General features: G+C 45.1%; 1 protein-coding gene across 8 annotated transcripts; it reads right to left on the reverse strand.

The window, feature by feature from the left end:
• Positions 1-9058: 9058 nt before the first annotated feature.
• SEMA6D (semaphorin 6D) lies at positions 9059-52114 on the reverse strand. Of its 8 annotated transcripts, none has more exons than XM_060260386.1 (18): positions 51960-52114; positions 51491-51602; positions 48762-48822; positions 48608-48670; positions 48402-48503; positions 46709-46799; positions 45764-45883; positions 42846-42934; positions 40826-41043; positions 40567-40698; positions 35706-35861; positions 33909-34082; positions 32297-32437; positions 32120-32197; positions 27477-27538; positions 27047-27103; positions 15045-15215; positions 9059-10871 (listed from the first exon to the last, which is right to left on the reverse strand). In XM_060260386.1, the coding sequence occupies exons 1-18, from the start codon at positions 52066-52068 to the stop codon at positions 9565-9567; spliced, it is 3243 nt and encodes a 1080-aa protein (XP_060116369.1). In that variant the 5' UTR covers positions 52069-52114; the 3' UTR covers positions 9059-9564. The 8 variants fall into 8 exon arrangements, with proteins under 8 accessions (XP_060116369.1, XP_060116368.1, XP_060116371.1 ...); XM_060260385.1 differs by having other exon boundaries at positions 27477-27568; XM_060260388.1 differs by lacking the exon at positions 27047-27103.
• Between the last annotated feature and the right edge of the window lie 19662 nt (positions 52115-71776).

The following is a 71776-nucleotide window of genomic DNA, read 5'->3' on the forward strand; positions in this document are numbered from 1 at the left end:
TGCAATTATCTCTGTGCTGAGTGAGCCTTGGGGAAGACCTTGGGAGAGGATGGTGTGCACAGCAGCAGCTGTGGGCTTTGTCAAAGGTGCGTGACTCATGCCACACACGAAGCTCCTTTCTGCTGAATCAGACCATCGGACCATCAAGGTCTGTATCGTCTACTTGGTCAGTGGCTCCTTAAGGTCTCAAGCAGGGTCTTTTCCCCTTCAACTACTGCCTGGTCCTTTTGACTGGTGATGCTGGGGATCGAACCCGGGGCCTGCATGCAAAGCAGAGGCTCTTTCACTGAATCACAGCCTGTTCCCTCTAACTGGATTGAAGTGGGTGTGGTTTAAGTCCATGAAGGAGTTTCCTCACACAACCCTAGACTGGAGAGGAATATAAGAACATAAGGAGAGCCAGGTAGGTGGCTGCCTAGGTGCCTCCTGGTCACAGAGGAAGGCTGCGCATCCCACTGCCCCTGGTGCCCCTTCCCCACCACGTTCATCCATGCCAACACCTGCTAGGAGTGCTGTGGTCTGTGGGTGAGCAGAGAGGGGGCACGGTGTCTCATGAGCGCTCCTCGGAGCCTACCTTCCCTTGCAACGGAAGGCAGTCTCTGGGGAGTGCACACGTCACCCTGCCTGCTTTTGCCTTCCCAGGTCTGCTTGATGTGGGGCCTAGGGCACCAGAAACCCTGATGCTGCCCTGCTTGTACTCCACCAGCCATACTCCCAGAGATTCTCTCATTGCTAGTGCTATTGGGGAAGCAACTAGTTTGGTGTAGTGGTTAAGTGCGCGGACTCTGATCTGGGAGAACTGGGTTTGATTCCCCACTCCTTCACTTGCACCTGCTGGAATGGCCTTGGGTCAGCCATAGCTATCACAGGAGTTGTCCTTGAAAGGGCAGCTGCTGCGAGAGTCCTCTCAGCCCCACCCACCTCACAGGGTGCCTGTTGTGGGGGAGGAAGGTAAAGGAGATTGTGAGCTGCTCTGAGACTCTTCGGAGTGGAGGGCGGGATATAAATCCAATATCTTCTTCTTCTTCTCCATGCAATGCAAATGGCCGTTAGCACTGGTAATGGAAGAAGCTGCAGGCAGGCAGGCAGGGGAAAGATACACCAGCAAGTGAGAGGCATATTGATGGGTGAGAAAGAAGGAAGGTGTGAGAGGAGGGCCTGGCTGAGTAGAGGAGGGGGGCCCTGGGAACTGTCTACCTGGGTCCCTGCAACACCTGGGACTGGCCCTGCATCCCAACTAAATTTTCAATTCATGGAAGGGTAGGGGTCATTTCTGCCAGTTCCCCCTTCTTGCTGCAGACTCCCCATTTGCCGCTCTTGCCATGTTTAGAGGCAAGGCTTTTTTTGTAGCAGGAACTCCTTTGCCACACCCTTTCATGTAGCCAATCCTCCAAGAGCTTACAGGGCTCTTCTTACAGGGCCTACTGTAAGCTCTCGGAGGATTGGCTACATCAGGGTGTGTGTGGCCTAAGATGCAAAGGAGTTCCTGCTACAAAAAAAGCCTTGCCTCTAGGCATGGCAAGAGTGGCAAATGGGGAGTCTGGAACAGAAAGGGGGACCTGGCAGAAATGACATCTCCTGTTCCCCAGGGACAGCATTTTTAGAAGATTGGAGAGTTACATCAAGAGACAAAAGGCAGGAGCATTTGTCCAGGTCTGACTTGATGGGTGTGTGAGCGCTAACAAAGAAATTTTTAAAAATCCCAAAATTAGAAAAGAAAAAAAAAATACTGTTAGAAAATCTGCTTGTTCTTGACTCAGCAACCCTGTCACCAGATCCTGACAGGTTAAAGGCTAGAACCAGTTTTGTGAAAATGGAACATGCACGCTGATGGGAGGGGCTTAGACTGAGAAAGGGCAGGACTAATGTCACAGTGTCCCTCTTGTTACTTGTTAACCTATACATGTGACGATGAGACTGGTCCCGCATTTAGCACTTGCCTCCTTTCTGTGTGGGCTCCTCAAGGCGGCTCTTTCCCCCTGATTCCACATTGGCATCTCTGGAACGGGGCTGCGGGTTCCCTGCTTGCTCCCTCCCCCCATGAAAACTCCAGAGCCAAGAACGAGACTAGGGCAAAGGCTAATGTGGAATTGGTCTAAGCCTGTGACTGCAAACACAACTAGCGTTTCAAGTCACGTTTCCTATAAGGGATGTTGAACTTCGGGGAGGGGGAGAACCCACATTTTAAAAAAAGGTAAAGGTAGCTGTGCAAGCACCAGTCGTTTCCGACTCTGGGGTGATGTTGCTTTCACAACATTTTTATGGCAGACTTTTTATGTGGTGGTTTGCCATTGCCTTCCTCAGTCATCTACACTTTCCTCCCAGCAAGCTGGGTACTCATTTGACCGACCTCAGAAGGATGGAAGGCTGAGTCAACCTCGAGCCGGCTACCTGAACCTGGCTTCCGCCGGGGATTGAACTCAGGTCGTGAGCAGAGCTTGGACTGCAATACTGCAGCTTTACCACTCTGCACCACGGGGCTCCTTGAACCCACATTAGGACTTTATTTAAAACTAGTGTGCTAACTTTGTTGCATCAAAACTTGAGGGTATACATTCTGTTTACTTTATCTCTCTCTCTCTCACATGTGCACTCCGTCATAAGGGCTAAGCCTCCCTTCCTCTCTTGCTAAAGATAAGATAGCGCTGTGTCTCAGAAGAGCCAGGAAATTTGATCTCTGTGGTAGATGTTTGTTCTGCTTGAAGGGTTACGCCAGGAATGGCAGCCCCCGCCTAGAGAACTTCCTGTGGTTGATAGGAGGCACCGGTTTATGGAAGCCCTACACAGGTAGCTCATGGAAGGGGTAGGGTGGGCATTTTCAGAGGGCACCAGGTGAACTCAGTATCAATTATATTTGCTGCTTAATCTCTCGCTCTACCTCTTACTGCTCCTTAACTTGTTTTAAGCAAATGACAATATAAGGAAGTGGATCACATTTGAACAACTGCGAAAATCCATCAGAAATGCATAAAAATTCGCCAAGTGATATTATTTTCTAATAAATAAAAGAGGAGACTTAACCTCTTCTAATAAAAGGGGTAATGTCTCCATATGATCTATATTTTGGAGCAAAGGAGAAATTAAGAGATTCCCAGCTTCATTTTTGCATATAATTGCAAAAATAATTGCATTTGAAGGTCATGTGGTACACAGTATCTACAATTGGTTGCTTAAGGCTGATCATGCTGACCATTTGGCCAATTCGAGAGTGGAAGTTCTGTAGAGGAAGCTGTTAACCCTCTGATGAAGTATGTTTCCATCCATCAGGAAGGTTGTTATTATTATTATTATTAAATTTTATTTGTATCCCGCCCTCCCCGCCTAGGCAGGCTCAGGGCGGCTTAAACCAGGTTGTGTGGTTTAAGAAAGCATTAGCAAGCACCACTAAAAACAAAAACACAAGTCTCAACACCAGGGCTTTTTTTTTCTGCGGGAACGTGGTGGAATGGAGTTCCAGAACCTCTTTGTGGAAATAAAATTCTCAAAAAATGCTTAAACGTTCATGAGGGGCACCTGTTTCTCCTTCATTCCTGTCTTCAGAGTTCCAGCACCTCTTTTTCCAGGAAAAAGCCCCGCTCGACACATTTCACTTCTCACACGGTTAAGCTATCCCACCTGTCTGTGGTTCAGGGTTGCTTATATTCTCACTTGTGAGGAGAAAGCTGGCCAAATGCACCCCTTGGGGCAGCCCCTCTGCAGATGTTGCTGAGCTAGAAGCTTCCAGTTTCTACTTCCACATGCACTTGAATCCCTTTTTCTTTCCTGAGGCTGTTGTCTGACCAAGCATGGATTCAGGCCACCCTTTCACCAGAACTGATTTCTGTCATTCCATGGTGGACATCAAACAAAGCGGAGTTGTCTTAGGGCAGGAGTCCCCAATCCCCGGTCTGTGGCCTGTTAGCAACTGAGCTGTGAGCTGTATAATTATTTCATTGTATATTACAATGTAGAGCCCCGTGATGCAGAGTGGTAACGCTGCAGTACTGCAGTCTGAACTCTCTGCTCATGACCTGAGTTCGATCCTGGCGGAAGCTGGGTTCAGGTAGCTGAAACAAGTTGACTCAGCCTTCCATCCTTCCGAGGCTGGTAAAATGAGTACCCAGCTTGCTGGGGGGGGGGGGAGTGTAGATGACTGGGGAAGGCAATGGCAAACCACCCCACTGTAAAAAGTCTGCCGTGAAAACGTGAAAGCAACGCCACCCCAGAGTCGGAAACGACTGGTGCTTGTACAGGGGACTACTTTTACCTTTATATTACAATGCAGTAGTAGTAATAATAAGACATTGGATTTATATCCTGCCCTCTGCTCCGAATCTCAGAGCAGCTCATAATCTCCTTTATCTTCTTCCCCCACAACAGACGCCCTGTGAGGTGGGTGGGGCTGAGAGGGCTCTCACAGCAGCTGCCCTTTCAAGGACAACCTCTTCCAGAGTTATGGCTGATTCAAGGCCATGCTAGCAGATGCAAATGGAGGAGTGGGGAATCAAACCTGGTTCTCCCAGATAAAAGTCTGCGCATTTAACTACCACAACAAAATAAAGTGCACAGTTGAATCATCCTGAAACCATCACACGCACACACCCTCCACCAGTCCGTGGAAAAATTGCCTTCCACAAAACTGGTCCCTGGTGCCAAAAAGGTTGGGGACCACTGTCTTAGGGGATCCAGAAACTACTGGATACCAGTCAGTGCTCATGGAGGAAGCTAGATCTTCCCAGTTTGCCTGAAGCAGCCCTGTCTAAATTAAAAGGTTACTGGTATACAGCAACTGATATTCTTCCCCCCCTTCTGATTCCCGCCAGTTCTGTTGATGTTTTATATTCATTTCAGGACTCTTGACGGTTGTCTATACACCCTTCATTTCTCAATAGTTGGCGTGTCATTACCAGGCTGTGTGGCTAATGAAACGTGCATGCAATTTTAAAGCTTCATGGTACCCAGTAGCCGTGATAAGGGCATGGCTCTCTGGCTTCACAGAACGGATCTGCTAAAGAGAAGATTGCATTTCTCTCCCCTTCCTTGGTAAGAAAAGGAATAATACTGAATATGAAAAGTCAGCCTTGATCATAAAGCACTGGGACCAACTCTATTAGAAATTATTACTTCGCCTGTCCAATGATCCGATGAACAGGGCAGGTATCCTTATTGTAACCCACTGAAACTGTATTTTCCAGAAATATGAGCTTTGACGAGCTTGTAATGCTCATTGTAAAGCTAGATGAGCACTATGTATGTACATAAGTGCCATCAAGTGGCAATTGACCTATAGCGACCCCAGCAAGGGGCTTTCAAGGCAAGTGAGAAGCAGAGGTGGTTGGCCATGGCCTTCCTCTGCAGAATCTTCCTTGATGGTCTCCCATCCAAACATTGACCCTGCACTTAGCTTCCAAGATCTGACTATACCGTACATTACATATCCCAAAACACCGCCTAGTTGGGTTAACCAAAAGATTACCTACACCTCTATAGAAGTGCAACCAGGGCTTTTTTTGTAGAAGAACTCCTTTGCATATTAGGCCACACACCCCTGATGGAGCTAGTCCTCCAAGAGCTCATAGAGCTTTTAGTACAGGGCTCCAGGAAGACTGGCTACATCAGGGGTGTGTGGCCTATTATGCAAATGAGTTCCGGCTACAAAAAAGGCCCTGAGTGCCACCAAGTTGCAACTGATGTAAGGCGACCTCAGAAAGGGGCTAAGGCAAGTGAGAAGGTGGTTTTGTGCCCCGCCTTCCTCTGCAGAGTCTTTTTTGGTGGCCTCTGTCTCATAATACCTGCCCTGATTGGCTTGCGAGATTTGATGATCATGCCACCTTCCCTCCCAAGATGAGCATTACAGCCTGTAATTTTCCTGTGGCTCAAATGGTATATGCAAGGCAACCTGTCAGCCACATGCCCTTGGATACTCTTCAGTTGTTGAGGAAGGAAAGGGCCAGCCAGGATGGACTTTCTTCCCACTTGCTATTGGAATTACTTGCTAATGGTTGATGCTACAGGTGCCGGAAAGTCAGGAGGGAGGAGGGAGGGAATGAGTAGGAGACAAACATAGGAACGCGCTGAAACTTAAATGGGCTCAGACCAAGCTATTGGCCAGTTCTCTGGCAAGTAGCCTGGTTTTCTCAAGTGCTATTCTGAACGGAGCTCTCTCTCTGTCTTGCTCCTTGGTGTACTGGAGTAAAAGTGTGGGGCCATAGCAAGAGATGTTCAGAGCAGTGTCCCCTCTGAGTTAGTGTGAGGTAGCTCACGATTTTTTAGTCTCCAGCTCATACATTTTTGTCTCAGCTCAGGAAAACTGGCCCTCGAGCAAAGTGATTTATGCAGTAGCTCACAGCTTTACTGCCAATAGCTCACAACTTTAATGGTTAGCAGCTCACAAAGTAGAATTCTTGCTCACAAGTCTCCACAGCTTAGAGGGAACCTTGGTTCAGAACTTCAGAGGTGGTTTGCCATTGCCTGCCTCTGCAGAGCAACCCTGGTTTTCCTTGGTGGCCACCCATCCAAAAACTATTCAGGGCTGACCCTGCCTAGATTCTGAGATCTGACAAGACTGGGCTAGCCTGGGCTATCCAGGTCAGGGTCTTAGTGTTATGAATATCGCAGGGTTTTTCCATTCATCTCCATAGTTCAAGTACAGGAAATGCGTGGGCTGGCTTCTGTTCACTGTTTCTCTACACGCAGTTAAGAGAGGTGGCCTGCTACAGTTGAATAGTTTATTTTGACTTTACATGCGGTGTTAAAAACCCAAAGGACGTATTATTTACACATCCACAATACAAGTTTACAAGATATCTATACATGTTAAAGTACTCTATAGACTGTATAGAGCAGCTTTCTTTCAGGGTTACTGTATATTTTTATGCTGTACCATTAAAAAAGATACAATCTGCATTTACCTTTGCACAAATGGATAAAGCATTTTTTTAAAAAAAAAACCAACAAAAATTATAAATTAACAGAATAAAGACTATGTTGAATGTTAGAGATCTCAACATAAATACTGAGAGAAACTCACATTACCATCTAACAATGTTACATAAAGTTATTTGGGTTCACATAGTAACATTTATGTTTCGGTTTCACACAAGTATGTATTATTAATTAATATTTGCAAAGTGAATTCAATTCAGTTTTACAATTTGATTCTTTTGTCGGTTTAAAATTTAAATGATTAAACGGTTTTAGTTGCAAGACTGAAATATTTCAAGAACAAAACGATCCTAGGTATTTCCGGTCTGGACTTTTTTTGGGAAGTTAAAAGGTCCTTTGATGATCAACATATGGAATGGAAAAAGGAGAAAAATGCTATATAGTAAGAAAAGGGTCCCTTCTGTTTGAGAGAGGCAATCGTCTTTTTTAAAAAAACCCAAAACCCCTTGATACCCAAGAGAAATCAGAGTCTTGGGTTGATGTTGCTTTTCTGAACGGTTTACGAATATTCCGCTGTGCCAGCTATGGTGATGGGGATATTCAATGAGCAACTGGTGGGCCATCATTTGCAAACTAAAAATCACCATCTGTGATGAAGATCAGCTGCAAATGCATACTGCAGAAACCAACCAAATAGCTCATGTAATTTCAGCAGGTGTTCCATTACTCTAGAAATTCTCATATGATTTCACATTATAACTGTTTGATCCTTAAGCGATTTAGGGTGGAATGTTTGACATGGTGAGGTTGATTTAATGTTGCTGTCTCCTTGTCTTGTAGGCTGCTTCATCTTCGTTAATTAATTGTTCTTGTGGGGATAATTCCCCCATGCTCCCCCCCCCTTATTTCTTTTTGGATTACTGAGAGAACTTAATCACTTGCACTCATGGAAATGCAGGATGGACTCTAGAACAGCTGACTGAGTTTTAATCTTACCTTTCTTTTTTATCATTTGCATGAATAAGGCACAAAATGCACAGATCTGGGTAAACACACATGTAGTATTTACAGAATATTGTCATTACCGGCATGACTTTGGGATAAACCACAAATGAAGTGACTGTGCTGCTCTCAGGCTTTTCCCCCCATGGATACACCCTGCCAAAAGCCAGTTGGGTGTGCTTTCCCTTCTGTTGGAAAAGGGGCTTTACTATGGGGTAGCACTAGCTTCCATTTATCCTCTTTTCCCCATAGATACATAGCTTATGTGCGTTCCACCTCCTAAGTTCTCAAAAGTACAAGGAGGGCCTCTTTCTTGAGTGTGTGAGCTGTCAATGGGGACTGGAGGAGGCTTAATTCCCTTCTTATTCTATCTTGAATCCTGTTTTTTGTGCATGTGATAATGCTAAAAGAGAAGACTTTGGATTGCCCTAGCTTAGCAAAAGAAATATGGGGTTAGTGTGTTCCTGACTGTATAGCTCAAACAACGCAGCAGGGCAATCTCTGTACTCTGTAACAAAGTGAGTTTATCGGCAGGGGGGAGGTCTCTCTCTCTCTCTCTCTCTTACGAATGCCACACTAACTTTCTCATTGCTCTTCTTGGTGCCATATCTGTCTTGTATCTCATTTGGGGTATGCATATGTGTGCGGTTTTGACCAAATTTGGTTTGTGGCTAGGGGGAGGCTCTCTGTGACTAAAATTAAGAGCCTCACCTTTTGGTTGAAGGATAAGCGAGATCTAGCTGCCATTCACGTTCAACACCTGGCAGTAAACTTGGTGGAGGGACTGGCTGTTCACCATGGACAGTCTCTCAAAATTGCTATATTTGAAACGTGAAAGTCTTGGCTTCCATAGCAGCCCGGTTTAGAACAATGATGTTTGTGCTGTTTTTGACAGTTCTGAGTTTTGTCATGTATGGAAACCTTGACAGCCCAGAGCTTCCCACAGTCAATCCACAATGAACCCCATTCACGCCGCAAGAGCTGGAGCCCTCTTGTTGTTCAGTGACGCTCTGTGTAAACAATTCTGAAAGTTTGAAAGATGCGGCGAGACTGAATGCCTCCTGTGTTTGTGACTCACTCACACACTAGCACACTCACGGGCGCACACAAACACACAGAGTTCTATCTGTGTCATAGACAAAAATACCATTCCATGAAGGAAAAAAAATAATGCTACATTTGGACTAGAGACCGCAGATCAGCAAGTTGCTTATTAACCAACATACTCGTTGAGACGTTATCATTTTCTGACATTTGTGCAAGAGGCAAGGCAAATGCATACATATTAAAATGTTCACATTTCATGGGAAGACTACGCATTATGGCAGTCTCAAATGAACCCCATTTTTTTATTTTTTTCAAGTATTTGCTCACTGATCTCTTTCTTTTATGTCTTTCTTCCCCAAGTACTCTGAACAGCTCTTTTGAAAGGTCAACGTGAGTCCCTTCCCCATTGTGCTACATGTCTCCTCCACGCCAAACAAAAGAAACGTAATGACCAGCACCTTCCTTTGTTTTTTTTTAAACTGTTGAGCAAGTCGAGTCTTGCTTGAAGCCAGACGTGTGGCAAAACAAGATGGCACTGAAGTTAGACAGCTTCTTTGGCTGCTCGCTCTCGTTTTTGAGGACAAGCAAGTCTCTGCCTTACCATCTGTCCCTCAACATTGTCCCACACTCTTCTGAGAGAATATGCAAGTCTTAGTAGCTGTACTTGTTCAGTGGTCTGACTGAAGGCGTCTGGGGAACAAATGAGGGTTTGGGTGGCACGTCAGGCTTTAGGGAGGGTGTCCTCTTTACTCCTGTCCGAGGAAGCGTTCCGTTGCTTGTGTAACTGCTTTGCCTGGACAAGGAAGGCTGTAGGTGCACGCTCACAGGCATCCCTTGCATGTAGTCCATCTTTGTTCCTGTAGTGGGAGGTATGTATCCTCCACGATTAATACTAGGCTGCCTGGATAGCAGCACGCCATTGGGCGAGTTTAAGTTTTTAGGAAGGGCTGATATAGAATGCCTCTGTGATGAACTTTTGTGATAGCCCCTTTGTCTTTCTAAAGAGGTCATTGGTGCGGCAGGTGTGGTGGGGACGTCCACCCGTTTTGTTGGACTGTTTCGCGGGAGGGTGGATGGAGGAGAGTACAAAGATGCTTCTCTGTTAGGGACTTTAGGAGGAATCTCTGACATATTCCCCATGGGATCCAGCATTAAAGTCTGGTGAGCCACTTGGAGGTCCCCCATGATGGCTTTGGGGTTATTTGGAGTTTCGTTCAAATGTTTCAGAAAATCATTTAAGGTATTCCTGGAATCGACAGACTTTCTGTGGTCTCTTTTGCTCGATGACTTTGTGAGTGGGTGGTCCACATTCTGCATCTTTTTGTCTGCTTTGTGTGCGTTAGAATTTGAGAAGGACATATTGTAATCATGGGTAGCGTTTGGGAGGACGATGGCGCTGGGAATGTGTCCATGACTTAAAGGAGAATGGGGTGGAGGGCTAGATGGGAAAAACTGAGGACTCTTCAGAGGGGCTTCTTTTCTAGAAGCACTGAGGTTGTTTTGTGCTTTGTCCAACTGACTTTTCATGGACTGCAAAGTCTTTTGCTGCAGCACTGGTGTGGATTCAGGAGTTGGAAGAGCTGCCAGTTCTGGAGGTTGGCCTCTATGGTCCACCATCATCATTGACTTAGTGTCAGCTGTTGGTGGCAGCTCTTTTCTGCTTGTTAACAGATTTGAATACAGCTTGGGTGAATCAATGTTCTGTTGATACTCCTTGACTGGGCTGTCAAAGAGCCCATTCAGTTTGGCAAAGCTGCCGCTTGAGTCCGTGCAGGATTGAGCTGATTCTGCATCTTTGTGTATCTTTCTGGATTTCCTCACAAATATATCCCGGTAACAGTAGACAGCCACTCCTGCAATAAAGGCTCCCAGAAGAAATGCAGCAAAGACACAAGTAATTAGGACATTCATGTGCACCATTTGGTTGGAATCTCCCGACTGCACTTCCCATCTTACACCTACGACAAACACACATTATTAATAGATTAGAACATGTCTTATGTTACACATTCATAAAATAAAGGTTTCCTAAGAAATGTCCTACATACCCTAATAGAAAACAAGTACCGTAGCACTGAAAAGAACTTTGCATGCTGTTTGGACCCCTTGAGTTTTGCTAACTTGCTAAAGCTGATAGTGACCATCGTGAAATTCTAAACTAATGTAGGGATACTTTTGGATGGTTCATGTTATCCTCTTAATAAGGAATCACATGTTCCCAATTCATCTCCCCACAATCCTTCCACTATTTTTTGTTTGCCAACCAATACAATTAACGATAGACTGGAAGCCATATTCCAAGTCTTCCTTTCTCCAATACGCCTACCATTGACTCATCCTGTATCTTGCTTGAAAAAGCAATCAAGATACAATATCATATACTATTTTCTTGTCTTGACCTCTATGAGCCTTGTTTTTTCTTGCTCTTCCCCCCCCCCCCATTCGATTGCAGGCAAAAGCAACCATTGTCAGAAAGTAGGAGGCAAGAAAACTGTCCAAATGGAGATTTATTTCCTCTTGAAATGCGAGGCAATGCTACTAAGGGTTAGTGGACAGCGATTACAACTCTATTCTTCCAGGTGTGCAGGACTAGATGGAAGGCCAGAATAGTAGCTACCTACAACTCTTTGTGAAAGCTGTTGAAACTGAAAGCCACTACAAGCACAGAGCCTGTTGTGGACATAGTCCCTTGATAAGAGAAAGTATGACTAGGACCTATCAATTAAATCTGCGGGACTAGGTTGCATGTCCGGCAACAGTATATTCTGTTGATCCATTTTCCCCTTTCTTGATACCTCAGATCCTTTTAAGGCTTGCAAACCAAAGCTTGTATGGTATTAATATTAACGATTTCTGCTGGGAAATTGAGGTTAGAAGGTGATATTTTGCTAGACTGCAATTAATAACTCATGGAAGAATTTCGCTTTCCATTTCCTACCTGACTTGTAAATCAGAATCAAATGTGAGATAGGATTATGCAAATATTGTTTAAAACCGTATAATGGTATGTGAGCATATAATGCTCACATTGTGTTGTTATAACCATGTTATCCCCACTCGCAACCCCCCCCCCCCACTTTCTAACGTCACTATTTTAGGAATGGTTTGCTCGTTATTTAAAAAAGCAACAACTAAGCCTATCCATTTCTTTCCTTCCCAAAACTTTATCCAGTAATGACCATGTCATTTAAAAACCATATGGCTGATGAGATATTAGTGTTTTTGTAATAGAAAATACATTTAATTCAGATTTAGAAGAGGAACAGTTGCAGAGTTAATTTTGCAATTCACGTGTTAATATAAGAGCTTCCGCATTTTTTCCCCAAGACAGAGTTCAGGGTGGTTGTTTTTTTTTAAAGCGACCGCAGACATCGTGCTGTTAAGATAATGTTAGTTTGGCAAAATGCATCTAATCATGTTATTTTGCACAGAGGGTGGAAGTGAAGCTGAAAGAGAGTGTTATATCATTTCGTTTTTGTCATGTGTGTTAGATGGTGAGGCCTTTGGACGGAGTTAAATGTTCAGGGTTATTGGCTTTTATGGCACCGTGCAGAAAAGGGGGGGGAAGGAGGGGGAAAAGCACTAACAGGAATTACGAGGGATGTCACAGAGCACGATCAGGAATGCATGAGCAAACCCTGGCAAAAGTGGGCAGAGTTTAAAGGAAAACCAAACAATTATGACACACCAGAAGCAAATGACAAATGCATGGCCATAATGGCCGAAAGGAAACCTGATATGTTTCAGTGGGTAAGAAAATGCAGTAGGCTTTGCTGATTTCCAACTCTTAAAAAAAGGAAGGTGGATCTGGGGGCCATGAGAATACAGGCTGTCAGCTGAACAAGGGGCAAACTAAATGACCCAGCCAGTGAAGGACAGCAAAGTCCTCAATACAACCCCCTGCTCGGCCATAAAGTTCCCTTGGTGACTGTGATCCAGTTGTTCGTTTAGCCCAGTTGTAAGGATACAGCGGGAGATCCTCACATGAGGCTGGTTAGGCCAAGAGAACAACTGGTCCCAAAGTTACCCACAGCACTACCGGAAGCAGAGTTACACCCTTCGAAGTGCTGGCTAACCTGCCGCTGAAGTCAATGGGCTTTGAAGGGTGTGATACTATGGGTGACTTCCATTTGTTGTAAGCATAGCCAATGTGGACTCAGTCCCAGCTTCCCCGTGTCTCAGCTTGATGCTGTAACCGTCGCTTCATGCTGGTTCTCAAAAAGGCAGATATTCTTGCAAGAGGCCCCAACCTGGCAATCCTCTGAACAGCAAGCAAAACTATGTGGAAGCTGCTGCAAAAACAGCTTCAGTGCTTCACATTGCTTCAGTGGGTTCACAGAGCATGACTGCCTGTCTGTGAATTAGCTACTGGATCCATGTGCCTTCTGGGCATCCCACTTTCCCACGCCACCTATGCCTCTGACCTTGTCTATCAGTCCATCTAAAGCCAGGGCTTTTTTTGTAGCAGGAGCTCCTTTGCATATTAGGCCACACCCCCTGATGTAGCCTATCTTCCTGACGCTTACAATAGGCCCTGTACTACGAGCCCTGTAAGCTCTTGGAGGATTGGCTACATCAGGGGGTGTGGCCTAATATGCAAAGGAGTTCCTGCTACAAAAAAACTCTCTCTAAAACCATTGTTATAGGCGGTGATTTGGGAGTCAAAAGTACCTTGAATCTTAACAAAGGTTTAATTATTTTTTTTCCTGCCAGTTTTATGAGTTTGTCTTGATTTTACTATTTTATACCATTTGCCCTGGGTATACAGTACAGGAAGGAAGGGCATGGTAGAAATATTTGAGAGACATTATTTGTTATCTCTCAGCTGTGAAAAATTCCTTCTTTTGGTCTTCATCTGGCACAGAGTTTTGCTCCCTACTTTGACTGAGCCCAAGCTGGATATGCTTGCCACATTATCAAGACTAGAGTACTGTAACCCTGCTTGTATGTGGGATGGTCCTTGAAGACTGTGGGGAAACTTCAGTGTCTTCAAAATGGGACAGGCTGATTATTATTGGGCAAGTATTGAAGACCCCCCTTTTCTGCTGAAAATCCGGTCTGTCACAGCTTGGGCCATTTGGGTGCTGGCTCCTGTGTGACAGAATGACCTACCAGAAGAAATAAGGAAAGCCCCCAATGCTTCTTTCCTTCCACAGACCATAAAACAATTTCGTAGGAAGGCATTCTATAATTGGGTTTTTTTTGTTTTTACAGATGTTTTAATATTATTTGTTGTAATCCTTTTAAATTGCAGTCAGCAGACTCTGCATTCTTGAGAAAGGCAAGCAAAATAAACATATTAGCCTATGAAAACTTATGCCCCCAGGACACTAGTACTAAAATGCCTGATCTGTTTTGCTGCTGCAGTTGAATGTGCCGACTCTTGCCCAGTTTCCTGCAAAACCATGCCACTGATACATGTGGATAGTCCTTGTATTAATCTGACCTATAATGGCAGGGCTTTTTTTTTTGTGGCAGGAACTCCTTTGCATATTAGGCTACAAACACCCTGATTTAGCCAACCTTCCAAGAGCTTACAGTAGGCTCTGTAATAAGAGTTTTGTAAGCTCTTGGAGGATTGGCTACATCCAGGGTGTGTGGCCTAATATGCAAAGCAGTTCCTGCTACAAAAAAGGCCCTGTATAACTGGATAGCCAAGCGAGATATCCAACTTGTTAAGCATCCTGCACCAAGTCAGACCCTGTTGTTTGTTAAACTAGGAATCCAGTTTGCAGGCCTGGAGCCTTGCAGGCCCTACTGCCAATCAGAACAAAATACTCAGCTTGCCGGACTCCAGACGTGGCAACTTCAGCCGCCAACCCAATGAAGAGCAGAGTGAAACTTGGTGCATTTGTTGCTCATGCATGGGAAGCACTGGCAATTCTGAAATTTTAAAAGGAAGGGACTCAGGTGCTCATTCACCAAGGTGTGGTCCAGCTTCTGGGAGACTCACCTTGGTCCTCGTCGTGTCCCTACCTTTGACTTACACAAGGAAAAACTCTACAATGCACCTTTTCCGTCCTCTACCCAGGCAACACTGCAAACAGCAAGTATTTGAACAGAATCTTTGAAACCACTGAAGCTATCAGGTTTCCTTTCGACCGTTAAGATATTCCCTGGTTAGGCCTTACCCTTTGGGAGACCTGATAATGGATCAGAGTAATCAGAAGTGTTTGGGTCATCTTGAGCTACAAATTTCCGAGAGCCAGTCACTTTAGGTTTCCAGGAACCAATCACTTTAGGTGAGATAACTGGGATACTTCCCACTGTGGTAATAGAGGCTGAGGAGGAGAACGTCATGTCTGTGGTGGCAAACAGATCGGTATTAATGTGTATTACAGTCCTTTGTTCTTTTAACCCCCCCTTTTTGTTAAAGCCTCACTGATTGGTGGCTAAATGATATTTCGGGCAATCTGCTTAATGGGAAAAACACACTGTGAGTGGTGCTGTTCACAAACGCATGCTGTGTGTTTGCTAAAACCAATCAGATTGGGAAAAGTAGTTGTGAGGAATGCCTTCAATGCAATTTACAGCTGTAGGTCAATGGCTGTTTGAGGGAACCCATGTAGATGGGGGTGAGGGTGGGGGGCAGCGAGTGGATGCAGAACTCGAAGTTTGCTTGTGGCTCACAGGTAAGGAGTACCAAAGTACCAAGCACAGGCTCTTGAGACTCGCCGCCCCGACTTGCAAGGTGTGCAAATGATCCAGGGAGGCTACTAGATTTCACTTCTTATGTACCTCCAGAGCATTGCTTTGATATCCTAACAAGATGTAATATTTCAAACAGGCACAGAGACCAGCAATTGCCATCTCAGTTCCATACCATCTGCCAGACAACTGTTACGGTGCCCATTTCTGCTATAGCAGCCCTCCTGCAGAAATGAGCCAATGATCAGACTGGCTGTGAGTACAAGAACGACAGAGGGCAATCCCTTCCTCTTTTCTCTCTGTAACTTTCTACTGCCCCCTCTTCTTCCTGTGGCCTTCTCTAGCCCTATGTCTGAGGCTTTTTTTTTGAAGCAGGAACTCCTTTGCGGATTAGACCACACCCTCCCCCCCCCCCCGCGATGTAGCCAATCCTCCAAGAGCTTACAGGACTCTTAGTACAGGGCTTACTGGAAACTCCAAGAGGATTGGTTACATGGGGTGTGTGGTCTAATATGCAAAGGAGTTTCTGTTACCAAATAAGCCCTGCCAATGTCCTTCTCTGCCTACCTTCCCCTCTTTGTCAAGACTAGATTACTGTAAACCAACTTTATGTGATGACAGTTCAGAAACTTCATCTTATGCAAAATGGCACAGCTTGATTATCAGGATCAGGGCGGAAAGATGTCTAATCAGTCTTGCTTTATTGTCTCTATCTCCTCTCTATCCCCTTTAATTCCTCCTTTAAATTTTTTATTTTAATTCTTCTCTATCTCCTCTCTATCCCTTTTTAATTCCTCCTAGCCTGCCTTCCCCTGTCAAGAGGGGGAGACAGTGGGTAAGATGGAAAGGTAAAGAAGAGAGGGAGGATAGAGTGAAAGAAGAGAGGAGATATAGGCGGAAAGTGGAGATATAGGCGGAAAGGATAGAAAGAGAAGGGCTGAGAGACAGGAAAAAATTGTGTTGGGTGGAGGTCTGAAGTATGGGACTGCTAGTAAGTCCCAGAAGCTTCCAGTTCAAGCAGGGCTTGTTTTGTAACAGGAACTCTTTTGCATATTAGGCCACACACCCCTGAAGTAGTCAAATCCTGATGGAGCTTACAGTAGGCCCTGTATGAAGAGCCCTGTAAACTCTTGGAGGATTGGATACATTGGGGGGGTGGGGTGGGGTGTAGCCTAATATGCAAAGGAGTTCCAGCTACAAAAAAAAGCCCTGGATGTTGGGTATATTTTAGTATAGTTTAACAGATGTTCACTTTGTACTGTCTGAGTAATGAAATGGCATAAGGTATTTTTTTTAAAAATCACAACCTTCTTTTAACTTGTTTAACTTTGTGGGCATTCTCACATCAAACCTGCCAGAATACGGAAAGAAGACTCCTGTTATGGTGCACCAGATCTTGGCACAAACCAAACCAGGGTTTTCAACTGCAAAAGCCGTCCACAATTCACATGGATTCCAGATGCTCTATGTATTGTGTAGTACAATACGTAATAACCATTGGCACAACTATATTTCAATAAATAGTATTTTCAAATATTCCATATCATTAAAAATGATTTATATAGAGCTCATACAAGCACAAAAGATTCATAAACAGATTCATACACATCGTACAATACAGCACAGGACTTCATAACTACAATATCACAATAGAATGCATACACCAGAAAATCCAAGACTGCGCTCAGTAATTTCAGTCCAAAACCCCTTGTGTAGCTCATCCGGTGCTACAATGGGAATAGCAACAAAACGTCTTCAGCTGACTGGTGATGGATATAAATATCTGGTTTGGATGTCTTGGATGTCTTGATCTACAACTGTGGTGCAATAGCCTCTTAAATTGTACTTCTTTTCCAAGAGAAAAAATTAGTATATAAATGGAACGTCCAAGTCTCTTGCATTTACAGCCACAACTTGCTTCCATTCACCAGCAGGCATGAAGCGTGTGAATCTGTTTATGAATCTTTTGTGCTTGTATGAGCCTTATAGAAGTCATGTTTAACGATATGGAATATTTGAAAATACTATTGAATTCTAGTTGTGCCAGGGGTTATTATGTATTGCAGGGGTGGCCAAGGGTAGCTCTCCAGATGTTTTTTGCCTACAACTCCCATCAGCCCCAGCCATTGGCCATGGGAATATTGCATTGGGCTTATATCGCTGAAGCTCTATATTGTTGGTTGTTGCTCTGTACTATGCAGGGCTTTTTTTGTAGGGGGGAGCCCCCCAGCAGGCACTCATTTGCATATTAGCCACACCTCCTGACACCAAGCCAGCCAGAAATAGCATTCTTGTGCAGTCCTGCTCAAATAAAGCCCTGGTATTACGGCTGATGGCTAGGGTTGCCAACTCCTGCTTGGGAGATACCTGGAGATTTTGGGGGTGGAACCTGAAAACAGTTGGGCTTGGAAACAGGAGGGACCTCAGCATAGTATAATGCTACAGAGTCCACCCTCCAAGGCAGCTTTTTTCTCCATGAAGCTGATCTCCGTGGCCTGGAAATCAGTTGTAATATTGGGAATCTCAGGACCCTAGCTGGAGATTGGCAAAACTGTCACTAGAATGTACCACTAAAAAGGTAAAAAAATGCAACAGAACAAAACACTAAAGTTCTGGATTATTTTTTTTTTTGAAAGAATGGAAATGTTGGGAAATACTGAAATATATGCAAGATTTGTTATTTCTGTTGCAACACAAAAAAGATACTTTATAATTTAGTGTAAACGCCATCCAAAATAGTACTGTTTGTCATACTGAAGTACAATAATGCCTACAAGCGAACTTGTGCATATACACAGGCGGAGATAGACTGAGTGTTGGCTTGTTAATTTCCCTCTCTCTTTGTGGGCGAATGCTTTTGTCTGAGACCACCAGATACACAAACATAAACTGCGCTTGCGAGTCTGTGCGTGTCACCAGGAGTAGTTCTGACTACTTTCAAATAAGCAACCCTGAGATCACTCCTGAAGAAGGAACCCCTGTACCCAGGGCTTTTTATGTAGCGGAAACTCCTTTACATATCAGGCCACACACCTCTGATGTAGCCAATCCACCAAGAATTTACTGGGCTCTTCATACAGGGCCTACCGTAGGCTCCAGGAAGATTGGCTACACCAGGGGTGTGTGGCATAATATGCAAAGGAGTTCCTGCTAAAAAAAAAAAGACCTGCTTCCACCTGAATGACCTAAATAAGTATCAGTCTGTGACCTACGTTCCATTCTTGGACAAGGTGCTCAAGTGGTTGGTTGGCTATAAACCGTCAGGTGGAATTGGAGGGGATAGATTATGTAGCTTCATGTCTAGAATTATGATGGGAAAGTCCTTGGTTGCCCTGACCTTTGCTGGAAGCATTACAGAATATGGCCCAACTCTTGGACCTTGTGGTGGCTTCTGTTATCATCAGCCACTGCATACTCCTGGAGAGGATGGTAGGGTTGGGAGTGTGGGCACCGTACTTTTGGCAGTTCTATATCTGCCCAGTTTGGGGGACTGCTGCTCAGGTTTGTGACAAGACCTTGCACAACCCGCAAGGTCTTGTCAGCCATTGATGCTACGTAACATTTCCATGGAAGGCGAACTGGTGGGACTACACACTACGCATATTATATGTAGCTCTAGTTCTCCTTAATGGCTGAGATGGATAGGCCAATGGAAGTCCTGAACAAGGCCTGGAGAAGGTAGCAGGGGAATGAGGGCCAATAAAGGGAAGTGCGGTCCATCCAAGAAAAAAAAAAAGTCTCACAAGAGGAGACAGTATATCCTGGAGGAAATTACACTCCCCTTGAAACAGCAATATTCACAGATTGGGGGTGCTGCTGGATTTAGACATGCAATGATCAGTTGAGTTAATCTGAGTGACTGAAAAGACAAACTATGCAGTTTCTGATTAGCCAAGAGATCATGGTTATTCTCAGGTATCTGCAATTACCTTGGGGGTTACTGTAGGTCATTGGAGGGCTACTATAGGTCATTCACTTAAAATTCCAATTGACTTTGGAGTTGTTACAGGTCACTGGGGTTACTTGAGGTCATTCTCTACATCACTGTAGGTCATTGGTGTTACTACAGATCAGGCCTCAGATTCAGTGGGAGATCAAAGGAGCGCAGCTCCTGAACATTTCTGAGAGTTCCACCTCCTTCTTCTGAAAGTTCCACCTCCTTGTCCGTTGAATAGTAGGTGCAGCTGCATAACAATCCCTGGATGAGCTCCACCACCTATTTTTCTACAAAATGACCACTGCTACAGATCATTTCCCAAAAACTTTCAATTATTACTGGGGTTACTATAGGTCATTGGGGTCATGTGAGATCATTATCAGAAATTTCCAATTTTTGGGGGGGGGGGTGGTGGTCATTATAGATCACTGGGGTTATTCAAGGTCATTCACAAGTTCCAATTAATTTCGGGGTTACTAATGGTCATTGGGGCTACTTGAGGTCATTTTTTAAAACACCCAATTAGCTTTGGGGTTACTAGTGGTCACTGGGGTTACTATAGGTCATACTCCAAAATTTTCAATTAACTTCAGGGTTATTAAAGGTCACTGGGGTTACTATAAGTCATTCTCCAGAATGTTGTTAGTATTGGGACCGTTAGAGTTCATTCCCCAAAATTTCCAGTTAGCTGTGGGGTTACTATAGATCAGGGGTGGCCTACAGTAGCTCTCCAGATGTTTTTTGTCTACAACTCTGATCAGCCCCAGCCATTGGCCATGATGACTGGAGCTGATGGGAGTTGTAGGCAAAAAACCATTGGCCACCCCCCGCTATAGGTCATTGGGGTTACTTAAGATTTTAGGAGGAGGGTTTTCGAGCAAGCATCTAAGGATACACAAGCGGGGTGTGATTCAATGTCATTCATAATTACCCTATAAAACTTGTGATATTTTAATTTTGTCTGAACTTTGTGTATGTTTAAAGACTGTGAAGCACCTGTTAAACTTATTTGAGCCCTGTAAACAGCTTACATTGTTTTCCTTTCCTCTACTGTGTAGGAATGGGCATGAACCACCTCATAAACTAAAGTTTGTGACAAATTCTGGCTGGTATGTGGTTTGCAAACTGATGTTCACAGCAGGTCAACCAGCATTAGGCTTCCCAATCCCCAGGTCCCAGCGGGGGATCCCCCGTTTTGACAGGCTTCTCCCTGCCCCCAGCCAGCTGGCCAGCGGGGGAAGCCCCGCCCCCACAGTCATTCTGTAGATTTAGAGCTCCTGCAGGTTTAGAAACCTGCAAACAGTTTTTAAAATGTGTGCCTTTAAGGCTGAGCAGGAAGTAGGGAACAGGAAGGGCTTCGTGGGAAAGGATCAGTAACAGTTTCCTCAGAGAACGGCCCCTCCCTTTCTTTTGCTTTCATTTTCAGAGCGAGTAAAGTTCTGCAGGAACAAGACCCAGTAAGTATTTGTGCATGTGAGAGAGGGAGGGGGCAGGAGATTCCCTGGTTTGGAGGCCCTCCCCCTGCTTTAGAAAGTGTGAGGGGGGAGGGAAATGTCTACTGGGCATTCTATTATTCCCTATGGAGAACGATTCCCATAGGGAATAATGGGGAATTGATCAGCAGGTATTGGGGGCTTTGGGGGGGCTATTTTTTTAGGTAGAGGCACCACATTTTTAGTATAGCATCTAGTGCCTCTCCCCAAAATACCCCCCAAGTTTCAAAACAATTGGACCAGAAGGTCCAATTCTATGAGCCCCCAAATATGGTGCCCCTATCCTTCATTATTTCCTATGGAAGAAAGGCATTTGAAAAGGTGTGCTGCCACTTTAAATGTGATGGCCAGAACTCCATTGCAATTCAATTATGCTTGTCACACCCTTGTTCCTGGCTCCACCCCCAAAGTATCCTGGCTCCACCCCCAAAGTCCCCAGATATTTCTTGAATTGGACTTGGCAACCCTAACCAGCATGAACTTCCAAGCTGTTCGTGGCCATTCGCGAACAGATATATTTCAACTAACCATGCAATCTTAAGCAGAATTGCACCATTTACATCCAACGAATCAAAGAATCACGGAGTTGGAAGTGACCTCCAGGGTCATCTAGTCCTACCCCCCAGCACAATGCAGGAAACACACAAATACCACCCCCGACACCCAGTGACCCCTACTCCATCCCCAGAAGATCGTGCAACCCACCCCCTTCAAAACCCCGCCCTCCAGGATCCCTGGCCAAACTGGCTTGGAGAAAAATTGCTGCCTGGCCCCAACATGGTGATCAGCATCAAGAAAGGGCCATGAGAGCTTAAGCACTAGTGCAGCTCTTCCTGCCCTCCTTTCTGTGATCTAAGTTCACAGAATCAGTGGGCTTAGGAGGGTGTTAAGTTAGGATAACACTGCAAATTCCACTAAAATAAAACTTGCAGCAAAGCGTTTTCTAAGTTCAAGAGAACCAACTGTCAGTTGAATGTTGCAGGATTGCAGTCATCAATGTTTACCTGTGTTTTAGTGTCTCTGCTCTCAACTGGACCTAATGGCAACTGAATTCCTCTGCTTCCACCTGCTGTAATCCTGGAGTTGTAAGGGCCCAAGGATCTAACGGGCGTGGCACAGATGGCAGCCTCTTGATGCCTTCAGTGACAGATGCGGGCTGCACAACATCATATGAATTCCTCCTTCATTAGAAGGAGACTTGTGTGTCTTCCCCAGATAAGTCAGCTCTTATCCTTCATTTCCAAATGCCAGTTCCTAAATTCTGCACAAATGCACAATCACTGCCTAAACAGATTTATGTTGCAAGGACTTTTCTGGCAGTGCAATTTTAGGGTGGGCAAATATTCAGAAAGGTGTGGCCAGTGCAGCTGCTGCCACCCAACTTTTTAACGCTTAACTTCTGTAGCGTTTCCATGGCACAGCAGCCCCATCTTTTCAGTGTTTGCAAGCTGGATCGATCGTGGTTCAGAGAGAAGTGTGACAAAAAGGATATTCCTGCTTGTGAACTTGGATGTGTGTTTTGCTCTTGGAGACCGTCTTTGATTACGTATTATTGTATTTTAATAAAAGTTAAAAAAGAATTTCACGGTGACAGGCTAGCTGCTGGAAGGTTTAAGTGTTCCAAGTGACTGCACAAGTAAGGGCTGGGCTAGGGTTGCACTGTACAAAATGCGTTTACAAAATTACATGGATAAATTATTAGGGACTGTGGTCTAATTTGGGACCGCCTCTACCCATATGAGCCTTGTAGAACTCTTAAGATTGGCAACTCAACATCTCCTGGTAGTCCCTAGCTCCAGGGACATCCAACTTGCCTCAACTAGGGCCAGGGTTTTTTCTCCCCTGGCCCTTGTCTGGTGGGATGAGCTTCCTTTGGAGATCAGGGACCTGTTGCTGTTCTGCAGGGCCTGCAAAACAGAGCTCTTCCACCAGGCCTTCAGTTGAGGCAACGGACGTCACCTTCTATTAGGCCTCCCCTCCCCAGTGATCTTGGGGATCTGATGGACCTCTGGACCCGATTTGCTCATGATTGTTGAGGCAGTGCCTTTCAAGTTCTATATTTTAGCTGTTTTTATACTGAAAATTTTAATATTGTTTTAATGTTAAATTTCTGATGGCACTCACCCTGAGCCTGCCTTGTGGAAAGGGTGGGATACATAAACCTAATAACATAAACAAATAAAAATACCTATGCTTTGCTCTAGTTCCTTTATATATAAAAAAAGAAGATTTCTGGTTGGTTTCGGACTTCAACAATCCTAATCCTATTCCGTTGTTTATTGACTCTCCCATCCTGTTTTGACTCTCTTTGTGTAATCTGCCGTAAGTCCCAGAATATAGATCAGGGGTCGCCAAACTAACTACATAGAATAAACTTCAGATGTCTGAGAGCAGCAAGACATAAACGGAAGGAAGGAATGGGGGGGGGGGGAGGGAGGAGAGGTGGAAAGAAAGCAACTAAATGCCTTCTCCAAGCTGCCAGCTGGCTTGACATGGGGAAGTGATTCAAAGAGACAAATACCTTCTCTGAGCTGGCCAACGGGGCAGTTGGGGCCTTGAGAGAGCCACAGTTTGGCCACCCTTACTATAGATTATGTACAGATTTTTTTAAAACCCAGAAAAATTGTGTTTGTGTGTGTGTGTCAACGGCTTGGAACCATGTCAAATGTGGCAGTCTGATTCACAGGTCATTAGAATTCCATCCCCCCCCCCCCCCAGTGGCCTACATGAGTGTGTTCCCATCAGGAGTGGAATTCTAGCAGAAGTTCCTTTGCATATTAGGCCACACACCCCTGATGTAGCCAATCCTCTAAGAGCTTTAGAAAAAAGAGCCTTGTAAGCTCTTGAAGGACTGGCTACATCAGGGGTGTGTGGCCTAATATGCAAAGGAGCTCCTGCTAGAATTCCACCCCAGGTCCCATACTGCTGACTCTGATTTCTACTAACTGAGCACTTAGAATCCAGCAGCAGGGGTCTAAGAATGGACCCAAGTTGGTTCTAATGTCTGTAGTGTGCAACAGTTGCTGATTCTTAGCTTGGGTGAAAATTCTTCTTCAGGGTCACTCAACAAGGTTGGGCTTTGACAGTTCTGTTAGACCGAGAAAGTCATGGTTTTATCTAAGGTAGCTACAGAACTTAGAAAGTCAGTCACAGATCTCTGTCAATCGAAAGAGCAAAAGGCCAACATTTAGAAAGAAGCCTGATTCACCCCTCCCTAATTTTTTTGTATCTGGGTGAACAGGGCAAAAATTTCGCTGCAACTTTCTCTCTTTTCCCCCCTCCCCATTGTATCCTGAGCAAACAAATCCTACCAAATGTTTGTAAATCAAATATTGTTCTTCTTCAGTTATGGGAGTGCAAATAGCATCAGACACCAAATCAAAGGTTTGTGTTGCTGAGCTCCCGGAAGTATGAAAACCCTCTGAAAACTGTCACTGGCAGACAGAATTAATGAAATGTCAGAAGGCAAATTTCACACAGGAGCTTTCATAGAAGCTCAAGATGGGATTCTGCCACTAGGGTTCAAAAGAGTGCCACTCATATAATTGAAGAGGGATTTGGAGTGAACACCCAGCGGAATGGCAGAACAGGAGAGTCAATATTCCTGTCCCAAACAAGGCCATCAACATCTCTGCTTAGCAGTCAACCTGCTGGAGCACACCTATCCTATTTGCAACGCCTTTTACAGGACAGGTGCATCTGTTGGTAAGAATGTGTAAGCCACTGAGTGATACAGAGCTCTTCTTCAGGCAGAATTAGCATTGGGTTAAAAGCGGCACCATGTCGCAACCAACTTATGGTGACCCCAGCAAGGGGCTTTTAAGGCAAGTGAAAAGCAGAGGTGGTTTGTTGTTGCTTTCTTCTGCAGAGCCTTCCTTGGTGGTCTCCCGTCCAAGTACTAACCCTGCTTAGCTTCCCCCAGCAAGGGGCTTTCAAGGCAAGTGAGAAGCAGTTGGCCATTGCTGACCTTGGTGGTTTCCCATCCAAGTACTGGCTCCACTTAGTTGCTGAGATCGTGCTATCCCATTCAGTTCCACATCCCAGAGTGCTGCCTAGTTGGGTGAAAGCAAATATCTGTCTAATCAAAATGCACCTACCAGATTTAAGCAAGATGTGAGAAGGCAAAGCTTAAAGGGAGCCTCCACTACACTGAAGCAGAAGAGCTCTGAGCTCCAGCATCAGTGCCTTTGAAACTGAAAAGATCTGGACCCCCAAATCCCTTCTTGTTTATCAACTTGCTTCAGATAGCAGGGCTTTTTTATAGCAGGAACTCCTTTGCATATTAGGCCACAACCCCTGATGTAGCCAGTCCTCCTGGAGCTTACAGTAGGCCCTGTAATAAGAGCCCTGAAAGCTGTTGGAGCATTGGCTACATCAGGGGTGCCTGGCCTAATATGTCGGAACCCATCTTGTCTGAGACGATCATGGCAGGGCCTTCAGCTGCTCCTCCTAAGCTGTGGACGGCTACCACCATCTTCACAGGTGTGTTTCAGGAATGTTGTTGACTTTACCTTTTTTGGGGAGGGGAGGGGCTGCCCCATCTTCTTTTAATTTGTATCTGACTGTCCTGTAGGAAGCTTTAAAAAAAAAAAAAATTGCCCGCTGCCTGAGCATCTCTCCCTGTTAAGGGAGTTGAAAGGCAATACACAAGTGGACACAGGCAAGGAAATAAAACCAGGGGGCTCCATCCCTCTTCACGGCCTGCTTGGGAGGATCCGATTGCCTTCTAATGGGCTAAGAATGATGTTGGTTTGATCTAACAGGACTGCTCTTATGTGAACTCAAGGGTTTATTTACGGGAAGAAAGACATTCAACAGTGTACCATCTTACAGCGAATTCAGGCACTGTTGTTAATGCCAGCCTATCTAGGAGGATCTCAAGGCCTCTCAAATTGCAATAATGTTGTCCCCGTTCCCCAATTTGAGGTCACTGGTTACTGGAATAGAGGTCAGCAACGGATCGCGGTACCCAAACCAGATGCGTCTTAGAAAGCTGTGGTATAATTTCTCCTTTCGAATATGGGCCAAGAGATCAGGTATGGAATCGGGGACGTGAAGGAAAAGTTCACATGGGGGTAATTGAAAAACCATCGCTTCTGTGAAGAAGGTCTATTGCGAGTTCATTGGTAATACCGAGAATGGTTGTATTTCATCTGTACTTGAATCGAGAAGAAGAGTTCTGTGATCCCAAGCAGGGGGTGGAAATGCCGCTAATGTAGACTCTTAGCAACAGTTATAAAAGGCATATGCCCTACCCCAGTTGAGCCTATGATTTTGCAGAAGCAGTTTAGCTGCGGCTTTTGGAAGCCAGGTGTTTTCTGATATGATGCTAAATGCCACTGAGTAGCACAAATGGAAACCTTGAGAAACATCAATACATTTTTCTCCAAAAGCTTACCAAATACACATTTTTGGTGGTGTGGAAGGAGGGAGTAAAAATGTGCATTTGCTTTATAAAGAACTGGAAGACACAGGAGAAGGAAGGAAGGAAGGAAGGAAGGAAGGAAGGAAGGAAGGAAGGAAGGAAGGAAGGAAGGAAGGAAGGAAGGAAGGAAGGAAGGAAGGAAGGAAGGAAGGAAGGAAGGAAGGAAGGAAGGAAGGAGGCGACTGGGATCAAGCAACCAACTACTGAAATATGATGGATAGACAGGCAACATTCATGGACACGTAGCGGAAGAGGTGAGGAAGAAAAGGAATGCCAAAAGCTTAGTGGAAGTTCGTGCAGCGAAAATGTCGCGTGATCAAGTTCTTTCGTTAATAGAAGATATGTCTTAATTAACAATGATCCATTAGCATGCAGCTATGAAAGGGGGGGGGGGTGTAAAGTGCCGCGTGAGAAAGTTCTGGCTGGATCCTGATAGTCAGTCGGAATATGAGTAAAAGCAGAAAAGCAAAAAATATGAACAATTACCAACTGCACCAAAAGAAGGATTAAAACCATCAAAAGAAAAGAAAAGAAAAAAGGACGAGGAGGTTGAAAATGCTGAACTAAAGGAAAAGAAAAAAAGATTCATTAATCGGAGGGAAGGAAAAAAACGATTTTAAAAAAACTAACCAGATGTTGGATCGCCAAATATTTTGTAATCTGGTGTAGTTGTAGAAGGCAAAATTTCTAAAAGAATTAAAGGAACAAGTAATCAGTGAAAAGTAACCGAAAGGAAAACCAAAAAAGATTTTCAAAGCCTGAGCAACTGAAAATCAAAAAATAAAGAACAATTGGGCACCCAAGAGGAAACGGAAAAAGACAACACTGGTTCAGTATTTTTGCTTGTAGACCCCAAACAACTGTGAAGGGTGGGCGGGGAATGGTCAACGGCCTCCACCACCCAAGGTCAAGCAGCTCAGTTTTTTGCGCCAATTTTGTTTTACAGGAGAGGAGGGAGGGGGCGTGCTCACTGCCATTAATGTGACATCCACACGGGAATGCGGCCCCGCAAACCAACTCATGCCGTGTTCTCGGGTTGGTGACTGGGACCAGAGCTTACCATGGCAGTCTCCAAGTTGGGCCGTGTTGCCATATTCCACATCTTGTTCATACCCTCCAGCGCTGTGGTTGTATGAAACAAACAAAGACAACCTGCAATTAACAGCATTAGTTGGGAAACAGATGGGTAATCGTCATCGGTCCAAACAATGGCAAAGTCATCCCTCCCCCCCACCCCTCACCCAATGAGTTTTGTTCCACGACTGGAAAAAGGAAAGCATACTTTGTACTCAAGAACATTTGACATAAAGAAAAAAGGAGTTGGGGCTTTGATTTTAACAACCTCGACTTGGGTCGTTAGCTACTGAGTACTTGCTCTTACTGATAATGATCTGTGCAAGTACAAGGAGGTTAAATTTATTGGTCACTCTCCTTGACGTGGCACTGAGATCTTCTTCGGAGGCTCTGCTTTTTTGTGTCTGAGGGGGTCTTCGAGGCACAGAGATCGTGAGACTAGCTTCCACAGGGGAGTGAGTTTTGCTCCATCTCTGCTGGCTTGTGACCTCCACTAAAGAGACATTTTGAGGGAGAGGTGTTCATGGATGGCTTCAATACCGTTGCTGCTGGGTTTATTTCAGCTGATTTCTACTAGAGGGATTTTTGTGTTCAGTGTGTTTTCGTTCTGCAATACTGTTGATTACTATGTTTTGTGGATCCAAAGCTGCCTTGCAGATCCGTACACGTTTCAGTTAAATAATCTAAGGCTCTTGTAGCTGCAATCCACTGGGAAGCTCTCCTGCACAAGCCCCTGAACACACAAGAGCAGGGGTGGCCAAACTTGCTTAATGTAAGAGCCACATAGAATAAATGCCAGATGTTTGAGAGCTGCAAGGGAGAGGGAGGAAATAGAGGGGGGGAGGTGGAAAAAAAGGGCAACTTTAAATGTATTCTCCAAGCTGACGGCTTGCTTGGCTTACAGGAGTGATTTAAAGAGAGAAATGCCTTCTCCAAGCTGGCCAATGGGGCAGTGGGGGATTTGAGAGCCACACAAAATGTCTGAAAGAGCCACATGTGGCTTCTGAGCCACAGTTTGGCCACCCCTGGACAAGAGCTTTTCAGTGCACAGCTTTGTTTTTGTAGGGCTCCCATTTGTTCCAGCAGGGATTTCTTGGGGGAACTTCCCACTTGATTGCACCCCAGGCGATCGAACAATGGAACTGGCTAACACATCGCTGGTAGTTTTGTTTCCATGTAGAGTGGGAAAGAGAGTGCAAACCAAAGCTGTAACCTACCAGCGGGGTGCATAAGCATCGCCTTTGCACTCTTAGGAGTCACAAACGGGTTGCGGGTGCCTCTCGGCTTCCATTAAAAAAAGAAGTCTGGGTTCTAACCCCTTAGCAGTGCTGACAGACTCGAAGATCAGCAGATCTTGGAGACGGGGCCGCCTGCCTAATGCTTTGCCCCTTTCCCAAGGCTAGCAGACAAATCTATTCATATAAATTATGCAAAACAAGTCTAGCTGTGCTAATTTGCTTTGTTTGCATATTTCAAAAAGGCAAAAAAAGGGCAGGGTTTTTTTTTAAAGTGCAGAATATACAGAGATTGTGCCGATTTTAAACTCCCCTGATGAAAACCTGGTCTGCAAAGCAGCATCCCTCTTGCGTTAAATTACCCCTTACTTGTACTCTTGCCATATAGAACATTCTGAAGTTCCTAAAGATGTTGGCTGTAATGCAGACATAGCATTCTGCAAACATGGGAGATTCAGGAGGCAGTCTGGTGTAGTGGTTAGCAGTGTTCCCTGTAAGCTGAATTAGTGTGAGCTAGCTCAGGTTTTTTCCCTCCACCTCACACATTTTTGTCTTAGCTCAGGAAAAATGGCCCCAGAGCAAGCTAATGTATGCAGTAGTTCACAGCTTTTAATGCCAGTAGCTCACAAAGTAGAATTTTTGCTCACAAGACTCCACAGCTTAGAGGGAGTATTGGTGGTTAAGGCTGTCTGACTCAGACCGAGGAGATCTGGCTTCAAATTCCCACTCAGTCTTGGGGCTTACTTGGGACAGTCATTCTATCTCAGTCCAACCTATGTCACTGGGTGGCAGCTCTGAGGATAAAACAGAGGACGGGAAACTACGTCTGCTGCCCCAAATGCCCAGGAGGAAGGGTGGGATTAAAAAGAAAAGCCTATCGATTTTCTGCTCTTTTCCAAGAAGAAGCTTTGTAGTTGGTGAGGATTTCCATGGAAGCACTGGCATGTCCCTACAAGAAAGGAACAGAAAAGCCTGATGCATTTGGGATTTGGATAAGACCAGGGCTTTTTTGTAGCAGGAACTCCTTTGCAGATTAGGCTGCACTCCTCTGGCGCAGCCAATCCTCCAGAGGCTTACAGTAGGCCCTGTACTAAGACCCTTGTAAGCTCTTAGAGGATTCGCTACATCCAGGGGGAGGGGGGGCGTGGCTTAGTATGCAAAGGAGTTCCTGCTAAAAAAAACCTCCTGACCTATCTGGATGCAATCCAGAGAATGAGAGGGGGTGCATAAATAAATTTGGCATCAATGGGCATAGTTAGTGAACCCAGCTCATCTTTAGGTTTTGCCCACTGGCTTTAGTCTACAAGCAAATGCCTGTTGGCCTGGTTAGAGGCACACTCAGCACAGGACAAGAATCTATTTGCAAGTCTCAGTTTGGTTTGAGTCCAGTAGCACCTTAGAGCAGAGGTCCCCAACCCCTGGTCCACAGACCGGGACTGGTCCAGGGCCTGTTAACAACCGGTCCGTGAGTTGTATAATTGTTTCATTATATATTACAATGTAGTAATAGTAGTAGTAGTAGTAATAATAATAACAATAAGAATAATAAGAAGAAGACAACGACACTGGATTTATATCCTGCCCTCCACTCCAAATTTCAGAGTCTCAGAGCGGCTCACAATCTCCTTTGCCTTCCTCTCCCACAACAGGCACCCTGTGAAGTGGATGGGGCTGGAGATGGCTCTCCCCACAAGCTGCCCTTTCAAGGACAACCTCTGCGAGAGCTATGGCTGACCCAAGGCCATTCCAGCAGCTGCAAGTGGAGGAGTGGGGAATCAAACCCAGATAAGAGTCTGCACACTTAACCAAACTAACAGGAATGAAGTGCACAATTGTATCATCCCCAAACCATCCCCCAGCCCCGATCCCTGGAAAAAATGTCTTCCACAAAACTGGTCCCTGCTGTCAAAAAGGTTGGGGCCTGCTGCCTTAGGGTGCAGAGGAGGGCAACCGAGATGATTAGGGGGTTGAAGCACCCTTCCTAAGAGGAGCGGCTGAATAGTTTGGGACTTCTCAGTTTAGCAAAGAGATGACAAAGGGGAGACGTGATAGAGGTTTATAACATTATGCACATGGTGGAAAGAGTTGAGGAAAGAGAGTTTTTTTCTCCCTCTCCCCAAACAGCAGAACTTGAGGGCATCCAATGCAACTGCTGGGCAGTAGGTGGAAGACTACTTTGCACAGAGAGTGATTAAAATGTGGGATTTGCTGGCAGAGAATGTCGTGGTGGCCACAGGAATGAACAGCTGTCAAAGGGGATTAGATAGATTCATGGAGGATAAGTCTGTCAGTGGCTACTAGCCATGGTGACTGAGGGGGGACCCCACAGGATTTCAGAAGCACTAAGCCTCTGAACCCCAGAGCCAGGAAGCAACATCAGGGGAAGGCCTCAACCTCTGTGCCTTGTTGGTTATCCAGAAGAACTGGCTGGCCACTGTGTGAGGCAGGAGGCTGGACTAGCTAGACCACTGGTCTGATCCAGAAGGGCCCTTCTGATGTTGGAGGGGGGGGGGTATAAGTTTCCAAGAGTCAACTCTTTGTCAGAGCCTTGTCTGCCCGGGACATTTTATCCCACCCTTCTTCCAAGGAGCTCAAGGCGGCTTACATAATTCTCCCCTCCTTTAAGGTAGGCTGGGCTGACAGCGGGTGAGTGTCACAGGCAGGTGAGGGTCTGAACCCAGGTTGGCCAGGCCCAGAATCTGCAGCATGCTCAGCCTGGCGAAGAAGGAAGAGGAGAAGAATTGGATTTATACCCCACCCTTCACGTGGAGTCTCAAGAGTGGCTTACAATCTCCTTCCATGCCTCTCCCCACAACAGACACCCTTGTGAGGTAGGTGGGGCTGAGAGAGCTCTTAGAAACTGTGAATGACCCAAGGTCACCCAGCGGGCTTCAGGAGGAGGAGGAGGGGAGGGGAATCAAACCTGTTCTCCCAGATTAGAGTCTGCTGCTCTGAACCACTATACCGAACTGGCTCCACATAGCTGTTAATTGCTACACCAAATGTAACAAGTGGGTTATGTTTTGTGATGTGTGTCAGCCTAGTCAGTATGTGACTTAAGTACCCACACATTTCTCATGGCATGAGTCTTCGTGAGCAAGTCTTCCAAGTGCCACGGGAGATTTTGTGGTTTTAACTGCAACTGATAGAATCGGGTTTCCCTGTGAGTTTCTACCAATGACTGCCGATACAGGAAATGGAGAACCTTGGCCATTTAGGCATCCTCTCTGGGTGAGCTTGACCTATCCAGGCACAATGGCAGCCCTAATACATGTAGGCAACAGGGGTGAGAACATTGTTTCTTGAACCAGAAGCTGTACACCTGCACTTGTATATAAAGCATTTAACCCAGCGACCCAGGGAACCACTCAAGATTTTGAACACCAGTACTTACAACATGCTCGATTTCACCTTTCCACATGTCCCATGACTCAGCCAGCCACAGTAGGGGTCTCGAGAGGCAATGCAAGACCTGTCGAGTGAGACCAAAAAGGGAGGGTGGAGGAAATGAAATCGTTTGTCAGCCCCGGGACTCCCTTCTGCGGTCTCGCTTGCGAGGAAGGCGGCTTACTTTTTACACGACCCGTGACGCTCACAACGGCTGAGGGGGATTCGCGCGATGCAGCTGGAAAAGGCGACAAACAAAGCGTGGTGGTCTTTGTCCAGCTGGAGGGAAATGACCCTCTGGTCGTCCTCGCTGTCTCCATGGCACCTGTGCAGGAAGAACAAAACAACTGTTTTCCTCCAGATGTTTAGGAAAACCGATATTTATTTAGTTAGGTATTTATACCTCGCTTTTCTCCTCAACAGAAGACTAAAGCAGCTTACAACGCAGGTCAGAATCAGTGCTCCCTCTAAGCTGAGTTATTGTGAGCTGTCTGTCTCATTTTAGGCTCCGGGGGAAGGACAAGTCCATCACTGGTCATTCTGACCCAAGGAAACCTCCATCTTTAGATGAAGTAAACGTCTGAAATTCATTGCTAGGAGGCAGTATCAGGCCTTGGCTTCTATGTCCTGTTTGCTGGCAGTCCAAGGCAACTGGTGAAACGGGGCATAGGATAAGATGGGCCACTGGTCTGATTCAGCAAAGCTCTCCTTATGTTCTAGGCCAGGGGCGTTGAACTCATTTGTTATGAGGGGCAGATCTGACATAAATGAGACCTTGTTGGGCTGAGCTAGGCCAGGCCGGGCCATGTGTGAACCTATTTAAGATTAGGTAACAGAGATATAAACTTTATAAAGAACACACACACACACACACACACACACACACACACACATATATATATATATATATATATATATATATATATATATATATATATATATATATATATATATATATATATATATATATATAAACAAACTTAAAGTGTTAGTACTCATTGGTTTTAAAGATGCTTTATTTGTATTTCCCCCATGGGGTCCAGGGAACTGGGCAAAGGAAGCGCTGGTTCTTTCCTTCCTTCCCCAGGGGACTTGGGGGGGGGGAGCCTCAGCCAATAGAAGGAAGAGGCTTGGGTCAGTAGCTCTGCTGTGCAATTGAGCCTGGAAAAATAAGCTATTCCTCCCCCCTTTCTCCCCAAGGGAGGAGCCTCAGCCAATGGAGAAAATAGAGACTTTGCTCTGTAGCTCCTGTGCAACTGAGCAAGTCTTGCAAAGTGAGCTGTTATGCAGAAAGAAGCAAGAGAGAGGGAGAAGGAAGCAGATGGCAGTCAGTTGCTCGGGGGGCTGCTAGGAGCCCTCTGGGGGCCTGATTCAGCCCCCAAACTGCATGTTTGACGCCCCTGTTCTAGGCTGAAAGTACAAGATGGAAGATCTGGCTAAAACAGAGTCACCCAGCATTTCCCTAGTAATTATGCCCTCTGATGATTATTAATGACTTCCCCGGTTTCTTTACAGTATGGTCATTTATATCTCTGAAGAGCAAAAGCTAATATACTCGCACAGTAACAAGGGGGCATCATTGCCTTTGTGACGATGTGTGCCACTGTGGTGCTTGAATGGGACCATGATCTACAGACGCCAGTGGGGACACAAAACCATTTCAGATTATTCCCAAGTGCATTCCGATACAGATCAGGAAGCCTTGCCAAGCCAGGTGTCAAAGGGAAGAAAATGAGTCAGACGAAACAAGACGTCATAAAAATGTCTCAGAGCAGTTCTCGTTAAATAATACCTACTTTGCATGATTGTAAGCATCAATCTCTTCCAGTAAGACGCTGTCATTCAAAGAGAAAGGCCTGGTCTTTGCCAAGATTTTAAGCACCACTCCAGCTTCAGAGCCAACAAATATGACTGTGTAGTTTTGGTATGGGCCGGCGGAGCGGTCCACAGCGATCGCCGTCAGCCGATACCTGCAGAGACAAAAATATTTTTAGTAGCACCCCACATATCTCCCAGATTGTCCATTCCAGGGGTGTGAAACTCATTTGTTCTGAGGGCTGGATCTGACATAAAGGAGAACTTGTTGGGCCAGGCCAGGGGTGTCATAAAGTGTAATGCCAGGTAGAAGAGATATAAACTTTATAAAGAGAAACACAATTAATGATTTTTTTTAACTTAAGATAAAACATGCTTAAAACGTTAGCATTCTTGTAATATTTTGTTTATTTAACAGTGTGTGGTAACTGACACCCTCTTACTCTGAATTAGTTCATCAGAAACTAGAAATAGTGTCTTCCGTAACAATTTTTAGTATGCTGTTCAGGTGTGTATCCTTAAATCGCAAATCTGCTTTTGATTTATTGCCATTCATACAGAAATCTAATGGTTGATGCTTTGATCCTAAGACCCAGAGGAAAACATGAAATGGCTGGGTATTGTACAAAAGTTGTTTCATGTGCTGGTCAAGAACATGTGAAGGCACCATGACACAGACTGAGGGCTGTGTGTCTATCTTGAGAAGCCTCAACCAATGGAAAAAATAGAGGCTTTGTAGCTCCAGTGTGATTGATCAAGCCTGACAAAGCAAGCTGTGATGCAGAAAGAAAGCAAGAGAGAGGAGAAAGGAAGCAGATCTGCTTGTGGGCGTGATAGAAGGCCTCTTGGGGCATGATCTGGCATCCGAGCTGCATGTTTGATATCCCTGGTCTAAGCCATTATTTTTCTGAACCATTTTGGTTTTGTGAATGGAACTCTCCAAGATAAGAAGAAAAAAAAAGTGAGTTGGGCAACAGCAAATGCTAAACCAAGCACAGTCCTTCACATACCTTGCCCCCCCGCATGCCCACTGAAATGCCAAGAGAGCGGCACAGCAACTGGAGTCCAAAATGGTGGCCCTCAGTCACCTCAGCCTCATGAGTGATGTGCAAACCACTCTGCCTCTGACATCATCATGCCAAGAGCTCCCAATTCATTAATCCTCCCTTCTGCTTCTCCTTGGCAGGGGCTAGGAGCAGGAACCCTTAGCATATTAGGCCACACACACCCCTGATGTAGCCAATCCTCCTGGAGCTTACAGTAGGCCCTGTACTAAGAGCCCTATAAACTCTTGGAGGATTGGCTACATCAGGGGATGTGTGGCCTAATATGCAAAGGAGTTCCTGTTACCCCCCTAAAAAAAAATTCTGACTAGGAGAATCCACGTAGTCGAGCCGGACCTGGGATGCTCATCCTTACACAATGCTGTAGGTGAGATCTCAACTCCAGGCTACCACTTCTTTGGTGCTGTCTCCAGGTTTCTTGGAAAACGCCAATCAGCTAGGTGCGCCAAGCTGGTTAGCTCTCAAGGAACCAAGGAATAGCTCTTCTCGATCTGTCGCCCACTGGCTCTGCGAACTCAAACCTGGTCCAGTCTTGTGAACATGGGTGGGCTCTGGCCACGGATGAGCCCCCACCCCCAGGAGCAGCTGTGTCAGTTACAAGGCAACTTCAAGCACGCTTCTGGCTACAGCACACAAAGGCCCGGCTGCAGCTGGGAATCGCATTTCAGCACTGCAGGAGCTGCGCCTCGCGTCCCTGTTCAACGCCTCCCTTACCTGACCCTCGTCTTTGTAAACCAGGGCTCTTCGATGACGGACGGGACGGCGGAATCCATCAAAGGGTGGGATTTGATGAAAGAGAGGGTTTCATCTGGGAAATCAATGGAGGTTTTGTAAGCCTCTGCTAGGCCGTGTTTTGCACAGCAACCAGGTCTGAAAGGAAAGCAACATTTTTTTCCCGATTTTTTTTTAAAGTTAACGAGAAGGGAAAGATTTTCGAAAGAGCAAAGTGAACACTCATGATCCAAATTGGGGGGGGGGGACTGCAATTGGGAGCGTTCGTTCCCTCTACACATTACCTGGCCAAGTGCTCTCATTTGGCCCAGGCTGCATCATGTTTGAGGCAAATGAGAAGCCCTAGGACAGGAACAAGGGAAGTGGCAGAGTAGATGATTTGCAGAGGCAAGGCCCCAGGCTTAGCTCCTCCTCCAAGGTAAGGGCGGGATGGAGCTAGGGTTACCAATCCCCAGTTGAGTCTTTTGGAGTTCAGTGCCATTTTGAAATCTTACTGGAGATTTTCTGTCCCATTTGTCCCTTGGGAATTCTACGTGTAGTCTTTGGAAGCACTGAAAAAGAATTTTGTGGGTTTTGCAGCTTTTTGCAATTTGTCGATGCATCAGAAACACTTTTGATATTTTTCCTGAGCTTTTGGTTGAGATGTGTGGTTGGAGCCCCCGATGCTGGGAGAGGACTCGAAGCAGGAAGAATCGAGTCGACCTCCTGTTCATTGGGGCTCCTTTGAGGGAACTGTGAAACCTTTGGGGGAATTGTTATTGCGGTTTAGTCTTCTATTGAACGTATTTGTATGATTTTGTTTCAATACATTCTTAGTTATTTGGTCCCTATGACTTCGGTTGTGCTGTCTTCATCCCCAGCTGGGGCCAGGGGATCCCCTGGTTTGGAGGCCCCCTCTCCCCGCTTCAGGGTTATCAAAAGGGGGGGGGAGGGAACTGTCTGCTGGGCACTCCATTATTGTCTACAGAGAATGATTCTCATAGGGTATAATGGAGAATTGATATATGGAGAGAATTGATAGAAAGAATTGATATCTGGGGCTCTTGAGGAGCTGGGGTTTTTTTTTGAGGTAGAGGCACCAAATTTTCTACATAGCATCTGGTGCCTCTCCTCAAAACACCCCACCAAGTTTAAAGAAGACTGGACCAGGGGGCCCAATTCTATGAGCCCCCAAAGAACGTGCCCCTATCCTTCATTATTTCCAAATGGAGGGAAGACGTGTAAAAGGTGAAAGGCCTTTAAATGTGATGGCCAGAACTCCCTTTGGAGTTCAATCGTGCTTGTCACACCCTTGCTCCTGGCTCCACCCCCAAAGTACCAAGCTATTTCCTGAGTCTGACCTGGCAACCCTCGATGGAGCTGTGACTGAAGCCCTGCAGGACCACTGCTAGCCACACAGGGCTACCAGTGCTGCTATCTTAAGCAGTTACATTTAGGGATAGGCACGGCCTGGAGCACGGGCCTAATTTTTCCACAGACTGAGGCCCAGTTTGTGGTCCGAGAGCCCAGTCCGTGCCATCCCCCCAACGCGAACCTTCCACCACCCTCCCAGGAGGTTCATAAAGCCCACATTGGTGGCGCTTGCAAAAGCCACAAGGTGCATGAGTGAAAGCTGAGCAGCGACTTCATCCAACCGGAAGTGGTTGAAGTCGTTGCTCGCCTTCACTTGTGCACTACGGAGCTTTGCACAAAGGCCATTTAGATTTTAAATGATTTCTGTAGGGACCAAATGGGCATTGACCCATCTGTTAAACATGGAGGTTTATGGTCTGAGTGCCTGTAAGCCCCATGGACCTCAAACCTTTACGGTCTGCTTTTTTTCTGGACCGTGCCCATCCCTAGCTACATTCTTCTCAGCCCAGTGGGCATTACTCTGCTTAGCTTTCAAGGCAGCTCAGTATGTTGAAATGAATTTCAAGTTGGCTTGACTGTGCCTCTGTGGGTTATGACTTTTCACTTGAATATTTCGGGGCACCTGTGAAACTAACTTTTGTTATGTGCCAAATGATTGTCTCCTCGAGGTAAATACTACGTTTTTATATGCATTGTGAATGCAACTACCAGAGACACGATCTTGGCTCAGATCTCCTGATTATTTTTAAGGCTAAAAAGCAGGGGCTTTGGGGAGAGATGTAACCCGTTCCCCTGTATTGCATCAAACACATTATATACCAAAATTCTGTATTGTATCGAACTCCCATTCCTGCATCTTGGGGGAGCCAGTTGCTATGAAGACAGTGATGGGGGAGGAAAGATTAACCTCCTCTTTGCCCACAGTCCAATTTAAATTGATTTCCCCCCTCCCCGTTTGCTCTTTAATTGATAAAAAAATACTTAAGAAGAAGATGACATTGGATTTATATCCCGCCATCCACTCCAAGTCTCAGAGAAGCTCACAATCTCCTTTATCATCCTCCCCAACAACAGACACCCTGTGAGGTGGGTGGGGCTGAGAGGGCTCTCACAGCAGCTGCCCTTTCAAGGACAACTCTGCCAGAGCTATGGCTGACCCAAGGCCATTCCAGCAGCCGCAAGTGGAGGAATGGGGAATCAAACCTGGTTGTCCCAAATAAGAGTCTGCACACTTAACCACTACACCAAACTGGCTCTTTAGGAGATCCATATATCTCTCATGTCACACCCAGTTACATACTTACTGGCCGTCAGCCTAATGATGGTTCCTAATTCAGTCCTTCATTAAATCTTCATTGGTTTGTTTTCTAAACTGACTGGTTATCAAGAGTACAGATCAACTTTATTTGTTAGCTACTTTATTTCACATCAATCGAAAGATGTCTACTCAGATGTCTACTTATTAAAGATCTTGTCAAGCGGGCATAAAAAGAGCCTCGTGAATCATGTAAGATTCAAAAAACATTATAAGAAGGTGGGTATTATATAAATCAAGTAGAACACAAGAAGGAATCTGAAACACAGCTGTATGCTGACATATCATAACCAGATTGACTTAATGTAAAGCCATTAATATCCTTGGAGTTGAAGCTTTCATGACAGTTTTACTTTTCCAATCACTTAAAGAAGAAGAAGAACACTATTTTCACTTTCTCCATGCATAGCATTTTTTGTTTCTCAAATATCGAGCTTGACATGCCTCTTCTTGCAAATGACAAAAGGGAAACCAATTCCAATTATATTCAGGAAAGTATGTCCCAAAGAAGCCATGCCTAGCTGCGGTAGACGGATGGTCCATAGATCCTGGCCCTCTTTCTCCACTGGTGGACAGGTGCTCACAAGCTGAACCCCAAACTGAATTGCAATTTCCCTACCCCAAAGCCATAGTGAAAAGGTAGATGCAAAAGTGAAAATGCCAGACATTTATAAAAAAGCTACACAGTTGTCCCAATGACAAAAAGGCCAGATGGGCTTGTAAAACTCACAAGCATCTAACGGAAGAAAAAGGCTTCTTAGCGCTTCACACGAAGTCCACTAAATCCATGAAAGCACAGGTTACCAAGGCATAGGCAACCATGAAGGCATAGGCAACCAAGGTTCCCCATAGCCCCCTTGGCTTTGCATGCATAAGGTTCCTGGTTCAATCCTTTTCCTCTCCTGTTAAAAGATCTCAAATAACAGCTAGGAATGACCCTGTATGAGTCCCTGGGAAAGACACTGCCAGGCAAAGGAGACTATTCTGGGCTTGAAAAATTAAAAGATGCGATGCATTATAAGAAAGGTTCATGTCATTCATATTTCTGCAGCTCCCTTTGTAATACTCTAGTGCAGAGGTCTTCAACCTCTGGCTCAGGACTTTCAGGTGGATTCCACAGCATCACCTCTTCAATCTCAAACCTGCACAGGGCTGCCGTTTTGAGTTGCTGACTTTTGAAAGGACATGCTGCTATGGTACAGCCACAGAAAGGATGGGGGGCGGGACATGCTCCTTGCTTCTCTTGGCGTGCATGCTGAGTGAAGCAGCAGGACAGCAAGGTGAGATGGAAGAGGATTCCTTTTTAATACAGGAAGGTTCAAAAACTCTGGCTCCTCCTCTTCCTGTCACATGACAAACATCATATGCTTGCCATTCAGAGCTGCTGGGGATTAAAACATACACTCCAGGTTTCAGAAAGTTGAAGGCCGCTGCCCTGGTGGGCTTGTTCTACAGCTGCAAAATGCCCAGCTGGGCAGAAGGCATGACTCAGTGGCCAAGTGTCAACACAGAAGATCCTAGGTTCAATCCCTGGCATCTGCAGTTGGAAGGACCAGGCAGCAGGTGATGGGAAAGGCCTCCACCTGAAACCTTGGACAGCCACTGCCCGTTGGTTTCATGTGTTCACCTGAACGGGCGAAACATAAACATACTGAGAACTATTCCTCAGGTTCACTTAAAAATAATCAGGGCAGGTCAAACTTGTAAAGGCCTTAATCAAACTCCTGACTTGCCAATGAAGGCCTTAAGCAGGGCTTCTTTTGTAGCAGGAACTCCTTTGCATATTAGGCCGCATATCCCTGAAGTAGCCAATCCTCCAAGAGCTTACAGGAGACCCTGTGCCAAAAGCCCTGTAAACTCCAGGAGGATTGGCTACATCAGAGGGTGTGGCCTAATACGCAAAGGAGTTCCTGCTACAAAAAGAGTCCTGGCTTTAAGCCATCTCGCGGTGCTTCTACTCAGCCCTTTCTCATCGCAAGCACACTGCCTCAGAGGAGACCCACAACTGTACTCCTGACAAACAATTCCGTTGACCCATCTGCTGTATTGCAAGCCACAGTGGGGGAAAGGGGAGGTGTCTTTTGCATTCAAAAAGCAGTCAACAAGTCAGGGCACGCATCTAAAAGCCACGGCACCTACAGGGCCCCATTTCGATTGTCAATCTGTTATTTTTACCTTGGTCTTGGTACTTTTTCTTCAGGTACAGCTGTCCAAACAGAATCAGGGGTTTTTTGTTCTTTAAACCTTCCTTTGAATACTTTTTCAATGTCCTCCATGCTGAAAGCGCACACCGCGGAGCCTGGGATACTGCAAAAGACAACAGAGAGGGGGGGGAAAGCCCACCATTGCAAAAGTCCAGGTGAGCAAAGCCGCATTGGGCTTGGCAGCTGCACATCAGGAAACTCCTTTTGGAGGTACTCCGCTCGCCTCTCACCTGTTCAGCTGCGTGGTGAAGACGCCGACAACCGTGGGGACTCCGTTGATGTCTATGATGTCCGTGATGGACTGCAGCACATCGAAGTAGAAGAACGAATCTCCCGGCACAGAGCAGTTGAGGCGAGCCTTCAGGAACGAAGTCCAGTGCTTCTCCAGCACTCGCTGCGAGCCCCCCATGTCGTTTTTGCATATGCGGGCCACGCGGGAATAAACTGCCTGCAGCGGGGGGGAAAGAAAAGTCCATGGAGTAAGCCATCATTGTGGGTGTTTTCTGGCTTTTCAGTACCGACAACGACTTTGCAAATATGGAAACAGCAGATCTGTAAAGGAATCGGGATGACAAAAGCTGCTTTGATCAACAACGAGTGGTTCGTGGGCCAAATCCAGCCCTCTGAACAAGGCTGTCTGGCTTGGCCCAAATCCGAAGGTAAAAGACGTTGAGCAGCAGGCTGCTGTGTGGTCATGGGGACTTTGAGAACAGGCTGTTTGAAGGGGGCGGGGTCTTGGTTCGTCCCTTCTCCATTCTCTTGACAAAGTGGCTCTCCCTGCAAACTAGTTGCTGACCAGGGATTTAGAGGCAGGCGCTCAGCTTGGTGTTTTGCCTGCCTTTGTTCCCACGACTTAGCAGAGACAGACTGACAGCTCAACAAGGAGTTTTCTTTCGTAGTAGGAAAAGACTAATTTCTAAACTGAAGGCTTGTAGGGTGAATCGGCCTCTCAGATGCTATCGCATTTTATAATCTGTTTACTGATGGACGGGAAAAGATGTGGGTTTTTTTGAAAAAAATATATACCTGTCATTCGCTCTGAGTCGCAGCGGGAAAGGAGGACTATTAACAAAAAACAGCCAACCCGCCCTTACGCTCGGACCCACATAGCTGAATTCTAGCTGTAGCAGTCAAAAGGCATTCTGCACATGCTTAAGGAATATGTTATGGCAGGGGTGGCCAAACTATGGCTAGGGAGTCACCTGTGGCTCTTTCACACATATTGTGTGGATCTCAAAGCCCCATCATCCCACTGGCCAGCTTGGAGAAGGCATTTCTCTCTTTAAATCACTTCTCCAAGCCAAGCCAGCATTTAAAGAATGCATTTAAAGTTAAAATTGCTTTCTTTTCATATCTCCTGTCCCCTCTCTCCACCCCATCTCTCTCTCTCTTTCTTTCTTGCTTTCTTTCTCTCTCTCTCTCTCTCTTTCCCTTCCTTCATTCCTACAGCTCTTCAAACATCTGATGTTCATGCCTTGTGGCTCTTACGTTAGGCAAATTTGGCCACTCCTGTGTTCTGGCATCAAAACCAGGTTTCAACTAAATATGTGGCAGCCTCACGTGTGACAGCCTGATCTGTGACAGCCTGATCTGTAATGCTTGCTTGCAATAGTCTGACCATGTGGAGCAGCACTTCCCTTTGGGGTCACTGAGCCAGCAATGCGGCTCAACAATCTGCAATGGACGCATAGAGGTGTTTTAGATTGTCGGTAGTGGAAGTAAATGGGCACCATAAATGGGCACCTGGAAGTAAATGGGCACTGTGGTGTGGAATACACTAACCAGGGGTAGACATTCCCTTGACTGCCCATTTTGGTTCTTGGACTGAACACCCAGCCTGATGAAGCGGTTGGGGCGGTGACAGCTCAAAAACTACTTAGTGATATTTTGAAGGCTCCTAATAAAAAAATATTACACTACGCTACTGCAATCCTCAACACAGTTATGCTCCTCTAATCCCACTGGCATCTGTGGACTTGGAACAGTGCAATTCTGTTTAGGGTAGCATAGCAGAGTAAATGTGCCATACATGGCTACCTGTGATATTTGAAGGGGAAAGAAAAACCGCATTCCACCAGCTCCCCAAGCAATTAGAAGTATGAAAGTACCAGCTCGATTATTTGTTTTTTTAACTGGTCCTTGTAGAAAGGAAACAAGGCACAGCATTCCATAACAAGCATATTTGATTCCTCTGAAAACCATCTCGAGACTTTGTAGCTTATCATAACAAACAGCTGTATTTACTCTTACCTTGCCTAAATTATTATGCTCCACCGCAATCTCTCGGAAGAAGAAATACACAAAATTCCCATATTCGATGGCGTGGAGGAAGTGGGGCTCTGGAACGTGGATGAAAAAAGGGGGTTAAAAGTATTCCTCATGGAAAGTAAAGCATTACAGTGCTACACACAGCCTTCACAGACCAGTGCTAAAGAAAGAAAAGAGATGTGTTGCTCATGTAACAGGCTTCCCTAAGAGGAACTAAGAGGAAGAAAATTCTCTCTGAATCAGAGTCTCAGAGTGGCTTACAATCTTCTTTTTTCTTCTTCCCCCACAACAGACACCTGTGGGGTGGATGGGGCTGAGAGAGCTCTCCCAGAAGCTGCCCTTTCAAGGATAACTCCTGCGAGAGCTATGGCTGACCCAAGTCCATTCCAGAAGCTGCAAGTGGAGGAGTGGGGAATCAAACCCGGTTCTCCCAGATAAGATGCCTGCCTCTGTGTCACAACCCTGGTGTTGCTTGGAGGGGCCGACTGTATAGAGTTTCTGAGATCTGATGAGATCTTGCAGTCTTGTGAGCAACTGGCATTAAAGTCATGAGCTACTGCATAAATTAGTGTGCTCTGGGGTCATCCTTCCTGAGCTGAGACAAAAATCTGTGAGCTGGAAGCTAAAAAATCCGTGAGCCAGCTCACGCTAACTCAGCTTGGAGGGAACACTGACAGTGGAGCAAATCCCACCCATCCCCAATTCTTTCCAGAGATGGAACAGGAAAACGTTGCAGTTTAACAATTGTGACCCAGTGAAGACCAATTTTGCACATATTTCTTTCCCTCCAGAGCAGGGGTGTCAAACATGCGGCCCAGGAGCCAAATCAGGCCCTCAGAGGGCTCCTAGAAGGCCCCGGAGCAACTGGCTGTCATCTATTTCCTTCTCCCTCTCCCTTGCTTCCTTCTGCATCACAGCTTGCTTTGCCAGGCTTGCTTAATTGAATAAGAGCTACAGAGCTAAGCTTCTGTTTCCTCCATCGGCTGAGGCTCCTCCCATCAGAAGGGGGAAGGGAAAGCTTGCTTTGCCAGGCTCTCTCAATCACACAGCAGAGATACTGAGCCAAGCCTCTCTTCCTTCTATTGGCCGAGGCTCCCCCCTCTCCCAGTCCCTTGGGGATGGAAGGAAACAGCCAGCGCTTCCTTTGCCCAGTTCCCTGGATCCCATGGGAGAGATACAAAGAAAGTAATTTTAAGACCAACAAGTGCTAATGTTTTAAGCATGTTGTTTTTTGTCTTTTTTTGAACTTTAATTATGTTTGTCTGTATCTTTTATAAAATTTATATCTCTGCTACTGAATCTTAAATAGGTACTCACGTGGCCTGGCCTGACAAGGTCTCATTTATGTCAGATCCGGCCCTCATAACAAAGGGGAAAAATAAACCCTAGATCAGCAGAAGCCAACAACGATTTGCTAAAAGAGTGGCATCAAAAGCACTCTGTACTGTGGGTCAGGGCTGTCCCGTGTGAATCTCACAGGGTCCCACTCCGGCTGTGTGTATCCTTCGGCTGCAGGTGTTCATGCCTCAACTGTGGCGCTTACAAACAGGCTACTGTTGGGGCGCTCCATTCTGATCTGTTGGCTACGGCTGCCAAAAGTCTTTGTTGTGGGTTTTGCACAGACTCAAGCGCGCACTCCACAACTCAAAGCACTTTAGGACGTCCAGCTACATATGAAGTCAAGCTTAAAACGAATGCGTAGGCTTTAATGTCGGCTAATGGGGTGTAAAAAAAAGCCTCTGGGGAACTGTCTTAACAGTTCAGGTCTTTGTGACTCCAGCTTCATTCATTAATCTGTTTGATCGGGGGAGGTGGGAAAAGTTTTCAGTCCAAGGCCAAATGGAAAGCTGAAAAATGGGTTCCAGGCTTTTGGACTCTGCATGACACTTGAGGCATGCTACAATGTTTGCACACAAACAGTGTGGCTGAGATAGGTCGGACCCCCCCCCACCCCCGATGAACTAGATGAGGGGGGGGGGAATGCAGAAGTGTTTTTTTAAAAAAATATTCTTGCATAAGAGAAGAAACCTGAAGATTTCTACCAAATTTCAATATAAAAATGGTAAAGAACTGTGTATTGCGTTGCTACAAGGGACAAGATACAGAAAGGGCTTTTTTAGTGGTGGCACCTCATCTGTGGAAGACACTTCCTTTTGAGGGCTTGCCTGCTGCCTGCACTATTTTCTTTTAGGAACCAGGTAAAACAATTTGTTTACCCAGGCTGTTAATTAACTGATTATTAAAAAAAAATTATAGTCTGCTTTTAGCCTGAGAAATGTTTAAGACCCATTTCAAGCTGTTTCCACATTTCGTGTTCTTTTGCCCGCTGGTCATGATTCTGAATGCTGTTTTTAATAACTTTTATGCTCTTTTTATGATGTTTTATTATGTAAGTGGCCTCGGACGGGTTCTCTGAAGAGGCATAGGATTTTTCCAAATAAAACATTTATCTGGTTAGCTACCCCCCTCCAGAAGAGGCTGTTTGCCTTCTCTGTATGCTTCACTGTTCTAGTTTCATTTTTGTCGACACATTCAGAACAGAGACTCACAAAGTAATGCAGAAGCATTCCAGTGTATGTATGTGTGTGTGGTGAGCAATTCTTACACCTGGCTAAAATTGGCACATGAGGCAAGCATGACTTCAGTCTTATGCCATTTGGGGGGGGAAATGTGCCTCAGCTATCTGTCATTTGGGAAACAGTGAGCTAAGCTTTTAGAAAAATCTACTCAGCAGCAAAAGAAATTGAACAGAAAATAACAGAAATCTGAAACAATGGTATCAATACTCGGCCCCAGCCAACAGCATACATCCCTGCACATACATACATTCTTCAGTTAAAAGCACCACAACATAACTGTGAAATGATGATAATGACAACAACAGCACACTTTTAAAGTACCTTTTATCCACTTGGAATCATATTTTATCGTTCTTAGTGCTGACCCGTCCCCCATACTTCGGTAAATGACAGCATCACTTGCCAGGAAATCTGCGACAGTTGCTGAATACAGTTTGCCATCTATAACAAGAGTCATGATGGGATATTAACTATCAACATAACCCATGAGTTTAGCTAATCCCATACTAGTTCTGCTCTGTGATACCCTCTCCCCAGTACAGGAACGGCCAATGCATGTATCCCTGGGAGACAACTATGGTCTCCAGACACCAGCCTGAGGACAGGAGCAACCCAGCCTTCTCATCTGTGATCAGGTTCTGGGGGTCTTAGGAGGAAGAGTAGTTTAAGACTTGTGTGGGAAACTGATAGATTTAGAAGTGGTCCTTTCCCTTTCCTGCACGAGAAAGTAATTTAACAACACTCTAACAAGACAAACATGGACACCTCAGCACATGAAGTGGCCTTCTACCAAGTCAGACCATTGGTCATTCAAGGGCAACATTCAGCAGGCCTTTTTTGTAGAAAAAGCCCAGCAGGAACTCATTTGCATATTAAGCCACACACCCCTGATGTCACCATTGTTTCACAAAAAACCCCATTGTTTCTACAAAAAAGAATCCTGAGTTCAATCTATACAGGAAAAAAATGAAATCTAGATGGAGAATTGCAAATTGAAAGCAGGGGATGAGGAGTTTTAAATGTTTCCTATCTTTCATTACATCTTTGGATTGTCAGTGGCAAAAACAATTATTTTTGGACTCAGCACAGATGTGGAGGGAGGGGATCATAGTTGGCAACCTAAAGTCTAATCCCTAAAAATGTGCTTTAAATGAAATGTTTCTATGTAGAGGCACATTGGCGCCATATAGTTTCCCCAAACTTCTTTCAACATTCTCCCTTACTACATTTTTCACCGTTAGGATTTATTACCCAAAATGTTCTTACCAGCAAAGAGGGCAACATTGGTTTGCCTGGCATCGAACGGGCATCTTGCCAAGCCACTAATTTCTTCGCCATCGTACTCCAATGTATTCAACTAAGGAAGGAAACAAAATACATTGTTTGTAGGTGCCACTTCGAGCTCCATAAGCCAGCATGATGCGGGGTGGGGTGCAACCAGGACTTTTTTGGTAGAAAAGACCTAGCATGGAGTCATTTGCATATTAGGCCACACCCCCTGATGTTTCACACAGGGCTTTTTGTAGAAAAGGTCCAGCAGGAACTCATTTGCATATTACACCACACCCCCTGATGCCAAGCCAGCCAGAGCTGCGTTCCTGCTAAAAAAAAAAAAAGCCCAGGGTGCAGCACTGTTCGACATACACCATCATTCAGTGTGATGACTTTGGTCAGCCTTAAATCCAAGGTGGAATTCTAGCAGGAGCTCCTTTGCATATTAGGCCACACCCCCTGATGTAGGCAAGAACTTACAAGGGTCTTTTTTTGTAAGCTCTTGGAGGATTGGATACATCAGGGGGTGTGGCCTAATATGCAAAGGAGCTCCTGCTAGAATTCTACCCCTGCTTAAATCTAATCTTCCAGAATGTTCAGGATAAGAACTCTTCTGCAAGGAGTTGTGCACACAGGCAGAACTTCACCTCTGTCATGGGGAGAGGTTCTACAAACTTCATGACAATTGGTGTTGGACAGCAACTCTCTAGGGTCCCAAATCGAGCTGGAGGAACAACCAGTGCATGAACACCTTCAGCGGCAGCTGAAGGCGGTGGGGGACCATAAAACTTTCAGCAGCGTCATGGCTCCAAATAGGGAGCGGGTCATTCCTCAGGAGATACTGATGTCCACAACGACCGTGAAGCTACTACACTGCTGGTCCATCTATGTTAGGTTAGTCTATTCCAGGGGTGGCCAACGGTAGCTCTCCAGATGTTTTTTGCCTACAACTCCCATCAGCCCCAGCCATTGGCCATGCTGGCTGGGGCTGATGGGAGTTGTAGGCAAAAAAAATCTGGAGAGCTACCGTAGGCCACCCCTGGTCTACTCAGATTGGCCATGGCTCTCCAGGGTCTCAAGCGGAGGGACTTTCACATCACTTACTGCCTGGTCCTTTCAACTGGAGGTGCTGGGGATTGAACTTGGGACCTTCTGCATGCAAAGCAGGGGTTCTTTCACTGAGCCTCAGCCCCTCCCCTACCATTACTGCCCACGAGAGAGGTCTTTTGAGGTTCAGGGCAGGGTTTGGATGCTGCGTGGGAAAGAGAACAGAGATGTGGCAAGACTGGGTTACCACCTGCCCTTTGGCTTTCAGTTTAACTCTGTAAAATTCCAGCAGAGTGCACGCAACATGGAGTGTAGGGCTAAGGGGTCCCCTGATGTTCATTTGGTAGTGCAACGGCATCACAGAACATGGTTGATACTACATCTGTGAGCAAGAGACCGTCGATTCAGACCCCTATCTCTGTTTCTATCGAAAGATGCATCTGTTCTATTCCAGCCTCAATTCATTTCCAGGCTCAGTGTTCATATTGGAGATGCTTGCAGCACTGAAGGCCGTTTGCACATCAGGGGGTTGGCTTGTTAAAAATCGTATTCAACATACTGATTCGCTTGCCTTTCTCCTGACAAGTCAGGGCCCAAGGCAGGTAGCCACCTGTAAGCTTTGCCGAACCGACGTCCTTACCCTATAGTAACGGCACATGGGGTTAAAAGCATTTGTTCCGCAGACAAACACCATCTCGTCATTCCTGGGAACAAAGACTTTAATAAAATTATGGCATTCGTCCTAAAAAAAGAAGAACAGAGGTGATGTATTATATGTCCATCCACTTTCCACTCCACCAAGGTGGTTCAAAATGTTTTTGCTTGCAAAACCCAGACACGACTCACTTTGTGTTTGCCCTTCATGGCGCAGTTCTCTCTGTCTTGCTGCTTCGATCGCCATGTTAATTTCTGTTCCAATGAAACAAGGACACTGCTCAGTCTTTAACCTGAAAAGCCTTTGCTCCTGAAATCCAAGTGTGTTCCCCCTACTCTTGTTTACCTTGCTTGGAACAACTTCTCCCTTTGGAAGTTCATTCAAGTTTACAGTGTAAACTTGATCCCTGCAGGAGAAAGAAGGGAATAAGAGGGGAGGGAAAAAAAATCAACAACTGGTACCACCCTCTTTGCATCAACCAACATGGTGCTACCATTGCTCCCAGAGACAGTTTGGTGTAGAGAGCCAGTTTGGTGTAGCGGTGAAGTGCATGGACTCTCATCTGGAAGAACCGGGTTTGATTCCCCACTCCTCCACTTGCACCTGCTGGAATGGCCTTGGGTCAGCCATAGCTCTGGCAGAGGTTGTCCTTGAAAGGGCGGCTTCTGTGATAGATCTCTCAGCCCCACCCACCTCACAGGGTGTTTGTTTTGGGGGAGGAAGGAAAAGGTGATTGTGGGCTGCTCTGAGACTCTAATTCAGAGTGGAGGGCGGGATATAAATCCAATGTCATCATCTTCTTCTTCTTCTAACTCCTGCTCACATCAATGGAGATTGGGGCCCAGGCATTGCTGGAGGGCAATGCACTAAGCTGCTTTGTGCCTGTCCTGGGTGAAAGAACTTCCTGGGAACCCCTTCTAGGCCATCTTGGGAAAGAATAAGAACATGCTGCCGAGCCACAACCAAGCCAAGCCAGGGTGACCCTGTCCACAGGAGTTTCTAGGCAAGAGACAGGCAGAAGTGGTTTGCCATTGCTTCCCTCTGCATGGAAAATCCAATCTTCTTTGCTCTCGTCCAAACACTGACCATGGCTGACCCTACTTAATATCCAGCCTCTGATCAGCTCAGGCTAAGTGGAACTCTTCAAGCTGCTCTTATGGACTGAACTGCACTGGCTCCCTGTTGTGGACCGAATCCGTTTTAAGGTGCTGGTATTGACCTTCAAAGCCCTATATGGCCTAGGACCTATCCGCGGGACCGCCTTGCCTCACATGTTCCCCCATGTTCGATCAAGTTCCCAAAATCTTCTGGTTGTCCCTGGTCTAAAAGAGGCTAGGCTAAATTCCACCAGAGCCTTCTCGGTGGCAGCCCCAATAATCTGGAACACCCTCCCAGAAGCCATCAGGGACCTGCGAGACTTATCGCAGTTCTGCAGGGCCTGCAAGATTGAATTGTTCTGGATGGCATCTGACATCTGAATAGGAGAGTGTTGCCACCCCACCTGGCCCTTTGTGTTAATACCAACTGCCTAGGATTCGATGTCTTTGGAGAGAGGAAGATATTATATGATCCTACCTATAACTGATGTAGTAGCACCATTGTGATTTTATTTGTTTTATTGTTTTAACACTGTTTACTAATGTTGCCTCTGTTTATTTTTATGCTTGAGCCTTTTGTAGAATGGGCGGGCTATAACTGTAATGTAATAAATAAGAGCCAGTTTGGTGTAGTGGTTAAGTGTGCGGACTCCACTTGCGCCTGCTGGAATGGTCTTGGGTCAGCCATAGCTATCGCTGGAGTTGTCCTTGAAAGGGCAGCTGCTGTGAGAGCCCTCTAAGCCCCACCCACCTCACATGGTGTCTGTTGTGGGGGAAGAAGATTTAGGAGTCTCTGATTCAGAGAGAAGGGCGGAGTATAAATCTGCAGTCTTCTTCTTCTAAATAGAAAAGGAGGGATATAAATCCAAGAAAACAATCATGCTTCCTGATGTATCGTGCTCCATATAGTTGGATCTGTCTTGTCTTCTACTGGCTACCTGGGGGCACCACTACATTAACCTGCCCCTCTCCTCCAAGGAATTCAGGGTGGCATACATTGTTCTCCTTTCCCCCATTCTATCCTTACAACAATCTGGTGAGGTTGGTTAGGCTACTAGTGTCCTGGCCCCACTAGTGGACCTCCTGATGGCACCTGGTGTTTTTTTGGGCCACTGTGTGACACAGAGTGTTGGACTGGATGGGCCATTAGCCTGATCTAACATGGCTCCTCTTATGTTCTTATGGGGCGCCAGGCCTGTAGCTAACCAGGGGCCCATGGAGCCTGGCCCCGACAGGATCAGATCGACATGTTTTTTGAGGGGGGGGGGCAAAATTAAAAAATGGCACCCCCTTATGGGCCCATAGAATAGAATGGATTCCATACCCAATTTGGCACCCCCCACCCCCGGTGGTGCCCGGAGCAAGCGCCCCCCTCTGCCCGCCCTAGATCCGGCCCTGAGCAGGATTTGGGGGCCCCTCGCCCCTTTCCCATAGCTACTCACTCCTATGTAATTTAAATTGTGCCACTGCCCTTTCTATGCCATTTAAAGGGCCTGCCAATCAACTGATTGACAGGCTCTTTAAATCATGCAGGAGGGAGAGGGATGACCACCAGCCTCTCCAGCGTTCTGCACTCACCCCCATGGGCCCCTCCGTAGTGGCACACCCTGCGCCCCCCCCTGTGCCCGCTAGCTACATGGCTGTGGGGCGCCCAGTTCAGCACCCCAGATGGCTGGTGGCCTAGGCAATTGTCTAGGCTGGTATAAGGGGGAGGTATACCCTGGCTGGTATAAGGGAGGGAAAGACTTACATTGAAGCTTACAACGCTTTTACCCATGCTTATAAGCCAGTATCTCACACAAATGGCCTCCACAATCGACTCAGCCAGCCAATTTGATTTCTTCGTCCGATTCCACAAATTATTTTTAAGCAAGGCGCACAAATTAAATGTAAAATCAGGAAAGGGTGTGTGTCTGTGTGTGGGTGGGGGGAGCAGGAAGGGATTTTAATTTAATCAACCGACTGCGGGAAAATTACCTGCCAGCAATATAGAGTGTGTCTCGAATTTTCAACATGAGTTGAAAGTCCAGCCTGTGTTGGGATTCGTTGCCTGAAGGGTGTCCTCTAAACACTGGGTACTGCCTTGAATCTGCAAGTTAAAAATGGGTTACACGCCAGCACTCAGGATTACAGAGATCAAGGATCAATAGGAAGCATTGATTAGCTGTATATGCTGGGAGTGGAAAAAGTTTAAACTAAATTCCTCGTGTCATGTCTGGAATATAAATGACTAAAAGATAGCCAGCATCAGCAAATGCACTTTTTTTTTTTTAAACCACCCCAAAGTAATGCTTTCTTTTTTTAAAAAAAAGTAACTTTAGTTGTCCATCAAAAGTGAGTAAATAAATGGAAGGGGGGGCATCGGAAGGAATAATTCCCGCCGGTCTACAAACAACACTGAATACGAAAAACCAACTGAGGAGTTCTGTTTCGCCCGTTTACTCACAGTGGTAGTCGACAACGTTAATCGGGTCCTCATCTTCTGGGAAGCTGACGGCATCGCATCGGGGAACGGTCAGCAGCACCGCACAAGCCGAGAGCAGCAGGAGCCTCATGACAGACAGGGGCAGGGGGCGCGAATCACTTCTTGGCAATCCTATTCACCTGCGAGAGAGTTAAACACAACCCCCCCTTGCGTTGAGTCTATTGGTTGGAGCCCCTACTGGAGGACTGAATATTTTCTGCACACTTCATGCTAGCAGGGAGGGAGCAACTTCTGAAAGGTCCCTTTGTGTTTTCTCGACAGAAAAACTGCTATGTGACAAACCCGATTAAAACTTTGGTGCAACCAGCTGATGTTAGCTTAAAAAAAGAAACATGCTCAATTTTACAACTGTGCTTTCCCCTCCTCTCCTCCGCCCCCCCCACCCGGCTCAAGGTAGCTGACAAATGTCACCAAGGCTAACAAAACGGGACATGTGAGCTTGCTGACATGGCAGGGAGATTGTTAACGCTGGGATCAGAATATTAATTAAACTGCAATCTCTTTCCTTTCTCCCGCTAATTGCCACACGGTACCCAAGAATGCCTTGGCCTGCAAATTAACTAGAGCTTCTTTCAAAATTCAAGGCACACACAAGCTGCACAAATGGCAAGCCAGCTTTTTACTTTTTACCTTGAGGGCTACATCTCTGGGACCATTTTTTTTTTTATCTCATGCGAATGCTTAATGCCTCTCTTTAACCGCTATGCTACGGCAATTCAAACTCGGAGACCAATGAAATCAAGCCTCTTGGGTTTCATAAATTCATTCCCCACTTCATTTGCTCCCCCACAATGGTAAATGCTGGAGTTTTGAGCATTTTTCAGTTGTTAATTCCGTGGGGTGGAATTTCAACTAGTGTTACAGTGTGCTTTCATGGGTAGTAGGCCCTGGATGTTTCCTCTGGACTAACACAGGCTGTTTGATCTTGGAAGAGTTGCATGGAGAAAAAAACTAACCTTCCCTTTCCCAATTGGTCCCAGTTGGTCTTTCTACCCACAGCCTTTGGTTATTTTTTTTTACAACAATAAAAAAGCTACAGGAATCTATTTGTGGGTCCCCCAGTATCTTCACTTGTTTGGCTCTACATTAACGGGATAACATCCTGTTTTGGAGTCTCTCAACCATATAAGGCACAGTGGAACACGGAATGGTGATATCTGCGCCACGCCAACGGTCCTGCAAACCCTAGGCAAGCTCTAAAAAGTTGGAGACCATGGCTGCAATCACACACACTAAATAATGCACTTTCAATCCATTTTCAATGCACTTTTCAACTGGATTTCACCGGTTCACACAGTAAAATCCAGTTGGAAAGTGCATAGAAAGTGTACTGAAAGTGCATTATTGTGTGTGATCACAACCCAGGATAGTTTAACGCAAGTGGTAAATCCACATTAAAATACAGGCAGTTTCATGTTTGCTCTTATTCAAGTTTCTTTTTTCCCAACTAGCAATGTTGTTTTAAGTCAGTTTAAATATTAACAAGCTCATAAATGATCCAGCCCACATACGTATCTTAAAATATGATCAGTTTTGGAAAATTAACACATTAATATGCTCTGGAATCAGTTCTGTGTACAGACAATTAAGAGTAAGGTTCTAAAAACTTAGAAAACACTCGTTCTACAAACACAGATATTCCTGGAGTTCACCGATAACCCTTGGAACACATTCAAATGTTTTACAGCAATCTATAAACGGTAAAAGGATTCACACAATTTAATCATTTGAACAGTTAAACATTTTATATATCCCTATTTTGTCCACCATTTGGCCACAGTGGATTGCTGCATGTATACACCATGCTTTGGAAAACAATAAAGGGAGGTAGGTAGGTAGGTAGGATAGACATGGAGGTAGGGAGGAAAGATAGACACATGAAGCAAAAAATTAAAGGAGATCATCATGGTGTTAAGAGAGTGCCCAAATCCTTAGATTCATCTCCACTTCAAATCACGTTTGTAGAACCTCCTTTGGGTGTCCCACCAGCTGAGGATAGATGTTGCAACCCAAGAAGAACTCTGGGTTGCAACCCAAGAAGAAACCCAAGAAAAAACCCACAACACTGAAATTTTGGAAGCTCCTCCCCAGATTACTCTGTCTCCCTCTGTTGTTGTCTTCTGCTGGGGGTTGGGATGGGGAAGGTTGGGGTTTTTTTGGTTCGGTCTTTGTTCCCTCATAAACTTTTATTAGCCTAAAAAAGGTAAAGGTAGTCCCCTGTGCAAGTACCAGTCGTTTTCGACTCTGGGGTGATGTTGCATCATGACGTTTTCACAGCAGACTTTTTAAGGGGTGGTTTGCCATTGCCTTCCCCAGTCATCGACACTTTACCCCCAGCAAGCTGAGTACTCATTTTACCGACCTCCGAAGGATGGAAGGCTGAGTCAACCTTAAGCCATCTACCTGAACGCAGCTTCTGCCAGGATCAAACTCAGGTCGTGAGCAGAGCTTGGACTGCAGTACTATAGCTGACCACTCTGAGCTACAGGGCTCCTCTTATCAGCTCCTCCCCTTTGTTTTTATTGGTTCATACGTTCTATTTGTATATATTTTCTATATAATTGAATTTTAAATGCTTTTCATGTTTTCATGTTTGCCACCTTAGGGAACCTGAACTGAGTGAAAAGGAGAAATAGAAATGTTTTAAATCCATCAGTCAGTTGCTAGCTACAAGTTCGCTCAAAGTTTATCAGTTACAGACACTGTCTCTGCCTTCTGTCTTTGTCCAAAAGGCATTTGAGAACCAAACACATTTCAACAGTCAGGAGGTGATAATTTCCCTCTAATTAAGGAAGTTATCGCAGCTCTAAGGGTTTCAGGAAACATCTTTTTTTAATGCTCTTGAATTACCTGTCAAAGGCTCATGCTTAATTTTTTAAAAATCCAATATATATCAGTTGGTTCTGGAACTGTCACTTTGTATTCAACCCATATAGGCTGCCATATACATATATGTACATATAGATATATTTGTTTCTTTTGACTAACAAATGTAGTTAAGAAGACCATTTTGCTCTGTTTTCATTTGCTTGTTTTATGGCCTTTTGTGCCATTCATAAACCTATTTATTTATTTATTTAAAAGACCATGTTACTACTTCAGAGACCTGCTGGAGGAAGCTCATAACTAAAAATGATGATAACGCTAAAACCACACAACCATTCAAAACAAATGGTTCAAAACAAGGCAGAGCATAAAAACACACCATTAATAGAGCCCAAAGCATTAACACCAGCCAGAACATACCCACAGACAAGCCATTAAAAGACAGCCCCCAGGGTAGAGCAAATTATTTTTAGTGAAAGGAAATGTTTGGGCCTGGTGACTGAAAGAGAACCGGGGCAGCTGCCAGTCAAGTTGCACGGGGCAGGGTATTCCAGAAGCAAGGTGCCAACACTAGAAAAGCCCCGTCTCTGATCTCTACCTGCTCTATCTATGTAGGCAGGGGAGCAGGGGCTTGTGAGGGGAATGTTAACTGGATGGCAGGGCAGTAAGAACTTTTCTTGCTGTCCACTCAGAGCTGATTTATGGTGATCCTGTGGGGTTTTCCAGGGAAGAGAAGTTCAGAGGTGGTTTGCCATTGCCTGCCTCTGCGTCACTACCTTGGACTTCCTTGGAGGTCTCCTATCCAAATACTAGCCAGGGCTGACCCTGCTTAGCTGCCAAGATCTGACAAGATCATGTAGTCTAGGCTATCTAGACCAGTGGTCCCCAACCTTTTTGGCACCAGGGACCGGTTTTGTGGAAGGCAATTTTTCCATGGACCCGGGGGGGGGGGGGCGGGGGGGATGGTTTCAGGATGATATGATTGTGCACTTTATTTTGGTGTGGTGGTTAAGTGCGTGGACTCCTATCTGGGAGAGCTGGGTTTGATTCCCCACTTCTCCACTTGCAGCTGCTGGAATGGCCTTGGGTCAGCCATAGCTCTGGCAGAGGTTGTCCTTGAAAGGGCAGCTGCTGTGAGAGCCCTCTCAGCCCCACCCACCTCACAGGGTGTCTGTTGTGGGAGAGGAAGACAAAGGCGATTGTGAGCTTCTCTGAGATCTGAAGTGGAGGGCAGGATATAAATCAAATTGTCTTTTTTTCTTATTATTATTACTACATTGTAATATATAATGAAATAATTATACAACTCACAGCCTGGTTGCTAACAGGCCACGGACCGGTACTGACTGGTCCATGGACCGGGGATTGGGGACCGCTGATCTAGACTATGAATATATAAAGGAAGACATCAATGGTCCCATAGTTGGCTAGTTGTCCATGAAAATAAAATTCCTTCTTTGGAAAGGGTAAAGCAGCGACAATCCAGTCAATAAACAGGGTTATGCTGACTTCATCCCAAGCAACCCAACAGTATTTACTTATTGACACACCCCAGGCACTTGTTGGAATGACTAGGATTCTTAGAAAAAACAGCAGAGGCCACTTCTGGCTGTGAGAGACCCGTTTGCCTTGCTTAAGTGCTCCTTCCCTCTTTCCAGCCAGTTTGGTGTAGTGGTTAAGTGTGCGGACTCTTATCTGGGAGAATCGGGTTTGATTCCCCACTCCTCCACTTGCACCTGCCGGAATGGCCTTGGGTCAGCCATAGCTCTGGCAGAAGTTGTCCTTGAAAGGGCAGCTGCTGTGAGAGCCCTCTCCAGCCCCACCCACCTCACAGGATGTCTGTTGTGGGGGAGGAAGGTAAAGGAGATTGTGAGCCGCTCTGAGACTCTTCGGAGTGGAGGACGGGATATAAATCCAATATCTTCTTCTTCTTCTCTATGGAGTGCAACTGAAGGCTGCCTGTTTTGGGAAGCCCTGAGGTCCAACTCCAGTTGGCCACGATCCTCTAATGCAGGCAAAGTGAAGCTGGTTTCATCCAAATGAACTGGGATTCTAAAAAGAGACTGAACTGTGGTTGAGAATCCTGGTTTGGGAACAACTCCAGTCATTCTACGCCACTGCATTCAGACAACCAGAATCTGAGCGAAAGGTTCCGAAGCAAGGATGTTCCCAATCAAGTTTGGGTTGCAAGGCAAACAAGGAAGGTGTTGTGTACTGAATTTAATGTTTCGCAGCAGCTTTCGCACGCATCCGTGTAACCATGGGAACACCTAAAACACTTGATAGACTTGAACTCTGAACAGAAGCCAAGGAGCGGTCTTGGCATGATACTTGACCACCGTGATTTGGTATGGGACTCTGGGGAGGTGTTTCGTTTGCACGTTTATATGCGGTGTCTCAGCCCCGCCATTTTGCCTTAGTGTGTAGTTCTTTAATAAAGCATGTTCCTGGTTGAACTCTGCTGCATCGAACTCACTATTTCACAGAAGGGGAAGGCAGGACAGAATGCAAGAAATGCACAGAAACAAGGTGTGCTTGTGTAGTTGTGGACAAGCACAGTGTTCACATGACAGCAAACAAAGCTGCTATTAGACTCATTATAGTCCTGTCTGCTAAATTTGCAAGAGCTCGGCCTAGCCTCCAACACGAGCTTGAGTGAGCTTGCATGAGGTCATGCCGGAATCTGCCTAGATGGGGGTGCCACTTGGCACAACACCGCGCCTGAGAGACTTCTTGGCCATTAAAACCTGACCTGAAAAAGATGTGTTTTTAACTGTTAATGATGTTTCTGCGTCTCCGATCCAGCTGCCCAGAACTGATAGGCTGCCCTCTTTGCCAAGATTGATGAGCAGAAATGGCTAATAGACACTAATGATTCCTGGCATTTCCTCTCTGCTTTCCCTTGCCCGGACAGCCTCCTGTGATGAAGCATTGCACATTAAAATTGCTAATGAATAAAGTGTAAACAAAACCCCAATGACTAACCTGAGTGAGAAAGCAGCAGCGCTGTAGGCTGCAATGGAACTGGTAAGCCAAGGAGATTCTCTGATGGAAAAAGGAAGTCGTTTTAAGGCCCAGGAAGAACTATAAAGTTTTGCATTTAGGAAGGAAAAATCCAATGCATGGTTATAGGATGGGGGAGACTTGTCTTAGCAGTAGTCTGTGCGAAAAGGATCTAGGGGTCTTACTGAATCATACACTGAACATGAGTCGACAGTGTGATGTGGTGGCTAAAAAGGCAAATGCAATTTTGGGCTTTATCAACAGAAGTATAGTGTCCAGATCACGTGAAGTGATGGTATTGCTCTGGTAAGACCTCACCTGGAGTATTGTGTTCAGTTTTGGGCACCACATTTGAAGAAGGATATAGACAAGCTGGAACGGTTCCAAAAGAGGGTGATGAAGATGGTGAGGGGTCTGGAGACCAAGTCCTATGAAGAAAGGTTGAAGGAGCTGGGCATGTTTAGCCTGGAGAGGAGGCAGCTGAGAGGTGATATGATCACCATCTTCAAGTACTTGAAGGGCTGTCATGTAGAGGATGATGTAGAATTGTTTTCTGTAGCCCCGGAAGGTAGGACCAGAACCAATGGGTTGAAATTAAATCAACAGAGTTTCCGACTCAACATTAGGAAGAACTTCCTGACAGAACGATTTTTCAATGGAACAGGCTTCCTCGGGAGGTGGTGGGCTCTCGTTCCTTGGAGGTTTTTAAACAGAGGCTGGATAGCCATCTGACAGCAATGAAGATCCTGTTAATTTAGGGGGAGGTATTGTGGGTTCCTGCATTGTGCAGGGGGTTGGACTAGATGACCCTGGAAGTCCCTTCCAACACTATGATTCTATGACTCTTGGGGCAATGATATCACAGATACTTATCCCATGAGCAGTGTTCCCTTCAGGGCTTTTTTTGTAGCAGGAACTCTCCTTTGCATATTAGGCCACACACCCCTGATGTAGCCAATCTTTCAAGAGTGTACAGTAGGCCCTGTTAGAAGAGCCCTGCAAGCTCTTGGAGGATTAGCTACATCAGGGTTGTGTGGCCTAATAGGTAAAGGAGTTACTGCAAAAAAAAAAAAAAAAAGCCCCGGTTCCCTCTAAGCTGAGTTAGCGTGAGCTAGTTCCCAGATTTTAGCCTCCAGCTCACTCATTTTTGTCTTAGCTCAGGAAGGATGACCCCAGGGCACACAAATTTATGCAGTAGCTCACAGCTTTAATGGCAGGAGCTCACAAAGTAGAATTTTTGCTCACAAGACTTAGTGGGAACATTGAGTAATGGGGAAACTGAGCAAAAAAGTCAAGTCAACCTCTGAATCCCAGTGCCAGGAGGCCTCGGTGTATGTGCCTTATTGTTGAACCTCCAAAGGAAATGGCTGGCCTGTGTAAGACAGGATGCTGGACTAGATGGACCACTGGTCTGATCCAGCAGAGCTCGACTTATGAGACAGCACATTGGCTATGATGCTGCTCAGGGATCCAGGGAGTTCCCAGTCCAATTTTTGCTTCAGCCATGCATTCATTTGGCGGCTTGAGACAAGTCGCTCTCTTTCCTGCACCCAAATGCAATATAGGGACAAGAGTTATCTTGGTGCTTCAAGCTTGGTTTCTGCTCAAGAGCCAGCATGTCATAACGGTCAGTGCATTGGGCTAAGTGTAATATTTATTTGTATTTATTTTTTTTTCTGATTTCTATTCCACCCTATCCTGCGAACGGGCTCAGGGTGGATTGCAACAAGTTAACAATCACAATAAAACCAAAGCAATTAAACAGCTGGTTCAAAAAATTAAAATAAAAAAAACAGTAAAAATTGGTCAATTTCAGGCAGAAGGCAAGTCATAATATAAGCAGAAGCTGAACCGATTCCACATCAATAGGCCCCATGCAAGATGGAATACTGTGGCAAGGGAAGCTGGACTAGATATTCTATGGATGCCCTCTGCCTCACCCAAAGGCCTGGCGGAACAGCTCCATTTTACAGGCCCTACGAAAAGGTAGTAGGTCAGGTAGGGCCCTGATCTCTAATGGGATCATGTCCCACCAGGTCAAGGCCAAGGCCAAAAAAGCCTGGCTCTAGTCAAGGCAAGACAGACGTCCTTCAGGCCAGGGACAATCAACAGATGGTGATTAACTTAACAGAGTCCTTTGGGGCAGATATGGAGGCATATATTGTGAAAGCTACTGACAAAGATGGTTTTAAGAAGGGATTAGATGGGGTAAACTCTCAACAAATATTAACCATCGTTCTTGAATCACCACAGTAGCATGAAGGAACTTTCTAACAGTAAATAAACAATGAAATCGGGTATCAAAGGTGGACTGACTCTCACTTGCTGGAGGCTCTTCAGATATGGGTAGGCAAGTCATCTGTCAAACTTTGAATTTCTTTCACTGAGTTGGGGGTTGGAGAAAGTAGTCTACATGAAGGCTCATTCAAAGTCTAGGATTCTAGAGTGTCCAAAAGCAGAGGAATTCGGATTACGACCAAAGACAAATGTGTCAAGGCCTTGAAAAAATAACGTGGGGATCATAATTTTATTTTATTGGTTTATTTCAAAAGAAGATTAAACATTAAAATGACTTTAAAATTTACAGCATAAAACAATTAAATTATCATTCTCCAATCTGCTTATGATTTTCTCTGGCATATCCGAGTGGTCACAACCGGAAACAGACAGCCAGATTAAATGGACCTTTGGGCTGATCTAACATGGCACTTCAAATACTGTATCCATTTATATTTTGCTTCACCATTGCGAGAAACAACCCCCTTAAGTCGTTCTTTTTAAAAACAGTACTATCCATTTCCTTTTGAGGATTTTTTTTTCTTATGAAAATGTCCTGGATAAGAAATATAATGCCATGTGAACATGGTGGGGAGGTATGGTAGATAAGTTAAAGGAGCTTGAACATTCCTCTGATCCCCTCCTTCTATCCCTTGGGAAAAGAAGACAAGAAGTATGTCATTTCAAATGGTTAAGACTAGGGGTGGCCAAACTTGCTTAACATAAGAGCCACATAGAACAAATGTCAGGTGTTTGAGAGCTGCAAGACAGGAAGGAAGGCAAATAGATGTGGGGGAGGAAGGAGGGAGAGAGAGGTGGAAAGAAAGCGACATTAACTTTAAATTCATTTTCCAAGCTGCCGGCTGGTTTGGCTTGGAGAAGTGTTTTAAAGAGAAGAAGATATTGGATTTATATCCCGCCCTCCACTCTGAAGAGTCTCAGAGCGGCTCACAATCTCCTTTACCTTCCTCCCCCACAACAGACACCCTGTGAGGTGGGTGGGGCTGGAGAGGGCTCTCACAGCAGCTGCCCTTTCAAGGACAACCTCTGCCAGAGTTATAGCTGACCCAAGGCCATGCTAGCAGGTGCAAGTGGAGGAGTGGGGAATCAAATCAGTTCTCCCAGATAAGAGTCCGTGCACTTAACCACTACACCAAACTGACTTTAAATGCTTTCTCCAAGTCTGCTGATGGAGTGGTGGGGGCTGCCGATGAGGTGAGAGCCACACAATATGTGTGAAAGAGCCACACATGGCTCCCGAGCCACGATTTGGCCACCCCTGGTTAAGACCTTATCCCCATCCTCTTGCAAAACTACAATATGGCTGTCCTGCCATGAAATGCACCCGCTGTGTGGAAACGTTTCAGGTCAAAAAAGTCAACATCAACATGTTGGAATTCCTGTATTTATCCTTCTTTCAGGGGGATTCTGTTTCTCTATGGAGCTCTGTTCGTTATCAAAACTCGCATGGTATTATTTTATATTGGTTTATTTTAAAATGATGTCTGTCTTTTGTAAACTGAGTTAAAATTGCAGACGACTCATCCATGGCAGTAATAGGAAGCAGGCACATGACCACTTAATGGGCTCTAAAAGGAACAGGAGCGATCACATTGGCTCCTTGCCTGTTGGAAGTTTAAAGCCTTGATCAACTGTGGAAGTCAGTGGGTGGCTGTAAGCAGCCTGTCACCCCCCCCAGCCAACTTACAGGACAAATGTGGTAAGAATTCCAACAAATGGCTACATACTGGAAAAGGCTGTTGACATGGAAAACCACAAGGCAAATTGAGTTCTGGAACCCGGTCTTGTTTAGAAAAACTGAAAGCAGCCAACAATGACCATGTTTGGTCTTCTCTGCATTCATGCATGGGTTGGAAGCAATACTACCTCTAAGCCAGGGGTGGCCAAACTACGGCTTGGGACTCACATGTGGCTCTTTCACACATATTGTGTGGCTCTCCAAGCCCCCACCATGCTGCCAGCCAGCTTGGAGAAGGCATTTGTTTCTTTAAATCACTTTGCCAAACCAGCCAGTGGCTTGGAGAATATATTTAAAGTTGCTTTCTTTCCACCTCTGTCTCCCTCCCCTGATCTATTTGCCTTCCTTCGTTGCTTGCTTCTTTCCTTCCTGTCTTGCAGCTCTCAAACATCTGAGGTTCGTGTTTTGTGGACATATGGACATATGAAGCTGCCTTATACTGAATGAGACTCTCAGTCCATCAAAGTCAGTACTGTCTACTCAGACTGGCAGCGGCTCTCCAGAGTCTCAAGCTGAGGTTTTTCACGCCTATTTGCCTGGACCCTCTTTAGTTGGAGATGCTGGTGATTGAACCTGGGACCTTCTGCTTACCAAGCAGATGCTCTAACCACTGAGCCACTGTCCCTCCCTAATATCAGATGCTAATTCTATGTGGCTGTCACATTAAGCGAGTTTGGCCACCCCTGCTCTAAACTGTGGAGTCTTGTGAGCAAAAATTCTGCTGTGTGAGCTACTGGCATTAAAGTTAGATCCAAGAGGGCAGCCATGATGGTCTGAAACAATTGAACAAAGCAGGAGTCAAGTTTCACCTTTAAGACCAACCAAGTTTTATTGAGAGCATCTGATGAAGTGTGCTTAGAGAGCACACGAAAGCTTACGTTCTCAATAAAACTTGGTTGGTCTTAAAGGTGCAACTTGACTCCTGCTTGGCATTAAAGTTGTGAGCTACTGCATAACTTAGTTTGCTCTGCAGTCATTTTGCCTGAGCTAAGACAAAAAAATGTGTGAGCTAGCTCACATTAACTCAGAGGGAACACTGGTTGGGAGCTGCTGCTCCACAGAGCCATACCATCGCTTTGCTAACGTCTGAACAGTTACTGGGATGCACTTTGGTACACTGGGGGACAGAGCGGCCGACAGATGGAAAGTTGCAGGGGATAGTACCCAGATCAATGAATCCCAAATTTGTAGCAGGCAGTGCAGCTGGACAGGACCAAATCATGAAGGGTGGTCCAACTGGGTCGCCGTTTTCTTCCAGCCATAACGCGAATGATGGAAACAACAGATGGAAAGAACTGGCAACAAGTTTGGGAGGAGCCCAGCTGGCTTAGCAGTTCCAAGACTGTTCGCGGAAGATGAAAAATCAGAAGCTGGGTCATTCCAACAGGAACACGAAGCAACGGACAGTCAAGCCAACTGATTAACCAAACTCACCTACTAAATGCAAAATATTTCCCAGGATTTAAACAACCGAATGCAGGATGGCCTGAATTATTTCAGCCACCGGAAATCCGATGCTTGGGTTTTTTTGGCCTGTTCTTTTGCAACTGAAGCCTGCTTCATCAGAAACTCTTGTTGTGGGTCATGCTATGATAACTCATCCAACTCTACATCCCTGTTCAACAAAAGCCAGGCGGAATTAAAGCCTCTTAACTTGCTAAGCAAGCACCGGCATGGGCAGATCACAAGAAGAGAACGCCAAAGCTGAGGGGCAGCCAGAGAATGCTTCTGCATGTGACGTCCGCCATCTTGCCTCGATGTATGAGTTGCATACTTTTTTTGTAGGGCTTTTCCTTTGCATATTAGGCTACACCCCCCTGATGTAGCCAATGCTCCAAGAGCTTACAGGGCTATTCTTACAGGGGTTATTGTAAGCTCCTGGGAGATTGGCTACATCAGGGGAGTGTAGCCTAATATGCAAAGGAGTTCCTGCTACAAAAAAGCCCTGCCTAACAGTTCTTCAAGAGCACCCTTAACAGCTCTTGCAGACCCTCCTTTGAAGCAGCATATCCTTGAGATCTTTTTGGTCAGAGCTTTCTTGGTGGTGGCACCTTACCTTTGGAATATCCTTCCCCTTTAGGCTTGGTGGGTGCATACTTCCTTTTCCTTTAGGCAGCAGGCCAAAACATTTCACCCAGATTTTTAATTAAGGGGCTTCATCTTTTTAAAATATATTTTATGGCCTGGAGAGGACTAGTGAACTGGCATCATTTTAGATGGCTCCATTTGTTTTACATGCTTTTATGCCTTGGATGGTTTTATTGGCATAACTTTATTGACAGTTTTATTGACCTGTTTTCATTTATTTTACTGACTTATCTCGCTTTATTGATTTGTTTTTAAGGTGTGATTTGTTTTCATTATTTGTTCCTATTTATTTTATTAACTTGTCAGGTTTCATTGATTTGCTTTTATTAACTTGTTTTTATTGTCTTGGATGTTTTGGCTCTGTTTTAGTTGTGAGCTGCCTTCTACAGGCCTGTAGATGCTACATACAGATTTTCTAGAGAAACAATGGAATAAATTTCAAGCACACTTTCCATTTCCACATGTAATTAACTAACGGAGCTAACTGTCACAAGATGAATAAAGGGCCTCTAGCTTTGGTGGTTTTGGCAGGGGATCATTTAAATTCATGGGGAGATGAGCCTATTAAAAGCCATTGGCCATATTTTATTAACAGCAGTCAAAGTGGCAATAGCCTCAAAATGGAAGGATAAATTTGTACCTACAACATCATCATGATTTGTTAAAATCTGGGAGTATTATATCACGGAAAAAATCGCAGGTACAGGGGTGGAAATCTAGCAGGAGTTGCTTTGCATATTAGGCCACACCCCCTGATGTAGCCAATCCTCCAAGAGCTTACTAAAAAGAGCCTTGTAAGCTCTTGGAGGATTGGCTACATCAGGGGCGTGTGGCCTAATATGCAAAGGAGCTCCTGCTAGAATTTCACCCCTGAACAGATAAGATTACGCAATCAGAATCAATAGTTATTAATCTAAATTTATAGGGAAATGGTTTCCGGTCTTAGATCATGTGGGACATGAATTAATATCTAATCATTCAAGTGTATTTGATCAGCTTCTTTTTTGAACTCCATTTTTGCTTAAGTTAGAGTAATCATTCTTCATTCATATGATGTTAGACAGTTAACAATTTAATCTTTTATTTTGTAATGTAACTTTCATATCCATGATAGATGTATTTGTTGAGTCTGGTGGTAAGGCAAAGTTGACTTTATCCAGATTTGTTGAATCACAGGTTTAAATTTTGTCCCTACCGTTTTTGTCATTATTGTGGTTGTTGTTAATGTTTTGTTATGAAGTCTGTTGAAAAAATAAAAATTATACATTTTTTAAGAAGCCATTGACTGTGACAGTTAAATGGAATCACCATAATCAGAGGCATGCCCTCTGAAAACCAGTTGCTAGGTTGGGACAATACCAGTGGGAAGTTTGGACCTTCATGACCTGTTTATAGACAGTAATTAACTGGAAACTGGAAAAACATAGACTGCAAGGTTCTGGTGAATGGGGTGACCATGTTGGATCTCCAAAGTGATTGTGGAACAGATGCGTTGATTAATTAACTGGATTTCTACATTAAAGAAGGATTACAATCAATTAAAACACATAATTACAAATAAATCAAATTATAAAGCAGGGGTGGGTGAACTTGCTTAACATAAGAGCCACATAGAATAAATGACAGATGTTTAAGAGCCACAAGGCATGAATGTCAGATATGCAGCTTGAGAGCTGCAAGACAGGAAGGAAGGAAGGAAGGAAGGAAGGAAGGAAGGAAGGAAGGAAGGAAGGAAGGAAGGAAGGAAGGAAGGAAGGAAGGAAGGAAGGAAGGAAGGAAGGAAGGAAAATAAAAGGGTGGAGGGAGAGGTGGAAAGAAAGTAACTTTAACTTTAAATGCATTCTCCAAGCTACCAACTGGCTTGGCTTGGAGAAGTGACTGAAAGAGACAAATGTCCTCTCCAAGCTGGTTGACAGGCAGTGGAGGCTTCGAGAGCCACACAATATGTGTGAAAGAGCCACATGTGGCTCCTGAGCCACAGGTTGGCCACCTCTGTTATGAAGTATTCCAGTTTAATGTAAATGCAGAGTGTTGCCATTAAACAGACTTTCTTCCATTATATAAGATCAAGGCAGCATTCACATTAATCCCAAGAGACCTCCCCTCCAGACATGGAGCAGGTTGATACCAGGTTAGCTTTACTAACGCTGTTGTTAACACAGGTCTTCCCATCATCCCCTGGGTCTACTCCAACCAATAACGATGCTCTACAACAAACAAAACACAAGTGAGACTGAAGCCTTCAACCAAAGCAAACAGCTATGGATAACCAAATAAGTGATCTGCTGGAGATCTCAACAGGCTCTCCCCACCCCCAAACACACACACACACATCAAATGTTCCCTCTAAGCTGCAGAGTCTTGTGAGCAAAAATTCTACTTTGTGAGTTGCCTGTATTAAAGTTGCGAGCTACTGCATAAATTAGTGTGCTCTGGAGTCATTCTTCCTGAGCTAAGACAAAAATGTGTGAGCTAGCTGACGCTAACTCAGCTTAGAAGGAACACTGCACACATCCCAAAGTTCTCAGGTCTAGGAAAAGTACAAGCTTGCTAGATAAATGCAAAACAAGAGTAAGCTATGGACCCATCCCCATATTTCAGAGCCTTTCTATTTGTTTTAATGAGTGTGTTCTACAGAAAAAAATGTTTTGATCACTGCCTTAGGGGATGTTGCTATAGCCAAACTTTCATATCTCGATACCAGTGCAAAAAAAAAAAAAGTTTCCAGCGATGAAGTCTACAAACACGCTTGTCAGCAGAGAAGCAAGCCTAACTCTGCACTGAAAATGAGCTTCACGGCTACTTTCAACAGTCACATATGGAGAATAGTAGTTCAATCAACTGGGAAACCTATAAATAAGAAAATGACTCAGCACATTAGTGACTTAGCTATTGTGGTTACTGCTTATCAGTCTTAGATTACAGCAATTTTACTTGATTTATAAATATGAAGACTGCAGAATACCAACCCTTTGTTCCTGGCAGTTTATGGACTGTATCAATTCTGCCAATCTCTGAAACTTTGTCTTTTCCTCCCCCTCACACTGCCATCCCATCTTTCTCTCTTTCTTTCTGAACCAAACACAAAAAGACATACCTGTACAATAAATTCTATCAATCCAAGACGAGATATAAACAGACCACCAAATGTACTCAGTGTATTACCTGCCTACCGTTATATACTATTTATTCCCATGCTAGAATTTCTAATCTGATGTTTTTATCTGGTTTAATCCTATTCTAAAATAACATTAATCGTTGATGGTTTTGAGTATGTCTGCAGGCATGTCCCTCTACACCTACAGATTTGGAAGTCATCATCTTGCCCATCAAGATTAGGAACCAACAACTATGAACCTAAGAACATTTTTTTTCTGGAATTAAGCCTCATTGAATAAAATGGGGACTTACTTTTGAGTAGCCTTTTTCTAAGCTATCTAAATTATCTATTGTGGGTGAGGTATTTGGCTTCCAAGGTTTTTTGGGGAAGGGTGATATTTACCTCACATAAAAAATACTTACACCTTTTTTGATATCTTGCACTAAAACCCAGTAAAAATGTTCTTGGATCGTGCAGTTTTATATCCCAGTACTTTTTATACTATTCCATCTTTTCTTCCTGCAGTGGCTACTTGCACTTTGCTCTCAAGAATCATGTTTCCTCATATTATTTTGTGTGGGAATGCATATGTGCCCATGACTTGAAACCACAATGATGAGACCCTGGATTTGCAGCCAATAAAAACAAATGGCAGAAGAGGCAGGTGACTTATAGCCCCTGTAGTCTGGGCCATCACCACTGTTTCATTATTGTTATGCCTAAAATTGCTAAACACTACATGAAAATTAAAAAAAAATATGCTGCCTGAAGGGTTACAGTGTAAAGCGTTGGGCAACGCCATTTCAAGTCTCTCAAAGAAAACATGAAATGTAAGATTCATACCTCTCGCCTTTTCATCTATCTCAAATTCCATCTGTGTATCAGTACATTTTTATCAACAATTTTTATCTTGATTATTTTGCTGTTTAAATAAAACTAAAGCATCAAGAGGAAAACACATTCTTGTACTGGGCCCTTTTCCAGTGCGCTCATGGCAAAACACCACAATGGTCGTGCGCAGATCAGTAGTCCCATATGGAATTCTACGTGTAGTGACTTTTTGCATGTTGAGACGTGCTCTATAGACAGGTGCGTCGGAAAACTACGCAGGCAAACATTGTGAGTCCAACATGTTTTACATCTGGCACAGGCGGTTAGAAGGAGGGTTGCAGACAGGTCATCTGAGGTAAAACATACATCTTGAGGGCCTCCTCCCGAACCTGTCCAAATGCTACCAGCAGTTAACACAGCATATTTTAAGTACAAAGAATGTCAAAATAATACATGTATTCTGTATTTAAGAAGTTCAGCTGTATTTAAGGAGACTACATTCATTAATAAACTGCTAAAGTCAATTCACTAAATAGGCAAACAGGCTTCCTAGCTGACTCTCTATGCCCTGAAGATCAAAAGTGAAAGGTCAAATGGATGCAACTTTGCTTGTTAACCTTGGGCAACACGAAAGAATACCTTGGAGGCCTCAACCTTGTGGGGACGTAGGGCCATTCTGTTCCCCTGCAAGGAAACCTTTGGCTAGAAGCCAGAGCTTTTTTTGTAGAAAAAGTCCAGCATGAATTCATTTGCATATCAGGTCACACTTCCTGACACATAGTTTCACACAGGACTTTTTTGGTAGAAAAATCCCAGCAGGAATTCATTTGCATATCGGGTCACACCCCCTGACACACACTGTTTCACACAGGGTTTTTTGGGTAGAAAAAGCCCAGCAGGAATTCATTTGCGTATTAGGCCATGCCCCCTCTCACCAAGCCAGGCTGAGCTGCGTTCCTGCTCAAATAAAGCCTGGCTAGAAGCCACAGTGAGCAGTAGCTGAAAATCCTCTTTGAGAATGACCCTCAAGTGCCACAGAGAGTGTTCTCCCAAATAAGGCCTGATTCCAGATTTGGGTTTTGTTTCTCTCTGTTAATAGCCCCAGGCATGATCTTTGTCAAACATTAATAGCTACATTTCCAAAGAAGTCTTAGGTTTGGGCAGAACAAGAGTGAGGAAAGCAAAGCGCATGAGCTTCTGTTTAAATCTGTTTAAATCGCAAACAAAGTCTGGCATACCTGTGGGCACTAAATAAATATTAAACAGTTTATCAGAGGGAGAAGCAATGGCAGTGATCCAGCTGCTGAAACTCAGAAGCATTGATGCAGCTGGGAGAAAATGGCCTTCTGCTTAACAGGCTGTAGAAACATCCTCCCCCTCTGGCTACTGTGGTTGTGCCTTACTGTACTTCAGCAGTTGCTTTATGGCTGTTTTGCAGCAGTTTTCAACATCAGAGCAAAGACGGCTTTCAGGCTCAGCCCTTTTGCTGCAGTTTTCTGTAGTACTCAGACCCCAAATCAAGCTGCATACAGAAAAGAGTTCTTTGCTCTCAACACATTCTAACTTTTGCCTGGATGCTGAACACTGGTTAAGCACAGATGCATCCAAAGCTGTGCTGTTCTCACAACACACTAATTGTATTTGGAAAATCCCAGGTACTTAAAAACAGGATGCTCTTTCCTGCTCTCTTTTCTTTTGTCTTGTGGTGGATCGGCACTGTGGCCTAGATTTCTGAAAACGTAATTTTTCTTAAGAATTTTGATTCCCCCTTTCTGTAAAAAATTCAATGCTTGAAGCGGGGGTTTCCAAACTGTGGGCCAGGAAGCCTCATGGTTCTTTGGAAGTTGACTGGGGTCTCAGCTTGCCAACCTCCAGGTGGTAACTGGAGATCTCCTGGGATTTTAACTGACCCCCAAGCAACAGAGATCAGTTCACCTGGAGAAAATGGCTGCTTTGGAAGGTTGAATTCATGGCATTATGCCCCATAAAAGCCCCTCCCCTTCCCAAACGCCAACCTCCTCAGGCTCCACCCCCCAAAAATCTCCAGGTATTTCCCAATCCAGAGCTGGCAACCCTACTGGGGTTCCTCAAAGAGAAGATCAGACACTTCATTCTGAGACATTAGCCAACCATCACTACTGACCTGCACCTGTTAATGACTGAGCCAGGGGTGGCCAAACTATGGCTCAGGAGCCACATGTGGCTCCTTCACACATATTGTGTGGCTCTAAGAGCCCCCACCACCCCATTGGCCAGCTTGGAGAAGGCATTTGTTTCTTTAAATCACCTCTTCAAGTCATCTGGCAGCTTGAAGAATGCATTTGAAGCTGCTTTCTTTCCACTTCTCTTTCCCTCCCCCTTCCCCACATCTATTTTCCTTCCTTCCTCTGATATTCATGTCTTGTGGCTCTGAAACATTTGATGTTTATTCTATGTGGCTCTTACATTAAGCAAGTTTGACCCCCCCTCCCCCGGACTGAGCATTCTGAGAACTAAAAGGCCTGGCCTTTGTAAACTGAGCCTGGCTTCCACATGCATTCGACTGCTGGTTATGAGTTGGGAAATCACTAGAAATTTTGGGAATGGAGCCCAGGGAGGGCAGTTTGGAGAGGCGATGGGCCTCAGCAGGGTATAATGCTTGTAGAGTCCACCCTCCAAAGCAGCCATTTCCTCTCCAGGGGAACTGATCTGCGTAGTCTGGAGATCAACTGTAATTCAAAGAGATCACCAGCCCCCACCAGGAGGTTGGTAACCCTACCAAGCAGGAAATAAAGAGAGAATGAAGTGGGCGAATAGAATGGGATGGAGCTGAGGCTCAATGGTAGAGGCATTTCCCAGTCAAAAGGGTCAGGAAGTAGGTTAAGGGGTTTATTTTTACAGTTAGAGACAAACTATTCTAAAGATCAGGAAAAGAGATCAGCAAAAAGCCAACATAAACAAGCTTATTTGCATAAAACTATAAAACTTAAGCAATACTACATTCATAAGCAATCAAACTCTGGTGGTTGTGATTCCTTTTTTGGGAAGCGGCATATGGGAGGTATCACAGCAAAACATAAATATGAACAGACGCACCTGCACTCTTATTTTAGTGCACTGGCATCAATTTGTGCATGATTCACACATGGATTCCTGAGAACTGTTCACCTCTACCGACTTCCTTTTTGGGAAGTACTTCTAAGTACGTTCATGGGAATCTCTGCTTGCCACTGCCTTCATATGCTGGTTATTCTATAGCCATGGCTTTTTTGTAGAAAAAGCCCAGCAGGAACTTATTTGCATATTAGGCCACACACCACTGATGCCAAAACAGCTGGAACTGTGTTCCTGCTCAAAGAAAGCCCTGTCTATAGCATTCCACTTACACCTTCACTATATCTTAACTTCAAGATTTTCTTTTCTTTTTACAGTAGCCATATTTGGTTCCATACTGAGCCAGAGACTGCTGGTACCTGTAGCAGGTGATGGGGAAGAACCCTCCCTGAGAATCTGTTGAGCAGCTGCCAGTCAAAGGAGTCAAGGCTAATCTGAACAGACCAATATAAGGCAGCTACGCATGAACAGGCGTCTCTCAAATGATACAAAAACATCAAGACGACAGCTTTCAGCACTGGCAACTCCAGGGGGGGAGGGTGGGGAGGGAGAATTATAAATCATAAAAACCAAACCACCAGTCTGCCACTTTAAGATGCTACTCAGGATTTGCTTTAAATGAAAATAAAAAAGACTATGCATTAACACTTCTGATGTCAAAGTTTTCTTAAAAGGCTCATATTGAAATTCCACTACAGAATATTAGGGCTCTGATCTTAACTGGCTTTAGTTATTGCTAGTGCTTAACTTTTGGTGAAAGAGAACACTAGCAATTCTCTCCCCTTCCCCAAAACAAGCCGC

Source organism: Heteronotia binoei, chromosome 19 (assembly GCF_032191835.1).
Source record: "Heteronotia binoei isolate CCM8104 ecotype False Entrance Well chromosome 19, APGP_CSIRO_Hbin_v1, whole genome shotgun sequence".
NCBI lineage: Eukaryota > Metazoa > Chordata > Lepidosauria > Squamata > Gekkonidae > Heteronotia > Heteronotia binoei.

Excerpts from the sequence above, each read along its gene's own strand:
- SEMA6D (XM_060260385.1), bottom strand. The coding sequence starts at position 52,068 with ATGAGGCTCCTGCTGCTCTCGGCTTGTGCGGTGCTGCTGACCGTTCCC. Across the intron at positions 51,603-51,959 it reads TAACGTTGTCGACTACCACT|ATTCAAGGCAGTACCCAGTG; the intron begins GTGAGTAAACGG and ends TTTAACTTGCAG. Across the intron at positions 40,699-40,825 it reads TTCACCACGCAGCTGAACAG|TATCCCAGGCTCCGCGGTGT; the intron begins GTGAGAGGCGAG and ends TGTCTTTTGCAG.